The following is a 72,089-nucleotide window of genomic DNA, read 5'->3' as shown; positions in this document are numbered from 1 at the left end:
TTAACTTCTATTAGTCCCTTTAATTCTAGCTCTAGCTGTCAATTTTCCTTTTATGCACTCAACGTAGGTCTCAAAATCATAAAAACCTAAGTCATGGATAACAATGTCCTTAACTAGTCTCTCCATTTTCTCTCTCATTGTGTCCCAAGCATCCGTCAATCACCCATTCACCACAAAAGAAGAGAAAGAATCGAGAAAGAATAAAAATGGTTGAATTTGAATCAAGTTTATATATAAACCTTCACATAATGAACTAGAACCAACAATAAAGGAATTAAAACTCAAAACGGGTTTTTCATTGCTAAAATGAAAAAAAGTGACCACATTTGTCTAATAGAGAAACAAAAAACATTTGTCTCTGTAGTGACAATGGTCGGATCGGATAATGAAGATGCATAGCGGAAATAAAACAACAAGTGAATAAAAATGCACAATCAGAATGACAACACAAAGATTTATCGTGGTTCGGCAAAGTTTACATCTACGGAAGCAATGTCACACAAATTTTTCACTAAAAAATCAAGATGTACGCAATACACTTCTCAAAATGATCAATAACTACTCATATATTGTAATGACCCCAAAAAGAGATATAAAAGATTAGTAAAATGATTCACAAAAAAAATTAATTAATTAATTAATTAATTAAACGGATTAAAAAAAAGAAAAAAATTAATTAAAATTAATTTTATTTTATTAATAAAATATATTATTATTAATATTAATTAAATATTATTATTATTATTATTATTATTATTATTATTATTATTTTACTTTATCCTGAAGGTTCAAGATAGTTTCTTTTTCTTCTTCTTCTTCTTCTTCTTCTTCTTCTTCTTTCTTTCCTTCTTTTATTTTCTTTTTCCTGCACATGCAGGCTCATTCTCTCTCCCTCTCTTCTTGATTTCGTGATGGATTTTCGCCCGATCGAAAATCCGAAGATACCACTAGACTCCATTCTTTGCTGCCGTCATTTCTACCGGAGCGAATCGGTGGTAGGAGCGGCGTAGGCGTATTCCCTAGGGTAAGCTATTTTCTCATTTTTCTTTAATTTCTTACAAAATATAAGCCTAATTGATGAATGGACACCACCACGAGAATCTATGGATGATTTTTTACAAGTCTAGCGAGACGGAATTCTCGTGAGGGTATCGGGTCAAAACCCCAAATTTGAGGTGCGGGGGGTTATTAAGGGGCTTATTTTTAATTAATTAGCATTAATTTAGAAATGCTAAAATATTGAGCATCTGGGGCTGAAGTAGGATTTCTGGAATTTAGTGCCCGGGTGAGTGTCATGGGTGTAATTTTGGGACCCGTAGGAAAAATTTAGAAAATTAAGTGAGGGTTTTAAATAATAGTTTAAATATTAATTTGAGGTATATGGAGCCTAGGGAAGGCTAGATGAATATTATTTTGGAGAAATAGATTAATTAATCTGGGGAAAATGCAAATTGCAGGAGTTGAATTTCGGGCGACAAGGGCGTAGAATTTGGGATTCTAGCGAGAGTCTTAGTAAATCAGGTAAGGGGAATAAATTATAGCAGTTTTTTTAAAATTATTATTTGAATTAATATATGAAAATGAGCATATGATATTTTGTCTGAAAATTATTATGATATAAATATCAGATAAACTGTGTGGCATTTGAGTGATTTTAAATTGTGGAATTTTGGAGTGTAAAATATAACAATAAGTAATTTCTAAGAAAATATTGAGATGAGAATTGCTGATGTGAATAGTGAAAAATAATGTAATATGGTATTATTATATGAGTAGAAATGTTTTGCCTGGAAAATGAAATTTTGTGAATTATTGATATTGGAAAATAATGAAATGTGGTATTTATTTGTGAGTGGAAATTATTTGCATGAAAAATGAGTTTGTACAAATTACTGATATGAGTATTTTGGAAAAATGTGAAAAATACGTGAAATATGATATATGATATTACGAGATTATGAAATGTGCACAGAAAATGATGAGAATATTTATATTGAACTGAATTATGATATACTGGAATATAATTGATGAAATGTCATTACCGCATAATGATTGCGGGTATGTGTTGGTAAACCCTGTTGGATGGTTATGATATTGAGCACGGTACCGTTGCGAGTGGTGTTAGTGCAACCACACGAACTCTTAGAGCATGTGGCGTGACAGTCGACTGTGCTATTGTGTAGGGTTGTTGGGCCCCTTGAGTCTGGATCAGGGTATTAGGCTGGTCAGTCGTACTACAGACGCGATATGTGATATGATATTTGATCTAACCGGATCGGCCAACCGCGGTTAGATCCAGCCTTCGGGCCGCACAACCTTGACCATGGGGGGAAGCATGGCGTGTATAGAAAGATCCTTAGGGTGGTCATGAGTTATAGGGCAGAGGGAAGCTACCTGTATGGGCGGGTAATCTTCCCTATTCTCAGGAATTTCATGGATAAATATGTGTTGGAAACTATTGAATTTGATAAATGATTTTAAAACTTATAGAAACTTGTGTTGTATATCTATACGATTATGAGACTTTGTATATCAGTGTTTTTCTCAAATGAAATGGTGATTTGAAAAGTAAAGTGTATTATAACTGTACTCATATGGCCACACACTGTAAATAATTTATTCCTTCTTACTGAGATGTGTCTCACCCAATTTATCTAAATTTTTTAGGGAACAGAGACCGACCGGGTGATAGAGCTCTGTGATAATAGGGAGCAAGAACCCCGGTACACAGGGTGAGTTTTGGACTAGGGGAGATGTAATTCCCCTAGAGTTGTGTAGTTATTTTTAGTATGGGAAGGTAGTGTGAATATTTGTATGTATGTTGATGCTCTGGGTATTGTATTCTAACTTATGTGTGTATTGTCTTCCGTTGTTAGGTTGTATAATAAAATAACTTTTTACTCGGTACCCAATGGGGGTCGGGTCGTATGAATGATAGTAGAATTGTTGACGTGGCCGATTTGTGGATTTATGACGTAATTATTTATTATTATTAAAAAAATTGTACAAAAATCGGGGCGTCACATATATGCCCAGAATAACATATATAAAAGTTTCTTAGAGGTTTCCCCCCGTTTGCCCAACCACCCAACATTCAAAATTCAAAAATTCTGAAAAACTGCTGTCGACGAACACAAGGCTTCGTTGACGAGACCAAGAAGACACTTCGTTAACGAACACAGGGCTTTCATCGACGAATCCAGAAATCTGAAATCACTTGCTCTCGGTAATTACTCGTCGATGAAATTTAGAGCCTTCATCAACGAGCCTTTGCTGTCTTCTTGTCGACGAATATAGCTCTTCATCGACAAGTCTGCTATGCTGTCTCCTTCATGTTTTTCCTTCTTCATTTTTTTCTTAAAGTATAAGAGCCATAAATAACAATCTCCACCTTGGCGATTATACGCCCCTTAGAAGAGTCCTAAAAATATGATCAGCTCCACCTTGAACTTGAAAATGTTAGGTTTGGGCTTGTCTCCCTTAAATCACTTGGAGACATGTAACAAGTCCAAGCAATGCTTGAACTTCTCTGAAGTAACTGATTTGGTTAAAATATCTGCTGCATTATCAGATGTATGAACTTTCTCTAACACAAGTTCACCCGAAGAAATCAATTCCCGAACCCTGTGAAATCTCACATCAATATGCTTGGTTCTAGCATGACATACCTGATTCTTCACAAAGTAAATAACACTCTGACTATCACAATGCAACACCACACCATTTTGTTGTATTCCCAATTCTCTGACTAAACCAATAAGCCATAAGGCTTCCTTTGCAGTTTCGGTAACTGCCATATATTCTGCCTCAGTCGTGGATAATGCAACCAGAAATTGTACCATGAATCTCCAACATATCGGTCCTCCTACAAAGGTAAACACATATCCCGTTGTAGACCTTCTATCATCCATATCTCCAGCATAATCTGCATAAACAAACCCCATAACTGTAGGACAACTCTGTTGCTTGCCGAACATGATACCATATCCCGATGTACCTCGCAAGTATCTAAATATCCATTTAATGGCTTCCCAATGCTGCCTTCCTGGATTAGAGAGAAAGTTGCTCACCACGCTTACCGCATACGCCAAATCTGGCCTTGTACATACCACGACATACATTAAAATCCCCACAGCACTAGCATAGGGGACCTTTGACATGTCCCGAATTTCCTTATTTGAACTTGGGCAACTTGCAGTAGACAACTTAAAGTGATTTGCTAAAAGTATACCCAATGGTCTTGCATCAATCATGCTAAACCTCTCCAACACCTTCTGCACATAACCGCCCTGAGATAACCATAATCTCCCTACAGTCTTGTCACTGCGAATCTCCATTGCAAGTATTTTCTCGGCTAAACCAAGATCTTTCATGTCAAATTCCTTATGCAACAGATCCTTTAACTGATTTACATCAATTAAATCCTTTGCAGCTATCAACATGTCATCGATGTACAATAACAAGAAAATAAGAGAACCATCCTCAAGTTTATTCACATAAACACATCAATCATACTCACACCGTTTATAGCCAATCTTGATCATGTAGGAATCAAAACGTTTATACCATTGCCTTGGAGATTGTTTCAGCCTATAAAGAGACTTATTTAACTTGCCAACAAATTTTCTTTTCCTGATTAAATAAATCCCTCTGGCTATACCATGTAGATTTGTTCCTCCAAGTCACCGTGAAGAAACGCCGTCTTCACATCCATTTGTTCCAAATGAAGATTGTAATGAACTACCAACCCCAACACAATTCTAATATAAGTATGTCGTACCATTGGAGAAAAGATCTGATCATAATCTATTCCCTTCTTCTGTGAGTATCCTTTTGCCACCAACCGTGCCTTGAATTTTTCTCCTTCATTTTTTGAAATTGCTTCCTTCTTCCTATACACCCATTTGCACCCTATCGGTCTCTTTCCATCTGGAAGCTCCACCAAGTCCAAAGTTTGGTTCTTATGCAAAGATTCCATCTCCTCAATCATCGCTCCCATCCACCTATCTTTCTCCTGGTCGTGCACTGCCTCTTGAAAGGTAGTTGGATCTTTGCAACAAATAAGAAAAGCATAAGATACTAATTCATCAAAACCATACCTTGATGGAGGCCTGATAGTGCGTCCAGATCTCCGTATATGAATATCGTCGACTTGTTGGTTTTCCGAGTTAGAGCTCCCTGCAACCACGGGACCATGATCATTTTCGTTGCCAGAGTTTCCAACTCCACCTACACAACATGTTCATCACTACCCTAGCTTTCTGGCTTTTATTTCTGATCATCAAACTCTTGAGTATGCTTCACCATAGCCTTCTCATCAAAGACTACATCTCTACTGATCACCACCTTGTTTGCCGCAAGGTCCCACAGCTTATACCCCTTCACACCCTCTGGATACCCCAAGAAGATGCAACGACGAGACTTCAGATCAAGCTTAGACCTCTCCTCACTAGACACGTGGACATAGGCTGGACACCCGAATACCTTCAATCCAGAGTAGTCTACTGCATTTCCCATCCAAACCTCTTCCGCCACTTTACCCGCTAGTGATGTCCTTAGTGATTGGTTTACCAAAAAATAAGTCATACTAACTGCCTCGGCCCATAAATTCTTTGGTAGCCCTTCATTCAATCTGAGACACCGAGCCCCATCAGTAAGAGTCTAGTTCGTCCGTTCTGCCTCATCATTTTGCTGAGGTGTCTGGCAAACTGTAAAATGTCTCTTGATGCCCTGCTCTGCACAAAATTCCATAAACTGAGAGTCAGCGTACTCAATCCCATTATCTGACCTTAAGTATTTGATTCTTCTCCCTGTCAGGTTTTCCACTTCAGCCTTCCAAATCTTAAACTTGGCAGACATCCTAGATTTGTGACGCATGAAGTAAACCCAAACCTTCCGTGAGTAATCATCACTGAAACTCACGTAATACACATGTCCACCCTTTAATGCAACTCTAACTGGGCCCCAAACATCTGAATATACATAGTCAAGAATTTCTTTCGTCTTATGAGTAGTTGAATTGAATTTTGCTCTATTTTGTTTTCCAAGAACACAAAATTTACAAAATTCCAACTAACATGATTTCAAACCTTTCAACAAATTTCTTTTGTGTAGTTCTTTCATGCTATGTTATCCTATATGTCCAAGACGCATATGCCATAAGACAGTCTCTTCTGATTCAGCATCCACAGCTGTAACTCCACCTACAACAGTAGTTCCCTGCAACGTGTATATATTTCCATCCAGTTTCTGCCCTTTCATTACAGTCAGATTACCTTTCAACACCATTAAGACTCCACCTTTGGACTTGTAATTGAAGCCATTACAATCCAAAGTGTCAAGTGATATCAGACTCTTTCTCAACTCAGGTATATGTCTTACATTATACAATGTTCTTACAGCACCATCAAACATTTTTATCTTTACATTTCCTATGCCAACAATCTTACAAGAAGCATCATTACCCATAAGAACTGATCCAGGGTTGACTAACCTGTAAGTGCTGAACCACTCCTTGTTTGGAGTCATGTGATAAGAACATGTCGGGTCAAGTAACCAAGAGTTCATTAGAATATCCGACTCCGATGAAACTGATAGAACATCACCATCTACTGAATCCTCTTCTTGAACAACATTCATAGATTTTGAAATCCCTTCATGCTTATTAGCATTTCCCTTCTTCCAATCTGGGCACTCCGGTTTCACATGCCCCTTTTTATTGCATTTATAACTCCGGATTTCCTTCTTCTTCTTGGATTAATTTCGAGATTTCTGATTAGACCCATTCTTAAACTTTCCTTTGCCTCGCTCATTACTACCTTTTATCATAAGTCCTTTTCCTTCATCACAAATCTTCAATCTTTGATGAAAATTCAACAAGGCACTTGTTACCTCTTCTAAATCAAGAGTTTCTTTTCCCCACGTAAGAGTGGGATTTTCATAGGTATGAGTTGAGGGCAAGGAATTTAACAACATCAAAGCCTTATCATCCTCATCAAACTTCACATCAACTCTCATAAGATCACTTATGATTTGATTAAACGCATTGATGTGTTGATATAAACTAGATCCTTTTACCATCTTAAGCCAATATAAAAGCTGCTTAAGAAAAAGTTTGTTATTAAGGGATTTAGACATGTACCGACTTTCTAACTTTTGCCAGATAGCTGCTGGAGAATCCTCCTCCATCACCCGATAGAAAACTTCGTCGGCTAAACACAAGCTTATCGTAGACGCTGCCTTTGCTTTCAAATCTACCCATGTTGTCTCATCCATTCCTTCCGGTTGAGTATCAAGAAGAGCCATAGCCATTCCTTGTTTCACAAGAATGTCCTTCACTCTCCTCTGCCATAAACCAAAGTTTTCGGTTCCATTAAATTTAACGATGTCAAACCTTGTAGAAGACGATCCCGATGCCATAACTTCGCTCTGATACCAATTTGTAGTGATAATGGTCAAATCGGATAATGAAGATGCACAACGGAAATAAAACAACAAGTGAATAAAAATAAACAATCAGAATGACAACACAAAGATTTAACGTGGTTCGGTAAAGCCTACATCCACGAAAGCAATGGCACACAAATTTTCACTAAGAAATCAAAATGTAGACAATACACTTCTCAAAATGATCAACAACTACTCATATATGCCCATAATAACATATATAAAAGTTTCTCGGAGGTTTCCCCCCGTTTGCCAAACCACCCAACATTCAAAATTCAAAAATTCTGAAAAACTGCTCGTAGCCTAGGCGTCTCTGGTCGACGAACACAGGGCTTCGTCGATGAGACCAAGAAGACACTTCATCGACGAACACAGGGCTTTCGTCAACGAATCCAGAAATCTGAAATCACCTACTCTTGGTAATTACTTGTCAATGAAATTTAGAGCCTTCGTCGACGAGCCTTTGCTGTCTCCTCGTCAATGAATATAGCTCCTCGTCGACGAGTCTGCTGTGTTGCCTCCTTTATGTTTTTCCTTCTTCATTCTGTCCTTAAAGTATAAGAGCCACAAATAACAGTCTCTTTATAGTGGGCACATAAACAACATTTCTCAGTTCTAAAATATGACTAGAAATCAATTGATGTCTATCGATGGCCATTTGTTCCACTTTGACTTTAACTCCATTCCCCATGTTCACCTTCAACTCTCCTTTATTTGGCATCCGACAACTTCCTTTAAGGAATTCATAACATGAATAGTAGCACTTACATCTAACCACCAATAATTTGAAGGTATATTAACAATGTTTCATTCAAACAGACTACAGCTAAAGAAGCAAGCTTCATAATGTACTTTCACAGTCCACTATAACCATTGTTTAACAACCTTTTTTTTTTTTTTTTTTTCTATATTTCCTTTTCAACCTTTTCAAATTTAGTGAATTTTTAAGAAATAGATTTCAAAAAAGCCTTAACATTCCCTATCTCAGGAACACTGCCAATAGACTTTTCTATAGAATGCTTTATAGGCATCAAACACACTTGATTTGAGTATTCCTATTTTTCATATAATAAGCTTTTAAGCAATCTTATTTGGCTTCAAAGGCTCATCCTCTTTTAATGTCAAATCCACATTGATGACGGCCAGGTGAACCCTAATAGATTCAATTCAGCTATGAAATTTGATCTTAGATAATGTTTTAATGGCAAATAATTGTAAAGGCAGAGCAACTAAGGAAATAGTAAATGAAAACATTCATTATGCTTGCAAAAATAATATCGCACTATACTAGTGATCATTTATCCTAAGATTTATTAATTTCATACTCCAATGTGCAATAGTCATTTAGTCTTTATAAAATAGACTTCTTATATCCATAACATAAGAAAATACAATAACAGAACGACTATGGAAAGAAAGCATCAAAGATGTCACGTCAATCACTTCCACATCTGATTGTTGAAACATTCATTTAACGAACACTTTAGGCAGTACATTGAAATCTTTTGTCTGCATAAAAAATCTTATTTTTTTTGTAAATAGTTTAATGGCTCAATCACAATAAGGGTGAGCATAGGTTAGTTTAGATCAATTTTATTGTAAAATTAGAAACAAGCTAACTATTGACGGTTAAACTTGAACAAATTGCAGACCATTCAAACTAGTAGTTGATAGTTTACATCAATTTGAATTAATAACTTAGATATTAAATTTGAATTTGAATTGGTTTAAATTTTTATACACGAAATCTCACACATAAATCAAATAGATATATGATTAATACACTCCATTTTATTTTTAAAAATAAATTTTATTCTTGAAATTAGAAGATATTTAATTTAATATTTAAATGAATGGATTATGAATGGATAATAAATTTAAAATAAAAAATCAAAAGAACATATCTAAATATTAATTTGACTTATTTTACCATGGAGTGAATTCTATTAAAGTTATTAATAGCTTATTTTCGTTACTTTTATAACATTTTATATTTAAGAAAAATATCTTAAATTATTAATTATATTTTTATATCATTATAGAAATTGTTTTTGCATTCAACAATTCTCATGTTAAAAAACTACAAATTAACCAATCATTGTAAACTTGCTTTAACAATTTCTAATTTAATACTAAACAAAATATATACTGACTAATTTTTAAAAATTTATTTGTATAAAAAATGTATTTGAAAAATGATAATAGCCTTCATGCTAGATACAAATTTTGTATAATTTACATAAAAACTCGTTTACAATTAGTAAAAAAATATAACATTTTTATTTACAAGCCCAACTTTTTGTGCAAAGGAACTTATATAATCAGATGATGTATACATAATCTCTTTGTGATTCTTTTTGCATCATAAAGAAATAAAATTATTTTTTAAATTAAGAGTTGTACAATGTTGAGCATCATATGTTAATAATTAATCCTTTTCTATTTAATTATTACAAAAATTAAAAACCTAATATAATAATCTAAATATAATTATTCCACAATTAATTTTTGTAATAGTTAACAGGATATGAGCTTATTTAATAATTTTAGATATTTAATGGCCTTTTTTGAACCAAATAAAAGTTAGCAGAGTGAACGAATTAATTTGATATTGTAAAAAGCTTAGTGGGTTCTTGTAATTTTAACCTAAGAATGAAATGGAATGGATCATGCTCCTCGAGAAATTTAGAACAAACCTCGGTTGATGAGTCCCTACAATTATGTTGACCATTGCAACATTCTTGGTCAATTGTAATAGGTTTTTGGGTATCTATTAGTGTGATATCTGCAGACGTTAGTAAAAGAGAGTGTTCAAACAAGTCAATTAGATCAAACAAGTTAAAAAAAAACTAGAAATAATTAAACATTTTCTGTAATGTCTTGTTCGGAATCTAAAAATTATGAAGAGGGAAATGGGGAAGAATTTACTTTAATTTTTCACATATGGTTATCAAAGAAGAGTTAGAAACAAAACGAAACATATAAAAAATCAATGAAGAAAAGTTTTATTTTACAGATCATTGACCTTTAGAAGCAAACGAAATATGTAAGAAATCAATGAGGGAAATTTTTGTTCTACATTTCATTGACCTTTATTTTTTTCTATTTTTAATTATATTTGAAAAAAAATTATTTTTATTTAATATAAAGAAAAATACGAGGAAACAAGGAGAATAAAGTTTGCAAGAAATGTAAATTAAGAATAACCTTATGCCATGTCCTGGTCCACATACAATATTGTTGACACTTATATTGGTAGACCCCAAAATAATAGCGATGCAATCATCACCTACAATTATATTGAAGTAACCAGATTAGTAGTAAATAAGTATGTCTTGATCATGGAGGCATCACAGTAGTTAGAGTTTGAAACTTCAGTTGGTGATCTTATAATGTTCTAAGGGAGAGAGTGGCGAAGAAGGGATTATAAGATGGGACACAACTACGTCCCATTGTGTAGTATAGATTCATCCAATGTACCTCCATCGTACCAAGAAAATAGTATTTGTAGCGACCTCGACCTGCCACGTGGGTCGGAGTGCTACTTTAGTGTCGTCTGTGTATCTAATACCTTGTTCATCATATATAAAACACATATATGCAATGGAAATAAAATACAAAATTCTCAAATTATATTACCAGAGTTCTAACTTTCTTTATACACAAATATATCCATTTTCATATAATTACATCCCATAAAACTAAACAAAAATAAATTCTCTATTTGCACACTACCTACATAAAATTTACACCACTAGCCCGACTCCTCTAGCCTGTTAGATCTGATCTCTAGGATTTCTTGAAAATATAGTTTATAAAGTAGGGGTGAAACACATTTCAGTAAGAGAAAGACTAAGTTAATGTCAGTGTGTAGCCAACATGCATTTAGTGTGCAGAAAATAATAAGTTCATTAAGTAGATAAACACATTTATGAAAACATTCTTATTTTACACTCACACACACAATTAGCCAAGGACAGGGAAGATTACCCGCCCATACAAGTATTTTCCTTATACTCTAATATCATTACTGCTACTAGGGTACTCGCCTTTCTCAGCAAGCCCTTGAAATTATATTTTTAATTATTTGTATTCACATAAATTAACAGATATGCATATAAGACACTCCCTATGACAAACACGTCATTTACTTCCCCATGGCACGGGTTGTGCGGCCCGAAGGTTGGACTATTGTCCTGGGGGATCCACCTAGATAATAGTCATCTGTACTTTTTGCTAACATACTACGCGGGTATATGCAGCTCCAATTGCTAGTCTGATTGCCCTCACCCAAGGGGGTGCATTCACCCTATGTAGGAAAATTGGACAAGACCACCTACACCTCTTAGCACAAGTGTGGGCGCACACGGTCATATAACAAATCTCTATCAATGGTACCATGTTCACAATACACTGGTCCCCAGGGTTTATAAAGTATATCATGCAATTTAGATATTAAAAAATACCATTTAAAATATTGTTTCTCATATATTTCTTGTTATTCCCAAAACCTGGTCCCCAACCACAAAATACAACCCGGCGGATAGCTGTCAATTAAAACTTGGCACTCGGCCGTCATACCAAATTCCTGCATTATTCACAAGTAATTCCAGTATTTTTCGCAACAATTCTAGTATTTTACAAACAGTTCCAGTATTTCGCAAACAATCTCAAATTCAGTTAAACAATAAATCCTACCAAATAATCATCGACCACACGATTTTAACATTTAAATATAACCATATAAACAACCAAACTTTCCACCATTCGTTTCTATTCAAAATAACATACCATATATCCTAAGTTTGTAAAATCCATTTTGAACGGTTGGTTTTTGAAATAACCTTCAAATTCTTAAATAAATATATAAATATATATATTAATTTAATCGGTTCAAATAAAATAAAATTCCCGACTTAATTTAATCCCCTTAACTGATTCTTGAAAAGCTCGATAACACCTCGTCCTAGGCCCTAGGCATTCAAAAACCCCTGAAACCCTGAAATTCAAATTTAACCACATTATTCATCACAGTCCCTAGAGTATCTTTCCCTAAAATTTTCCTAAATTCTGAATACCCTAATAAAGTCAAAATTATTAAACTTACCTCCGATTTAAGGTTGGTGCCTCGGAACTCCAATTCGAAAATTCGCTTCGACTAGATTGTAGAGCATCTCCCCACGAATCTCTTGGAAATTTTCGTTCGTTAATTAGGCTTATGGTTTAAGAAAAACTAAGGTAAGAGTGAAAATTGCCTTTATTCCAAGAGATACGCCTATGCCGCTCCTACAGCAAATCTGATCTAGTAAGATTGTCGGTGGCGGTGATAAATACCCAATGGTATCTTCGAATTTTCAATTGACCGAATATTGGAGAAGAAATTGAGGAAAGTGGGAGAGAGGAGATGAGAAGATGACTAGAAGTGAGAGATTGAGAGAGAAACTGAGAGCACTGGCGTGGGAAATCCAATTCAGATTGGATTGAAACAGTTAAAGAAGCTTCTGAAGTATATATATATATACTCTAACTTATATATTACATATATATTATAATATCTTACTTATATATATATATATATATATATATATTATTTTAATATGTTTTTTTTTCTTATCATACTATTCATTTTACTTGTTAATTTAATTTTTTAATTTTAATTTTTTATTACTATTTTTAATTTATTTTTTTAGCGGGTTACTACATTTCTCCCTCTTGAAAGAATTTCATTCTCGAAATTTATTAACTATTATCAATCACATTCTTAACTCACTACCATTGTCTATAGAAGAATCGGTAACCACTCACATAGCAATTCCGTCCCACGTTTATTAATTACTTTCACTTATGGTGGAGGAATACTATGGTTATAATATTACCTTTAAGAAATTATAATGAGCATAACAAATTTTTCCAAAAACTATTCATAATTAAAATTATATTCAATTAATCACACAACCTACTCTAATTCATCCATATACAAAATCATCACTATTGCCATCACGGGTCGCTTACGTCAAATGCATTTGGATCAGCTAACCCATTATTTAGGTTAGACGAAGAAATACATAATATGAGAATAGTTGTTAGTAGGTCCAACATTGATTAAAAAGATTCGAGTAAAAGATAGATAGATGGAACAAGCATAGCAGTAGTAATAATAGTGATGAAGGAATAAGTAGAAGCGGCGGTCTCTAATTCTCACCATTCTATATAAAATATATGTAAGGTAACAGATAGAAGGCTTTTCTTTGCACCCATATGCTTCTGATTCACTATCAAATATTTTATTATTATTTTTTATTTGTCACATTTAAACAAAGTTATCAATCAAATAAAGTACTAAAAACTAATAATTTTTTAAAAAAATAAAAAAGAATTTTATACACTTTCATAAATATTTCACCTCATATCCACATGTTACTCTTTCATAAATATTTCACCTCATATCCACATGTATTAGTGATCCAAATAAAAAGATACATTAACTAAGTTGAAGCATCAACAAGAACTAAATTGAAGCATCACAAGATTAATTTTATAAACGTTAAAAATTTTAACCAAAGGTAAAATATTACTTGCGATGCACTTAATTTATTTACACTTAAACATAAATGTGATTTTTTGAAATGTTTATTTAAATAAATTAAGCATAAAAATAACGATTGTTTGGAAAACTACAAATAGAATGTAATACTTTCTAAACTTACAGTATTAACATTCTCAGGAAATTCAATGGCCTGGGCATCGCAATTTCTAGGAATTAAAATGCCCCGCGAACCAAAAGCCACTCGCCACATGGAACACTGTTCTATCCGTTAAGCTTCTTCTTGTGCCCGTCAGCTGGTCAGTTGTCTTCAATGGCGATCGCTGCCGCTTCATTTCTCCACTGCCCTTCGCCGTCACTCTCTTCCTTCTTCTTCTCCGAACGCAGCGGGGCTTTTCCATCTCCGCTTAATCGGCCTCGCGTTCCTCGTCCTCCAGACGGCCGTTGGGGTTTTTCGACCCCCATTGTATCCCGCCGAAACCCTCTGCATCCTTCCTCTGGTAATGGGATAAGAGCTGAAGCTTCGTCCGCCGGAGAGCCTATGGTGCCTCCTTACAACGTTTTGATTACCGGTTCAACCAAGGGTTCGTCTCGCCGTCTCAATTAGAGTAATTGTGTATGTTTGTGTGTTCATGCTTGCGTTTGGCTGCGGCAAAACTGAGGCAAAATTGCAAAGAAAAATAAATGCCAAGAAAATTTGTTTTTTGTTGTTTTTTAATTCTCAACGGAGCAAAATATTCATCTCGGCCGCAGTTTGGTGATAATTTTGTCTGGGAAAAACAAGAATTTGGTGGTTCTTATGCAGATTATTCATTGAAAGTATCATCCTGTAGAACGCAAGAATCATAAACCTCCGAAATAGTTGATAGAAATTTCCAGATAATGAAAAAAAAAAAAAACAGCGTGAATTCATTCGAAGGAGTAGCTTTTCATTGAAGCAATAATATATTTCTCATCCTATATCATGTTGGACTATATTTTGAACTCCACTCAATAGTTTTTGTAGCTTGTTTTATCTGCTGAAGTCGACCATTGATGCTGTCATCTATTGTATGGTCCAGTGGATTGTTGGCTATACGAAAACAATAAAAAACAACAGCCAACAACCAATCCTGAAGTCCAACTAAGTGGGTCAGCTATGAACCTTCCTCTACCACTCTTCACGATTTACAGCAATATCTTCAGAAAGATGGAGTACTTCAAATACTTTCTTTCTGCGCCAGTCTTAGGTTATTTTAAATCCATTCTAAGTCCAAGTTTTCCCAGGTCAATCCTAGCCGTTATATAATCAGTAATAGTTTAGTGTCATTTATGCTGCTCTTCTCCATTGGAACAAAAGGGCATAAGCTATGGAAGAATTTGCTCATTTTGGCAATAAGAATTAGTAAGAAATATGAAAGGAAAAGCATATTTGGATACCTTCCAGGTTTGACCTAACAATGGAAAATGTAACTGTAGGAAGCATCAGACCAGTCCTACCTCAAACAGAAACCGGTTTAGTATGTTGAAATGGAAATATTCTAAATTGGGGTGAAATAGGGATGGGCTTAACTTGACTATTTAGTTGAAATGCAGTAAGATAGTCTGGCATGCAAGAGAGATTTTGTTTATAACTTGTAGGTAATTAAGGGCCTATTTGATTAAGGTTGGGATACAATTTTCTGGATCTAGAAACGCAGGATGCTACACAGAATTTGAGATTGGTAAGTGTTTTCGAAAAATTGTTGAAACATATCCGAAAACTACCCTAAAACATAAAAGTTATCAGGAAATGACTTTAAGATGTTTCCCATGTTTTCAAATACAGTTATCCAGAAACAGTGAAAACACAGGTATAGGGTATAACCTACTATTTAATATCTTATTAACAAATAGCCACTTGGATCAATCTTAACCAAACACAGTTCCATTGTTTTTATTTCCGGGGACAATTTCGAGAACAGCTAATGAAACGAATTTTTGAGTATAAAAAATACATGATACAATCTCTTGTTTTCATTTTCAAAAACATCAATGTGGAAACTCCTTTTTGGATCCTCAACCAAACAGGCCCTAATTAAACCATGTTTCTTTAGAAAGCACAACTTCTTATTTAATATTCTTGATCATGTTGAGCTGTTGATGCTTTGAAGTTTGGACCTTACCTTTTTCTACTCCCTTGTGAACTCTATTAGGTTTCTATATATTATTCCACATTTTGCTGCAACTATTGTTGTTAAAATCACACCTTCCATTGAATAGAGTTGTGCTGTGCGCTTAGTTTTTTTTAATTCCCTATTTTAGCAATCTGGGGAACATTGTAATTTTTTCCAAGTCTTGTCAAGTGAAACTCTGATTACTGTAAAACTGGGGAAGAGAATTTAGAGCTTATAAGCAGCTAGTTAGGGAGATTAGTTGGAGGCTGTAACAGACAATGTTGTGGTTGAGAAACAGGGTGATCAATCATATAAAAATGCAAACTGTTTCGGCACTCTGTTAAATTGAGGAAAAGAATTTAAAACTTATGAGGAGCTTGTCAGTGGAGGCTATAAGCCTATAACAGATGATTTTGTGGTTGAGGAACAGGCCAGCCATCATATACAAAATGCATAGTTGGAGTCAATTATGAAGGAAACATGTGGGTGATGAAAAGTTTTCAGGGTATGGTACGAGAATTAGGAAGGTCCTTGAGAAGCTTTTGAAGAAAAATTAGTATTTTCTTTGTTGAACCATTTTTATGGAGCAAACAATTTTCGGCCTTCTTAAGTATCAGGGGGGGATTCATTGGAGATATTCTTCTAGGGGATGGGACTATCCCCATGCTGCAGATTCTGTAATATTACACCATTGTTATAATTTGACGAAAATGTTGTTTCTATAATCATCCTCATTCATTAACCAGAAGGGGTATTGCATCATTTTTGTAATTTGAGGAAGATGTTATTGTATTTATGATCACCCTGATTCATTGACCAAAAGTTAGTTGTGGTTGAAGTTGTTACTGATTATTTTGGTCAAGAGTGGATAAATCTTTTGCCGAATCGGTACTCTTGATATTATGGAGCCCATATAAAATGTTGTTTCTTCACCATAAATATAAGACCAGCTGTTGTACATGGCTTAGAATGTTGGGTAACTAAAAGATGGCATATACAAAAGCAAGTGTAGGTGAAATAATAGCTAGTGAAAGCTTTACTGTCTTTATTACAATTCTGTTGTTTTTGTCTCATTTCATAATAGTAGCACTACAAAGGAATGCCCATGAGTTCTATTTTGGAAGCATGTCACAATTCATTTCTATATAACATGTATTTCTTTGTATTTATTGACTAATTGACTTTGTGTCCATTAGTTTAGGCTATCAACACCTATTTCCTGCATAAATGTAGCAGCTCCTAATCTGTTATCTGCTTAAGGTTATGCAAATGTATGGTCTTATCTTATTTTTTGTTCCATTTTTTTGTTTAGCTTTCTCATTTCAAAATAGTTCAACTAAAATGTAGTACATGTGATGCAATTTTAGTAATTTTAGGGATAACAAGAAAATTCTAAAATTGATGATCTGGAGATTATGGAAATAATAAATTTTGTTACTCTGAACTAATCATTAAGTATATAAGGAAATTAAGGAGGCTGGACAGAGTTAAAGCAGATTACTCAAAATGGACAAGTGCAGCTGGCATGTTGCATGATTGTAAAACATTTCTAAGAAATGAAATAATATTTGGATAGCTGTAAGACTAACCATCTTATCCGGATCAAAACTTTGGGCAACTAAGAAAATAATGTATGCAAAAAGGTTAGTGGAACTGATTTTTTTTTTTTAAGATGGATGAGCTGTACCAGTATAACTGTTAAAGCTGGATATACCCTGCTTCCCCACAAACTAACAGCATAAGCTTTTAGGTAAAGTGGTAATCTAACATAGTATTAGAGCTGGTTACTTGTAGGTCCTGGGTTCTAGTCTTGTTGCCCACATTTATTGTGTGATGTTTAAAAAATTATTGTGTTCCCTGTAGTGGGTGTAATTTGTCGAGTGTTTATCTTTCCACGTGCAGTTTGGTTGCATGTGTAGGTGAGTGTTAAAGCTTGATATACATTGTTGCCCCACAACCTGCTGTGAGGTAAAGTGGTAATCTAACAGTAACTTTAAAGGTGAAGTAAGAAATGAATACATCCATAAAACGTTAGAAGTAGGCCTATAGAAGACAGCACAAGGGAAGGGTTTTTGGGTTATTGCGTTAATAAGATGGTGTACCGACAAGAGATTGATTTGATTGAGGTAGACTTCCAAAGAGTGAATTCATTGAGGTGTAAGTGTAAGTAGTCCATGGAGCAGACCTAGAAACTTAGAATGCGGCAGTAAAGAAGGATTTGATAGCTCCCTAACTTCTGGAGGATGTTGCCCTGGATGAAGTAGAATGCTGGAAAAGGATTCTTAAAGCCTATCTGCGCACATAATGAGAAGGGTTTGTTTTGTTCTTGTTGTTTTTCCTTGTCATCTAGCTTTATTATCCAAGAACCGCTACTTTATCAGAAAATGATATTAATAAAATTTCACCTATGCAAAAATGTCCTTTTCTTAGAGTATTTACCTTTTTTTTTTTTAAAAAAATAGTGAAGTAATTGGCCTCTCTTTTATCATGATGTATATGATCTATATCTTTTGGATTTTTTTTCTTCTGGTTGACTGACTTGGCTGGTTATTTTGTTGATGGACCTAAAAAAATGTGAACCAGCACTCCCTGTAAATGACCTTAATACTTGGTTCCTCCCTCCTCCCCCCCTCCCTTCCGTATATTTTATTTTTTTTTGTTGTCTTATCCTCTACTAACATTATTATTATAATTTTAATTTTTAATACACAGGAATTGGATATGCTCTAGCTAAAGAGTTTCTAAGAGCAGGTGACAATGTCATAATTTGCTCAAGATCTGGTAAAGACTTTATGCACCCATACTAAGTTCATTCTTACAAATGTTGTATCCTATTTGAAACTTGTATTGTGTAACATGGTGCTTCTTATTACTTCCCCTTGATAATCATCCATTTTAAGATTCTCCATAGTTCATCCTAATAGGACTATAACTATTTATGCATAATATCATTTAGCCAGTGCGTGAGGTTCATTAAAGTTGATAAATTGTGGAAATATTGCGGTTGATTGCTTTTGACACATCATTTGGAATCAGAGCTATTACTATTGGTCTGATTGTGATGGATGGATATGTTGGAAACCTTCCACATGATATGATTAGGGGATGCACTGGGCCCTCTTTGTATGAGATTTGAACATGAGTATCCAGATTTATGTTTTTGAAAAAAAAAAATAGGAAATTTATACGCACATATTTTGTATTTGGAACTGTGGTTGGTTTATTAGATTGAAGTTGGATTTCCTGGAAGGTGAGCACATTTGGTTTATGGTGAGAAAGGCATTTGGTAGTGCAGATCTTAAACCAACTTAAGCAAAAATAAAAACAAAAATGAAAAAAATTACAGCCGTACTTTTCAGCAACAACAAAAAAAACTGCTATCAAACCTAAATCCCATACATGGGGTTGGTTGTACGGGTCCTTTGTTATTCCCCACAATCTAAGGCAATTTTTTTTTTTCTTGTAAGTTAAAGTGTTGTTAAATCTTTATTCACTACTTTATTTCAAGTTCTTCTTGGTACACCCTTTCCCTTCCCTCCAATTTCAGCTCAATCACTCTTTTTCATCAAAGCATTATTTGATCAATACGGCATGTTCCTAGACCATTGTGTTCTGCCTTACTTTATCTTATCTTCTACAGGTACTACACCTAACTTACTATGACTCTGTTCATTTCGTACTTTATCTCTTGGAGTTATATAATACATCCATGTTGACATTATCATATTTTCTATATTTACATTTTGAAAATATGTTCTTTCTTAGTTTCCCAATTTGGATTTATATAACATATCTGGCCTTATGGCCTTCCTACAGAATTTTTCTTTTAATTTTTAAAGGTATACTACAATCATTAAATAAATTTGAAGCACTTTGCTATTTCATCCAATTTGCTTTAACTCTATGTATTACAGTTTCAATTTTTCCTTCAACTTTCATAATAGATTCAAGGTATGAAAATCTACTGCTAGAAATTTCTTGACCTAATATTTTGTCCATTATTCTTCCTTACTAGAGTTACTAAAAATGTATTTCATTTATTTTGTCTTTCTTCTACTTTCTTTAAACTTCTACATTTGAAAGCTTCTCTTTGTGAATCCAATTATTTACTCACCTCTAGTTTCCATCTATTAGGGCAATATCATCCGTGAAAAATACAAACCATGGAACCTCATTTTGGATATATCTAGTAAGTTCATCCATAAATAGATCCAACTATGAGGAGCCAAAGAAAACCCTTACAACTATTCTCATTGTAAATTTCCCATATTTTCCTACACTAGTCATAACCTTGTTGTATATATACTTTAATGACATCAATATACCTAGCCTACCCCATTTTTTTCTTGACCGACTATGAAATTTCTAGGTACCATATTATAGGCTTTTCGATCAATAAAAATCATGTGCAAATCCTTGCTTGTCCAAAAATTACCATTTATCTTCCTAATGAATAGCCTTTGTGGTTGATTGCCTAGGAATAAAACTAAATTGGTTTTCTGAGACCCTTATTTCTAACATTGTCTATATTTAGTTACCCTTTCTCAGAACTTCATTATATGTGTTAAGGCTTGATATTCATTGTTTGCGCACAACCTAACAGCTTAAGCTTTTATGTAAACTGGTTACTTAAGATGGCATTAGAGCTAGGGCTATGGCTGCCAAGAAGTCCTCGATTCTAGTCTTGTTGCCTTATTTATTGTGAGGTTGTTAAAAATTATCTTGTTCCTTGTAATGGGTGTTATTTGTCATTTTTTTAATCTCTCCATGAGCAATCGGTCTGCACGTGCAGGGGAGTGTTGAAACTTGATATACATTGTTGGCTCACAACCTAATAGCTTAAGCTTTTAGGTAAAGTCATGATCTAGAGCTAGGTTATTAGAAGGTCTTGTTGTTGCCTGGGTATATTGACTATTTGTGAAAAAATATGTTGTTCTTGATGGTGGGCGTTGTCACTACCTTTTAGCTCTCCATGTGCATCGGGATCCACGTGTGTTACGAGCTAAGCTTGTTCAGGGCATTATGCTTGCCTGTGACCGCTTATCTCGTGTGCTTGGGATGGGTTTCTAACATGTAAATACTAGTGTAGGGTTATTTTCTGCTAATAGAGTCTTTGTAAGCCAAATAAGACAGTATGACTCCTCGGTCACTTTGATGTTTCCTAGTGTCAGGATGAAAATTACATAAAAACCTCTTTAGGGGAGGGTGAGTGTTCATCAGTCATTGTAAAACTCACTAGCAATTGTCAACGTGCTTAGCCTACTTGCCTCCCTCACTAAGTACACCATGTCAACGGAGGATTTGTTAATGAATTACGTTTGCTTCAATGTTTACTGCTTGCTTGCCACGACTTTCATGAATTGATTACTGTTTCCGCTGCTGTCTGAATAAATGTTAATGAAAGTGCGTCGTGGATGAATGTTGGTAAACGATAGGCTGGCTAGTTAAAACAAGAGTGCTTTAGCTAGCGCCGCACGCACAAGGGTGTGAAAATAGTCGGACCGTGACATTTGGTATCAGAGCCAAGTCGGTGACACTTGGTGAGAGCCTAAGGCTGAGTTGCTATGTGAATTCGATTGCCTTCGTTGTTGGATTTGGGAAGCTTTGGTAAGTGACCATGGCACCAAACAACGCTGAAAGAATCGGTGCACTGGAAGCACAGGTTGAAGAGACAACCAACAATATGGCCAACGAGATGGCCCAGATGAGAGAACTTGTTGATGAGGTGATGGGATCACAAAAACATCAAGCAGGTTTGATAGGCGACATGTCAGAGGACTTTCGCCACACAGTTGCAACTTTGCAGTCGCGGATGGCTGATCTGGATGCAAAGGTGAATCTGATGGTTCTTGCTATGGGGAACTCCAACACTCCAGGAGTTAGCAAGACCAAGGTACCAGAACCCATGACGTATGGGGGTGCCCGAGATGCCAAGGAGTTAGAGAACTTCTTGTTTGATGTGGAGCAGTACTTTCGCGTTGTGAGGATGGCCTCAGAACAGGCAAAGGTTGATACTGCAACTATGTACTTGGTTGGTGATGCCAAACTATGGTGGCGTACCAAGTACCAAGGGATTGAAACTAGACGCTGTGTAATCGATAATTGGGCAGACTTGAAGAGAGAGCTCAAGGCCCAATTCTTTTCTGAAAATGTTAAGAGTATAATGTAAGAAGAAAACTGAGAGATCTCAAGCATATGGGGTCAATCAGGGAATATGTGAAACAATTTTCTACTTTGATGTTGGATATTCGGGATATGTCGGAGAAGGACAAGTTGTTCTATTTTCTTGAGAGGATGAAACCATGGTCAAGAATTGAACTTCATAGGCAAAGGGTTCAAGACTTGTCAACTGCACAAGCGGCTGTAGAACGCTTGACTGACTACGCTGGTGATGATACCGCTTCGTCCAAACGGTTTGGCAGAGAGGGAAACAGTGGAAAGTCTTTCAAGAATGGCAAACCCAAGAGTGGGGGAGCCGATTCTAAATCATCAACCTCGAAGGAAGCTTCGTCGTCTCAAGGGTTCAACACACCCAATGGAAAGGAGAAGAGTAAAATTTCATACTACTCGTGTGGTGGATCTCACAAAATGAGTGAGTGTCAACACAAGAGATTACTCAATGCCTTACAAGCTTCTACTTCAGGAAAAGGGGTGGAAAGTGAGGAGGAAGAGGATGATGCCCCGAGGGTGGGTTCAGTGCGGCTGGTGAGCGCATTGGAAAAGCAGGAAAAAACACCAAAAGTTACACGAGCAAAAGGGTTTATGTTTGTGGACTTGAGGATAAATGGGAAGAGTACTCGCGCTATGATGGATACGGGGGCTACTTATAATTTTGTTTCGTAGTTGGAAGCAGGGAGACTCAACTTATCCTTAGAGAAGGATACAGGACGCATGAAAGCAGTTAACTTTGTAGCCCAGCCCACTCTGAGATTAGCCAAGCAAGTGATTGTAAAGCTTGGACAGTGGGAAGGTTATGCGAATTTTACAGCAGTGCCATTGGATGACTTTTCAGTCATTTTAGGAATGGAGTTCCTAAGGGGGACGAGGGCAGTGCTGATGCCTTCGGCTGGTTCCCTGTGTCTGATGGGAGATTACTCATGCATGGTGCAAGTTGTTGCAACGAAAGGAGACGACGGGAAGTCCCTTTCAGCCATACAACTCAATGAGGGATTGGGTTAGGGTGAGCAAACACGTCTAGCCACGGTGGTGGTAGACAAAGAAGTAGGCCAAGAGTTGGAGCCTACAACCATCCAAGCGGTGTTGGATGAGTATAAGGAGGTGTTGCCGGATAAGCTGCCTCACAATTTGCCTTCACGACAGACTGTGGAGGATGAGATCAAGTTGTTATCAGGAGTGAAACCACCTGCTAAAGGGCCATGTCGGATTGCACCTCGAGAGATAGTAGAGTTGGGGAAGCAACTTGATGAATTGGAAGCGGGATGTGTTCGCCTTTCCAAAACACCGTTGGGAGTATCGGTGTTGTTTCAGAGGAAACATGAAGAGCATCTACGGAAGGTGTTCGACAGGCTGAGGGGAAACAGTCTAGATGTGAAGAAGGAGAATTTCTCTTTCGCTCGGCGGAGCAACAAATTCCTTGGTCAAGTGGTTGAATAAGGTCGTATCCGGAGGGGTATGGAGAAGGTAAGGATGTTTCAAGAACAGAAGATCCCCACGACAGTGAAGGAGTTGCGTTCCTTTCTTGGCCTTACTAAATACTGCAGGAAGTTCGTTGAGGGGTATTTGCGGAGAATGAATCCAATGACAGGACTATTGGGAAGGTATTACTGGCCGCACACGCGGGATGATGTGGTTGATTATACCAAAACTTGTCTCACTTGCCAACAAGACAAGGGGGAGCAGAAGAAGTATGGTACTTTCATGGCCGCAGCAAAGTACTTTTCGGCAGAGGAGACGACACAATTGTTCCTTGTGACTATTGTGAAACATTGGGGTGTTTCCCAAGTTATTATTTGTGACCGAGACTTACTGTTCACTGACAACTTCTTGACAGAATTTTTCAGGATATTCAGGTCACATATTGACATCTCTTCGAGTTCTCACTGACAGACATACAAACCGATGAAGAGATTCAGAGAGCTGCTAGATGAGTACTTGTGCCATTTTGTCAATGACAACCCGAAGAATGGCGTGCAACTACTTGATGTGGCTCCATTCTGTGGCAACGCCCAAAAACGCTCAACAACCAACAAGAGCCCTTTTGAGGTCGTTACAGGCCAGCTGCCACTGTTACCTCACACAGTGGGCGAGCCGTACAAACGAAAGAATCCCAGGGCGTACATCTTCACCGGTGAAGGGAGACAGAATGCAGAGTTTGCCCAAGCCTATCTGGAGAAAGCTTCTGAGCAGATGAAGAAGTGGGCAGATAAGGGGAGAAGACCGCAGTTTCATGTCAACTGCCTCAAGCCATTCAACGCCAACACCAATGACCCGAGCAGAAGTCAGTCCAATAGAGCAGAGTTGAAAACAGTGCAACTTGAAATACATGACATTGAAGAGATCCTTGCAGACAGAAAGTTCACATTCTCAAGGAAGAAGCGACAGAAGTTCCTAGTGAAGTGGAAATGCCTTGATGACAAAGAAATTAGCTGGATTTCTGCGGAAGATATTCAACCGTTCGTGGACAAATTTGAGGTGTACCTATCGCCAAAAGTCTACGAGGACGTCGACCGCATAAGTGGGGGAGAATGTCACGAGCTAAGCTTGTTCAGGGCCTTATGCTTGCCTGTGACCACTTATCTCGTGTGCTTGGGATGGGTTTCCATCATGTAAATACTAGTGTAGGGTTATTTTCTGCTAGTAGAATCTTTGTAAGCCAAATAAGTCAGTATGACTCCTCGGTCACTTTGATGTTTCCTAGTGTCAGGATGAAAATTACATAAAAACCTCTTTAGGGGAGGGTGAGTGTTCATCAGTCATTGTAAAACTCACTAGCAATTGTCAACGTGCTTAGCCTACTTGCCTCCCTCGCTAAGTACACCATGTCAACGGAGGATTTGTTAATGAATTACATTTGCTTCAATGTTTACTGCTTGCTTGCCACGACTTTCATGAATTGATTACTGTTTACGTTGCTATCTGAATGAATGTTAATGAAAGTGCGTCGTGGATGAATGTTGGTAAACGATAGGCTGGCTAGTTAAAACAAGAGTGCTTTAGCTAGCGCCGCACAACCCTTCACAAGGGTGTGAAAATAGTTGGACCGTGACAACGTGCAAGGGAGTGTTAAGACTTGATATGCATTGCTTGCCACAACATAACTGCTTAAGCTTTTCGGTGAAGTAGTTGCGCAAGAGTATGATTCATAAGTTTAATTTACAACAGTGATTAATTATTATAATTTTGAATATATCCTTTATTTTATGTATAGGTATTAATCTATGCTTTATTTTCTTAGTATTTATAATTTATGTAAAATAAATTTGTCAACCATGCGAACCCCTTATCTCATAGACATTGCCAGACCTCAATAATGATGTCATTCGTCCTACAACTTCTCCAATTTTTCATATATTTTTTTAAAAGTATTCTTTCCTTCGTGTACTTGAATGTTGCGAATATGTCTAAAAATTTTAGCCTTTTCCTTATTTATAAATTCCAAGCTTAGGCCTTCTACTTAGTTTTCATTATATGTTCATTAAATTAAATAAATATATAAAATAAGTTTGCCCTCTTTCCTCTTTATCTTCTTCTTTAACGAGCACACTATTGTCCTTACTTTTTATGCATTTTTTATTGTTATAACTTGATATATATATATATGGTCCACAATTGTACTCCTAAAACTTTTAGGTCAAGTGGTTGTTTAATGGCCTAGAAAAAAAAAAAATGCAGTTGCTTGACATGGTATTGGAACTATAGTTGTGAAGAGGTCCTTAGATTCTATTGTTGGTTCCCATGTTTATTGGTTGTTTGTTAAAAATTATTGGTGGGCGTTATTTGTTTTTTGTTTACTTTTTCTCGTGCAATCAGACTTCACATGAAGGGGTGTGTTAAGGCTTGGTACCTAACAATATAAACTTTTAGGAGTAGTGACTTAACGTATAATATTTAACTCCCCACTCTTTCTTTCTTTGAACCTGGTAGTTTGTTTATGTCTTTCTCCATATTTAGTTTAGGATAGTATACAATTTGCTATGTGCTCTAAGTTTAGCTTCATTGACATTTGTTTTGTTTTAACTACTTTCTAAAGGTCCTCATCCCACCACCAACTCTCTTTACAGTAATGCCTACTCCTTTGGATTCGCCTAAACCTCTTTTCAAGCCACACTATTCCAAAAGGTTTTGCAAGAAGCTGTTTCCACGCCTTGAACCTGTGACCTCCCAGGTCACACAACAACAACTTTACTGTTGCGCCTAAGCTCCCCTTCACTACATGTTTTGGTAGAGGCAATTCTCAAAAATAATTTTCTTTCTTCGCTACCCACTTAAACTTGATACAAATGATGAATCTCTTTGGATGTTTTTAAGCATGATTGGAAGGATGCATTATGTAATTTTTATTTTCTTGGAGAGTGTTTTTCTCCCTTTTGCTTTTTTAGGAGTGCTAGGGCTTGATATACATTGTTGACCCACAACCTGACAACTTAAGCTTTCAAGTAGAGTGGGAATCTAACAAGGTATCAGAGCTGGTTACCAAGAGGTCTTGGGTTCTAGTATTTGTTGCCCGTGTTTATTGTGTTGTGTTTAAAAAATTATTATATTCATTGGAATTATCTTCTGCGTGCTGTTGGGCTGTACGTGTGGGGGACTATTAAAGCTTAATATATATTGTTGTGGGACCTAATAGCTTAAGCTTTTAGGTAAAGTGGTAATTCTAACGAGGATGCCTTATTCTCTCCTTTGTGTCATATTCTCCCTCTAAGTAAAATATTCTTTTTCTATTTCAGAAAAAAATAAAATAAAAAATTGCCGCGATTCTTCCTTTGGCCTTGAACATATGAGCAATTGACTTCCTTTCATAATAATAAAGCCTTTATGACGGCCGACCATAATTTGAACTCAACGTGTTCAATTATAACCACCATCCCATAGTCATGTCATATCCCTTTACTAGAAGATGTCATAAAACATCAATTCATTGCATTGTTTTGTGGGCCCATACAATAACCATTTTTGTTGGTAGAGAATAAGTAAGGAACCTTCTTTCACAATAAAAATGAGAATTTGTATTCCTAGTGGGTGCGTTGTCTTGGTGGCTTGGCTTGGCTTGGCTAGGCTAGACTAAGCCTATATTTGGTGTAACAATGATGTGAACCTCAATCGACACGCGTTGAGACCCACAACCAATATTGGAATGCTTGCCCAAGAAAGCTAAAATTCAGATTTTTGGATAGATATGAATGGTAGACCTCGACCCGTTGTCTACGACAAACAAGAATTTTGGTATATACGACCTCAACCCATTGTTTAGTGCGAAACACGAACCTTGGTATAAGGAAGACGCCACAAACGGTGGTGGAAAGCCGTTTGATAAGTCGTTGGTGAGCGCCACGGGAAATCCCGATAAGTTCGAAAAGTTCTTCAAAAGAACCAAGAAGAAACAAAGCCTCAAAGCCTCACATTTTTATTCCATCTCTTTAATCTTACAATGGTGAGATATATATAGCTAGTATGGGAGACAAGGACATTAAACACTTAACAATTCCCACACAAACATAGGAGACAAGAATATTAAATACTTAGCAATTCCCATACAAACATGGGAGACAAGGACATTAAATATACCAACTTACTAGACACATTAATGACTCTCACAACTTACTAAAATCCTATGCAAGCTAAGTTGCCTTGCAATACACCATTAAGTCAAATCCCATATTTGAATTAGCACACAATTATTAATAAGGAGATTAAAGCCATTAAGCAAGATTAGCTCCATCACAAACTTGAATTAAGTTTAGTAAGTTTTCATCTTTCTTTGGGCCATGCTTGGAGTGCCTCATTTTTGAATAAGCCCAAATATCTTGAATCAGCCCGTGAAGTATTTCTTTGATCTTCTTGGACCTCGCTCTGATGATAGGCCCAACTAAAACATGTAATGGATCCTTCCATGGTGCTTATTGATTCTCATCAAAAGGTGTGGGATAAGATCAGCCAAGAGGGAGGACCTTAGCCATTTTCATGGTATATGAACCTACAAAACAAATAGTCGATGTTAAGGCTTGACATACATCCTTGTCTCACCACCTAACAACTAAAGCTTTTGGAGGAAGAGGTGACTTTGCTTAATTAACCCCCTACCTAACCCACACACAACACCTCTGCCTCCACCTTTTTTATGAGTAGAGGATTTGCATTTTGCACTGCCAACTCCAAAGGAGGAGTGAGTTAAAGCTATTACAAAACCTACAAAACCAATAGTCGATGTTAAGGCTTGATATACATCATTGTCTATACATCATTGTCCGACGACCTAACAACTTAAGCTTTTGGGTGAAGAGGTGACTTAAATTGGTTAACTAACCCCCTACCTATCCACCCACACACAACACCTCCACCACCTTTTTTTTATGAGAAGAGGATTTGCACAGCCAGAACTCCAAATTGGGGTCACCACCAATGTGAAAGAAGAGACACCACCTAAATACTTTAAGAATCCATAGAACATAGCCTCCAAAAAGCCTACAAAAGAGTCAAAGCTATCACACACTCTCCATTAAGCCTACAAAAGAATCAAAGATATCACAAAATCTACAAAAAAAGTAGGTTGATGTTAATGGTTGGTATACATTGTTAGCCCACCATCTATTGGCTTAAGCTTTTAGGTGAAGGGGTGATTTAATGCATTATTAGAGCTGTGGTTGCCATGAGGTCCTAGATCCTATTCTTATTCCTGCATTTATTGTGTTTTTTGCAAAAAATTATCTTATCCCCCATAATGAGTATTATTCGTCATTTACCTTCACATGCAACTGCACTTGCAAGTTAAGGCTTGATAAACATTGTTGGCCCACAAAGCCACAAACTAACAATTTAAGCTTTTAGGTCAAGTGCTGACTTAACATGGTATCAAAGCCATGGTTGTAGCATTGGAGGAAGTCTAGGGATATATTTTTGATGCCTGCATCCATGTTTATCGCTTGTTTGTTAAAAACTATCTTATTCCCCATAGTCCATATTATTCATTGTTTATTTACCCTATTGCAATAAAAATGTTTTATCTACCTCTCAATGTGCAATCTGGCTGCTGCAGGGGAGTATTAAGGCTTGTTATGCATTATTGGACCACCACTAGACACCTTAAGCTTTTAGGTGAAGTTGTTACTTAACAATTGACATCAATTGTATTTGGCTTATAATACATCAGAAAGCTTTTAGAGGTCCAGCTAAAGATTCTAAACAAGATGCTCCATTCATTCCAGATGGGTAGGCATGTGTAAGCTGTGTATGCATTGTTGGTGATGCTAGACCAAAATGCCAAGTTAAAGAAACAGATGAAAAAATAGAAGAAAGGGCGAGAGATCACAAAGACTATTGAGTTAAACAATCACACAATAATCATCTGAAACTGTGTGTTCAATTAAAAACTATAATATTTATATAATTTAAACCCTAAAATAGTTCAATATAACCCAAAAATTTACACAAATCCTAATATCTATCCAAAATAACTCAAATTAAAAAATAATCATGTATTCTAGGTGTCACGAACAAAATAGATAATGCCAAAGGGGGCTATGTGGAGAAAGCATATCCTTGAAATCCATGTATTCTGTAATCAAATTCAAACCTTGTGATGGAAGTAATAGCAAAATAAGCCCAGGAATTGAAGCTGATTAGGGACATGGTAAACATATGTAAACTAAATGGATGCTTAAATGTGTCTGATATGGGTTTAAGTCCTCATTAGATATTGGTCTGAAATTCATAAAAGTATCTATGCTGGTTGGCCAAGCTTGTGAATGATGCTGTGCCCTGAAACTGGAGAAGTGGCAGGTTTGCTGATAGTACATCATCTGGCAAGGGCGAGGAAGTATCATTTTGCAAGGACTAAGTAGTGGGTTGAGTGCCATGACAAGCCTCTAGAGTAAGTAAGACACAATTGAACAGGAGAGAATGGATTGTGGTGGGCCCCAAAACAAAAGAAGTCAAGGGCACATTGGATGTGAACAATGAATCATGTACCATGAATGGTGAAGCACATAAAAGAAACTTCCTGCATCGGATAAGTAGGAGAAAAGCTAGTGGTTTATAATTGATTGGCTTGAACTGTATTTTGACTCGAGCTTAAGCCTGTGGCCCTGTTGTGAACAGTTATGAGTAAGCATGTTAGAGTGAATTGAATGTGTCCTTGGTGCGACAAGTTGCAATAGATATGAAAAAGGAGCAGTAGATCAAGCATGGAATAGCTTGAAGAATTTTTGTTATGGTACTTGGGGCAAATAGGAATCATTATGATGAGCATCAATGTATGATTTATAATTACCATTACCCAAAGCAATCTTCTTTCCAGACTCTGACATGGACATGGCTAATGTGTAGGGCAAGTGATTAGATGAATTTGTAGATGTGGGTACTGGGAAGTAAAGTAATGAGGTCAGCATGCTAATGGGTAATGCCATGAAGTTTCGACTCTTATTGGCAGACCAATTGACCAAATCTTTGAAGACAGTATTTGATGATATTATTTAATATTCCATAATATTGCAAAGAAATTTAAAGCTCAAAATATTATTTACCAATAAATTTGACCAAATCTTTGGAGACAGTATTCGATGATATTATTTAATATTCCATAATATTGCAAAGAAATTTAAAGCTCAAAATATTATTTGCCAATAAATTTGGAAAGATCCCCATTAGAAGCATATCTGCATCTTATCTAAAGCCTGCCACATTTCAAACAAAGCTTAAATTGCTAGATCAAACCAGCCCTCTATTTGATAGTTGCAATTCTATAGGAACTAACATAGGCATATTTGTTTTTCTTGTACTTGACCGTTGGCAATAATAATTCATTCCAGAATAAGAGATGTCATTTAATGTGGGTTGTTAGCAAAATGCATTCCCTGTTCTTATTTGATCAAGGTTCTAGCCTTGCCTGCTTTGCATCCCCTCCAACATTTTTTTGGGCAAGTTACGGGTTTACCCTGCCAACCTACTTGGTCAGGCTGAACTATGTCGAATCATCCCAGGATGGCTGGGTCTACCCCAGTTTGATGAAATTCTGAATCCCCAATATGACGGACTCAACTTGATCAAGCGATCAGGTCTGACTGGTTGGGCCAGTACAAGTTTGAAAAACAATGGTTTTACTTTGTTATGTAGTATTTTTAAAAAAAAATAAATAAATAAATTGACTGAATCATATTTTCACCTTTTGGTGTGATGTTATTACACTAGCAAACTCCACAGCATAGTATTATAATCCTTTCTACGAATAGCCAGTCCCCAGCACGTAAAGGAGGAGGGTTGTGTCTGTATGATTTGGGTCCTTATGGATTATTTGCTGCAGTGTCTTATGGCTTTGTTGTTGTTGTTGTTGTTGTTGTTTTATTATGTTATTATGTAGGTGAATTTCTAGCTGTTATCCATTTTCAGGTTGTTTGTATTGCATTCTCTGGGTTTTAACCTATGTTTCATATTTTCTTGGCATGTTACTTCATGCTAATGCTTATCTTTGCCTTGTCCACTTTTGGTTCAGCTGAACGAGTTGAGTCTGCTCTCCATAATTTAAGAGGGGAATTTGGGGAACACTGTGTGTGGGTACCTCCTCAATGACTTGTATTTTAATCGCAATTTTTTGTGTGTCTACCTTTCGTTATTGCTTTCCTTTATGCTATCTTTTATGCTTAAGCTGTTATTTATGCTTCAGATTGCTTGTTCTGAATTATTTCTTTCCTTACAGGGTACTAAATGTGATGTTAGGGTTGGGAAGGATGTGAAAGACTTAGTGGCTTTTGCACAACAAAATTTTAAGTACATTGACATATGGGTACTTAGTTCAATCTTTTTTCTTTGTTATCCTTTCAATTCTATGTTGGATTGGATGTATTTTAGACACTAAGAAATACAAATCTCAGACTTGGTGGCTTTTTCATGAAAAAAATTTGAAATACATTCGATAAATGGTATTTAATTTCAATGCTTTGTCTTTGTTGTCCTATCTTTTCTATTGACATATTTTGAACACTAACAAATGCACATCTGGGATTGATTTCGAAACTGCTAGTTTAGATGGCTACTCTGTCCTAATTCCTAAAGTTGGTTAAAGAATTGCCACCCTCAGTCATGACTCATGAGATGGTTTAGTTGTACTTGCTGATTTGCATGAGCTTGTATTTTGAGTGTTTTTCTTGTTAGGCACTTAATTCTTCTATTTTATGTGACATTTAGCTTGGATTTAAAATTCTCCTCTGTTCCTTTTCAAAAGGAAAAAAATGATAATCTATCTTTGGTATAAATATTTGTTGTTGAGTGATGTGGAACTAGCCCAAGTACTATTTGAAGGGGAGTATGAATTTTCTTGACCACTCTCAAGAATGGAACACAGTGAGGTAATAGGCTAGTGCTACTGCTTTGGATAAAAAAATTGACTTCGTAACCTTTATTTTATCATAAGCTATTGGCAAATTGCATGTTCTGACTTTTAGGTTTTGAAGGGACAATGGCTTTGTTCCATTTCCTATTTGAGCTGATCTGAAACTGAAGACCACAGTTTGACAAATGCAAGCTTAATATGGCTGATTCTGTTCAGTATGATGCTAATATACATCTCTTGGTGAAATTTTAAACTTTGTTATTTGGATCCCAAATTGAAGGGGAGGTTTCCTAGTTGTGTAAGATCTCATCCTTATAGCTAAAATTATGCCAGGACTTATTCTTCCTGTTACAATAGCTATTATACTTTTTTTCAACCATTGGCTAGTACAGCTACTATATTGTGTCTAATAAATGTGCAGACCATGGACAGGACAGAGTGAAACTACAGTTCAGATGAATTGCCTAATATTTTCATAGTAACATTTTGCTGAGATCAATTTTTTTTAAATAAAATAAAAAATTTATGTTAAAATTTGGAAATGGAAAAGTTGATGTATAGTTCAAAAAGGTCTGGAAATGATTGAATGGGCATGGTGGGAAGTGAAAATACATATTTGCCATTTAAAAGGCTCAAAAGTTAGGTGAAATCTTGGAAAAATAGAAATTACATCAGGAAAATATTTGAGCATGGGAAAGAAATTGGTGAATGATGAGGCTAAAGATAGTGGCATCAAATACCAGAACCAACTTGTACGCATGGAAAAAAATTTTAAAGGTAAATGCAAATAATGAATGTTGCCGTGAGCTCGTCTATTAATAAATTGCAAATGAAAATTTTTTTTCCGTCAGATTGAATTTTGAATTATCTAATAAAAAGCAAACTTTCATATAAAATTTACTTCATTGGATTTTCAGAGAAAATGTCAGGATAAGAAATGAAGTTTTGTTAAATTATTTTTTTAAAACATATCTAGTTGTATTATAAAATATAATATCATTAAATTATAATATCAATATAAGCATTATGGAGGCACTCTCGCTATCACAGTTTTTGGAAACAAGCAGTTTTGTGCCCTTCTTTTAACTCTTGGAGAGAATCTGTTGCCTAGGGCTGGAGTCTTGAGCACTGTGCTAACATCTTTTTAGAATTTTGTGATTAGAGCACTCGTCATTTTCTTGTAGTTTAGGATGTTTTCTGGTTAGTTTTTACTTTGGCATTCTCTGCTTGCATGTGCATGCAAATGCATTTGGATTTAGTGTCAGTTTGTATGCTCCTATACATATGATGATGTGCCTGTTAATCAGTTATAGGTCAATATGACTATAAATATCTTACTGTATCTTGAGATTGATGCAGATTAATAATGCAGGATCAAACGCATACAGCTATAAACCACTGGCAGAAGCTTCAGACGAAGATCTTATGTGAGTTACAGTTCCACTATTTTTATTTCCCTGTCAAATTTGTTGCAATTCGTCTAATTGATTATGCTTTCGGTTACTTTTCTATGCAGTGAAGTTGTATCTACGAACACACTTGGTTTGATGATCTGTTGTCGAGAGGTAAAATTGCCTATTCAGGTTCTTAACCAGCTTTTGTCATGCCTATGCTTATCCAATACTGCTGAATAGGCAATAAAGATGATGTTGAAGCAACCTCGGGGGGGTCATATTTTCAACATTGATGGTGCTGGTTCAGATGGGAGGCCTACCCCCAGGTACCATATTTGAATTTGCTACAACAGTATTAGTAAAATATATGTATATATATATATATATATATATTTAGTTGCTCATCAGATTTATCATTCATGTTGTCAAAGACCGATGGATTGCTAGTTTCTAATTGGCACAGTGGATTGTTTCTGAATACTAGTGTAATCCTTGAATTTTTCGACACCCTGCAGTGCAGTTTATGCCCTTTTTCGTTTTTACTTGGGTGGCAGCCCCTTGATGCCCTTTAATGAATTTTCTTTGCCAATAATATATATATATATATATATATATATATATATATATCATGTTGTTGTATTTGTTTTATTATTTTACATTTGATGCAGTGCTGATTCAGCACTGAAATCAATCACAAATTCACAATTAACAATTTGGAAGAAAGTTTCACTCTCTGGTTTGATTTGTGATTCATTGGTATCTAGATGGTCATTATAACAGTCAAGTCATGGTTTATCATTTCCCGAATCAAAGTTGTTGGTTTCAAAGTTCTTTGATATGATCCAGTCTAAGCTACAGGTCTGTTTTGTTTCTACACTCTAGAGAAGCCTGAATTGTGTTCAAGGATTGTAAAGTTATTCCAGGTGAAAGCCTAACCACACAACATAGAGTCTTAGTGTTAGATATATGCATTAAAAAATGGAAGAAAAAGGATAAAATAAACCAGTGTAGGAGAACTAGATGCTGGAACCTAAAAGGAGAAAATATAATAAAATTTAAAGATAAAATGATCAAAGATGTGGATTGGACCTTAGAGGATGGGATAGATACAAATACTGTTTGGAATAGATTAGCTAGCTCTATTAAAAAGATAGCAAAAGAGATTTTAGGTGAATCAAGGGGAAGATTTTCGAATAGCAAAGAAAGTTGGTGGTGGGATAAAGATGTACAAAAAATCATAAAGATAAAAAGAATTTGGTATAAAACGTGGCAAAAATGTAGAAACAAAGATAACTTTGAAAAATATAAGGAGGCAAGAAAAGATGCAAAAAGGGCCGTTAGTGAAGCTAAATATAGACCATTTAATAGTTTGTATGATAGATTAGGTACAAAAAAAGGAGAAAGAGATATATTTAAACTTGCTAAAGTTAGAGAAAGGAAGAGCAAGGACTTAGGAAATGTAAAATGTATAAAAAGTAAGGATGATATTGTCTTGGTTAAGGACGAAGATATTAAAGAAAGATGGAAAAGTTACTTTAGTAAGTCGTCAAATGAGGAAAAGACTAAAAATATAAGATTAATTCGCAAAATTAGAGTTAACGAAGTTAAGTTTGTACTAAAAAAGATGAAAAATGGGAAAGCTATGAGACCAGATAACATCCCAATTGAAGTTTGGAAATGCTTGGGTGATAACGGAATTATATGGTTAACTAATTTATTTAATACAATTGTAAAAACTAAGAAAATGCCAGATGAATAGAGGAAAAGTACTTTAATACCTATATACAAAAATAAAGGAGATATTCAAAATTGTAATAACTATCGTGGAATTAAACTTATGAGTCATACAATGAAACTATGGGAAAGAGTAGTTGAACAAAGATTAAGGTTAGAAACGAAGATCTCATAAAATCAATTTGGTTTTATGCATGGGAGATCTACCACAAAAGCTATTTATCTTTTAAGAAGATTAATGGAAAAGTTTAGGGAAAAGAAGAGGGACTTGCATATGATATTTATTGACCTTGAGAAAGCATATGATAGGATACCTAGGGAAGTTCTGGTGGGTTTTAGAAAAAAAAAGGGTGTATGTTGTAGGTATACCAATGTCATTAAGGATATGTATGATGGAGTAATGACTAGTGTAAGGACTATAGATGGAGAAACTAGAGAATTTTCAATTACCATAGGTGTACATCAAGGATCTGCTTTGAGTCCTTATCTTTTTGCTTTAGTGATGGACCAATTGACTAAGAGTATTCAAAAGGAGGTTCCATGGTGTATGTTGTTTGCAGATGATATTGCATTAATTGACGAAACTAGGGACGGAGTAGAGGCTGAGTTAGAATTATGGAGAGAAGCTTTGGAATCTAGAGACTTTAGGATAAGTAGAAATAAAACAGAATATATGAAATGTAATTTTAGTAATGATAGGAGGAATATTGGAGACAAAGTTAAACTTGATGATGAAGAAATAAATAGCACTTGTAGATTTCGATACCTTGGATCTATTAAGCAAGTTGAAGGAGAAATTGAAGATGATGTAATGCATAGAGTTAATGCAGGTTGGGTAAAATGGAGAAGTGCTTCAAGTGTGCTATGTGATTGTAGAATACCCTTAAAATTGAAAGGGAAGTTTTATAGGACAGCTATAAGACCAGTTATGCTATATGGATAAGAATGTTGGGCGACGAAGAAACATAATATCCAAAAAGTAAAAGTTGCCGAGATGAGAATGCTTAGATGGATAAGTGGTATAACATTGAAAGATAAATTAAGGAATGAACATATTCGTGGTAAGTTAGGTGTAGCTCCTATAGAAGATAAGATAAGGGAGGGACGACTCAGATGGTATGGACACTTGCAACATAGGCCTTATAGTGCACCTATGAGGAAGAGTGACTTAGTTACTGTGGGGTGCAGTAGAAGGGGTAGGGGTAGACCTAAAATAACTTGGGAGGAGATAGTGAGTAAGCATTTAATATCCTTGAATCTATCAAAAGAAATGGTCCATGATCGCATAAATTGGCGGAAAAGGATTCATATAGCCGACTCCTCTTAGTGGGACTAAGGCTTGGTTTTGTTGTTGTTGTTTCAAAATTTTCCTGTGACCTGGAATTTTTAGTTGAGGATTCACCCTGTGGCATCTTCCATCTCCTCAACTGCTGCATTTCTGACAACAAATCTTTCTTCCTACTCTGAATCTCTCTTTTCTAATCTAACAGATCCTACTTATTTTCACTAAGTTGCTAGTAACCTAACCTAGCATCTCTTATTGCTGCATTCTTTGGGTACTGCACTGTATCATCGTGGGATCATCTACTTCCAGGACATTAATGAACTTCATGCATATGAAAGTATGATGCATATGCAATTTGTTTCATTTTCTGGGGGTTTGGCCAAGTGGAATCTCTTGTGCAAAGTTTGTTTACCTATTTTCATTAGTTACTATGTTTGTTAAGAGTGTTGGTGTGAACTTTTCTTAAATGTTTCATTTAATAAAGCAGCGCTTGGGGTCTATAATGATATTGTGACTGGGTTTATATTTACCTTCTATGTTGTATATTTCCATATTCTATTATTTGATGGATTGCACCACCTATCTTGTATTTCTTGGTGTTTCCACTATTATGTCTTGGCTAAGCAACCTGATTAGTGATTTGGCATTAACCATGACAGGACCATATAGATATAGGCCTGTTCTTATATTGTTGGTAGGTGCACCTTTTTAAATTTTCATAAAATTTGAAGTTTCTAGTGAAATTTTCATGACTACCCTCAAAATCAAAACGGTTGTCGATTTCCATCTTACAGAATTTGCTTCAAAATTTTGATGAGATTTCAAAGGATTTCTTCATGAATTTGACTAAAAAGGGGCGTCCCCAGGCACAAGGTTCCCCACTTTGCGAGAGTAGGAGGAGGGTCATCACAATGTATGCAGCCTTACCCCTGCTTTTATGCAAAGAGTCTGTTTTCTTGGACTTGAGCCCTTGACTAACCTGTAACAAAAGAGCAACCTTAGCATTGACCCAAGGCCCACCCTCCTTGTTATGAATTTGACTATGGAACAAAATTTACTTGAAGTTGGAATTTGAGATTCATAGCCCCTCCAAAACTAAAACCCGATATAAGACCCAATTTTGTAAAATTTGGAGAGAAATTTGAGGGTTTGATGATTCTCATACAGGAAATTAAATAAATTGAAGGATTTCATTAAGTAGATCTCTTAATCCCTGTCTTAAGTGTCTTGTTTGAAGATTAAACAAGTTTTTGCTAATTTTAACAAATCTTTTAACTATAACCCAAAAAAGAGCATCTATTTTATGATCCTTAGACTCAAATGTTATGGCAATGCTGATGTGACCTTTGCATTTAGGGAATACCTTATTTCTCTCTCAGGGTATTCTTTGGAAGATTCTATTCTTGGTACTTAACTATTAGTGGTTCTACTTCTTATACAGACCTCGTATCCCCATCCTCATTCTTTTCAGGATAGCTCTGATGTGAGGTGAAACATTTGTCGCTGCTTTAGAGACAGATTTGAAGGTATGTTAATGTTGTAAGAGGGGAATTGACACCGGGGCAATCATCTAGCCACCTCTTCAATCCTATAATTTATCATATTCTGATTCTTGGAGTCTCAGATGGTCTTGGATTTGCATATCTACCAATATTGCACTAAAAAAATCCTTGGTTGTATCCCATTGCTAATTATCTCTCCCCAACTCATCTTTCTCCTGCTATTCATTTTTTTGCCTTTTCTATATTCTAAATTTCTATCCCAACTTCTCATGTTTGGTCCTTGCTAATCTTAGGTGGAAGTATGCAATGGATGTAGAGATGGAGGCCTTGAGAAAGACGGTAATTTGTGGATCTTTCTCTCAGTAAAGAGTTGGTTAGGTCTCATTTGGTTCTCGATGGTACTCTTGAAAGGTTGAAAGCCTTGTCAGTGGCACAAGTAGTAAATTCAGAATTGTGGTGCTTCTGGTTGTTTATTTTGGCTTCCCATTCTTTTCCCATTGCCAATTGTTTGTGAAGAGCTAAAATTTCTTCAAAAGTAAAGGCTTTTGTGTGAATTGCGGATTGCCATTCTTAATAGAGTTAGCACCAACAATCTGTTGCAGCTTCCGAGACCAAACATGGCTCTCTCCCCTGATGTTTGTTATGTGTTGTGCTAGTAGTGAGGATCATGCACATTTATTTTCTTCATTGCTCTGCAGCTTGATGCTCATGGAGTAAGTTGTTTTGTTTTTTGGGAGAAGGTTTGATCTGTTCAGAGTATTTGGAGGATTTTTTTTCCCCTGTTGATTGATTTGTTGGCTTTGGCGGGCAAAAGAAGCTGAAGGTTTTGAGTGGAGAAGCTTGGATTTCTGGACATGCTTCATTCTTAGATTTGATTTGAGATGGGATTTGTTTTTTCTTGGCCCCTTTGTGGGTGGGTGTTCACTGTTCACTGCTCGTTGCTTCGGTGGTATGGCCTTCTCTAATATTCAGTGCGACTGGTTGGCTGTTTTAGCACAGTTTCTTGGTTTTGTTTTATGTAATTGCTAGCCTCTGTTTTGTTTTCCTTTTGTTTTTTTCGGATGTCTCATCCCCTTTGTGGTTCCTTCTTTTGTGATGAACTTTTTCTCTCTATACAGCAAAAACATATTAGTTCTAAACTTGCATTATTATGTCTATTAACAGTGTCTAAAGCTTCATAAAATATTTCATGTTTTACTACTAATTTTCGTAACTTTCGTAGATTTTAACTAAAATAAAATTTAATATTGAAATTTCTGTATTTGTGAAGTCTCAAATGTTTAGTCAAAACTGAAATTTAAAACCTCGGATAGGCATTTGTAGATAGAACAAAGTAGTGAAGGTCAGGTGAGTAGGCATCTAGAATATCTTCTTCACGCCAAGATGACAACCTTGCGCAGCTCCAGTACCATAGTGATGTTTCTCTGTTGCATCACTTACCTGTTGATATTATATACCACCACTACCTCCGCCACAACATCCATGGCAATTGTTTTTGCAATCAAATGCACAGAACCATGCTGGTAGAATTTTTATCATCATCCAGCAACCATCCCTTCCTCCAGCTGTTGCATCCACTGCCCCACCATCATCTCTCACCAACCTACGGCCACTTAACTGTTTTATATTGATGTAGGTCAGTTGTTAAGTCTTTGACGTATATTGATTGAAGTGATGAACCTGGTTCACATCAGTGTACATATTTTCTGTAGGATAAATGATACCATATTTCCCATTATTTTTTTCCCCTGATTATTCTGTTTTTGAGAGCTACAGTTACAGTTAGAGTACAATGCATTTGAATTAATTTATGATGGGCTGTAGTATACTAATATGTATCATTATATGTCATGTACCATTGGGGTGGCTGATAATTAACTTCTGTAAACTTCAGTTCTATGAGCCATATTCCTGTGTGATTTCTGTATCTTTTTCTCTCTCTAGATTTGCTGCATATGGGGCAACTAAGCGGAGTGTGATTCATTTAACAAAATCATTGCAGGTAAGTGCTGTTCTTATTTTGTGACGTTAGAAAGTTTACAAATGGCATTGGCTATTAAAGTTTTAAAGCTGTTTATGATGGTATTATACAACATCAGTTATTAAACTACTGATGCTGTTTATTCATGGCCAATGGATTTTGTGCAATGTCTCATTAAGATAGTCTTTTGCTGGGGTGCTTTATTGTTTTACATGATGGTACTGGAATTTAATTGTGCTGTGCTTGATTTTTACCCATTTATTGTTTTAGGGTCCACCATGGCATGTGAATTAGCCTGAAGCATACTAGGAAATTATCAAATGGTTCATGGGAGTAAAATTTAGTAAACCAATTCTGTTATTGTGTAAATGGAGCCAAAGGTGAAAATAAGGGATAGCCCAGTGAACATCTATGTGTTGGAGAGATTTATCCTTACTGAGCTGGTTTGTATATATGAAGATTTTCTAGGTGGGAAAGAAATCAACTACATGTTGGATTTTGAGCCAGCATTTATTATGTTTTGATGTACTTATTTATATGCTTGCAATGTAGATTTCTAGGAGCAGAAGCAATGTTGGGTTGTAATAGAAAATTAAAAGGATTTTATTCAATGCAAAAATTATGTACATCGCTAGGTCTGTTTTGTTTTATTTTGCATGGAGCGTACTTAATGGCATATATACCCCTTTTGAAGAAACTCCATGAAAAAATGCTAGTGACTGGCTCCATTTTCGAACAGTTGTCAATCACTTCTGCTATTAATACTTTTCACATTTGCTTGTTTGTTTTTCTCGTCTTCTGCTAAAGAATGTCTAGAAGTTAAGCACATGTAAATTTATTATTGTTAAAGCTTGATATACATTGCTGGACCACAACCTAATAGCTTAAACTTTTAGGTAAAGTGGTTATCTAACATGGTATAAGAGCTAGTTACTAGGAGGTCCTGGGTTCTTGTCTTGTTGCCTGCGTTATCTGTGTGGTGTTTAAAAAAATATTGTATTCCCTGTGGTTGGTGTTGTTTATTATGTTTTCATCTCTCCACGTGCTGTCGGGCTGCACGTGTGGAAGAGTGTTAAAGCTTGAGATAGATTGTTGGCCGACAACCTAATATCTTAAGCTTTTAGGTAAAGTGGTTATCTAGCAATTATCAATTTCATAGCACATCTAAGTATGTTGTTAAACTTTTAAATAAAGCATTTTGTTACTGAGAAACCACAAAAAGTATCGAGGCTTAACCCTGAAATACAAGGTTAGTGGAATTTTTTTATCAATTAAGAAAATATTCTTTATCAAAAGGTGAATGCACATGCATCAAGACTTCCTGGTCAAGTAACAAATTGGTTGATGTAATGAGATGTATAATGGAACAAGCATACTTTTGTCAAATACTATTGACTTCAGATAATATATTTGAACCAAGTTGTCAGGTTCATGTTTTGAGAATTTGCAATTTTGATGAAATTTTTATGTTTGCTTATTCTTTTAGCATATGGACTTCTGGATTACAAATAAGGCTTTAATGCTTTAAGAATCTGATATTTTATTTACTAATAGAATTTGAAATACGTATAAATATATTTCTTATGTTCTCCCCGTGGATGGTTCCCTAAGTAGATTCTGGAATTTCAGTTGAAGGTGGTGATTTCTTTCATGTTTTACACTCTTATTTCTTGAAAGATAAACAAAGAATTATATTAAGAGGGGAACTTCACACTGTGTTATTAATTCCTCTCGTCTTTCTTTCTTTCTTGAAAGTACGGTGTAGTACCAAGAGTGGGGTGAATTGGGTATTTTAAATTTTATTACGTGGAAGCTTGATTTATTTAAACCTTTTAAACAATCTCAATCATCACAAAACAACTAATCAGCGAACGGCTATACCAATAAACAATCCTAAGTATATATGTAATTTGAAACACAAGCTGTATTTTATTTTCAGCAGATTCAAATATCAACTCTGAATTTAAACAACGAACAAGTATATATATAAAACGAGATTCAACAATATTAATCAAGCAAGTATGCTTCTTATACTTGAACAATCAATCAACTAAAGTAACGTAACCTCAGCCAATTAAATTTAATTCAGAATTTCAGCAATTGTCTGATTTTCAACCAGAAAATTAAATCATGCAAAGCATTCACAAATCGATTTAACCATTCAAAGTAATCCCAACTCAATCTCAGCATTCAAAAAATTTCCCAATCAATTTAAAACATACACAGCAGTTAATAGGCAAGTTATAAGTGCAGAAAATTAAAGAGTTTTAGAAAAAGAAGATGAACATGCAGATTTTTTTTTCGAGGTTCAGTGTCCAGCCTACGTCCTTGCCCCAAGCAACTTGCTGTGAGGATTTTCCTTACTCTCTCCATTCAGTAGGTGGAGTTCCCTCTCTCCGTTGGTAGGTGGAGACCCCTCTCTATCAAGAACAACCCTCTCTCTAGGCAATGATTCTATCCCCGAATCGTCAGTTTGCAAAAGCAATATAAACTTTGCGTACAAGCAGATTACTCTCATAGTAGAGCAAATTTGTACAACAATAAAATCACTATGAACTCTTAACAGCAAATTTGTACAACAATAAAATCACTATGAACTCTTAACAGCAAATTTGTAACGAAGCTCAACAATTAATCAAGGGTTTTCTGATTTGAAGAATGAGAAAATCAGAAGAATAAATCAGAAATCAGTTTAGGGCAAAGGATTGAGCACAACAGCTTTTCAAAGAATGAATCACAGTATAATCAATGTATTTCGGTATCCTAATACGGATATAATATGCCTTACATAGCTAGGGCAAAATTCTTACCGTTTTCATTAAGTTTGGAAACCGTATCTTGCAAAAATAGGAAAGAAATCGCACGGTTTGCAAGTTTAAAGCACGAGCTTTAGTCGCCTGAACCAATTAAAATATGTGCTCCAGAACTGGCAGTAGTTAGCGATTCAGTCGCCAGACCACGTTCGGGTGACTGGAATTTCATTCAGTCGCTTGAACTAATACTGTTCTGGTTTCTTTATACTGGTAGTAGCAATTCAGTCTACTGAGCATATTCCTCAGGCGCCTGAACACTCTGTAATTCAGTTTTTCCATATTTTTTGATTCCAAAACTTACTTGTATTGTTTTGAAAAGAATTTTGGACTTTGTAAAAATATTTTCCAAGTTCTTAAATAGGTCTCTAAGTCCAATATTTAATACTAAGAGCTTCATAAACAAATTTAAGGTTAAAGTGCACTTACATGAGACTCTTAAAAACATTTAAATACAAGTAAATCCTAAGTCTTCATGTAATGACGCTTTAACTTCGTCCAAGCTTTGTCAATACTTCAATGAGCTTGTTTTCTTAATGACTTGTGAATTTAATTTGAGCTTCAGTCAATCTTTACTGAGTTTAACCATTGTGCTTGTAAGAAATGTAATACCTGAAATTTCACTTGAAAGCACAATTAGAATCCTTAGTTTGTTTTCATCAAAACGAGATTAAGCCTTGTTAGGCCAACATTTCTTTCATTTATTCTTCCATTATCTTCTCAGCCCTACAAAAATCCCGCTTCTATTTCTCTGCTTTTAGTTAACATGCAATTTTATTTGTGTATAATTCTTCACTTATATTATTATAATTTTTTGTATATTACAGGCAGAACTGCAGATGCAAGATGTTAAAAATGTTGTCATGCATAATTTGTCGGTATGTGTTGCTTCAATTAATTAATTATCTATCTTTCACATTTAAAATATTGAAAAGTCATGATGTTACTCAACTGTGTCAAGTTTTATTATTTGGGTTGCTAAAATCACATGTTTAATGATGCCGATGTTGCCTCCTACACATGGCATATGGAGCAATTAGTTAACCAGTTCAATTGATGGCTTTCTCTTGGGTTGGTACATCTCTGCAAGTTTTACCCCAAAAATGACATTGAATGGTTTGTTTTGCCACTCGGTTTGTGCTGGTGGTTAAAGTAGGCTGAGTTATGTTGCAGTTAGTGCAATAGTCACTTGCAATTTTGATTACTGTCGTAGACTTGTAATGAGTTGTTTAACAATATTTTTTGAGCATTTTCTTTGTGTGTCTAGCATTCCTTTTTTGCATTTCTAATTTTTAGTTTTTTTTTCTTGCTTAATTGGTGCATTTGACGTGTATGGAACTTTATTGCAGTAATCTTCCTAGTTTATACTCTTTTTTATTGGTTTGTCCTTCACTTCAACATTCTAAAAAAATAGCATTGCAATTTTTGCTTCTCCAATTTTTGTCTTCTACCAGTTTCTCTAACTAGAAAATTGCTGCCAAGACATGAAAAATGGGTAAGCCATGACCTTATTGATAGTACTGAAACTTTGACACTAGTCAAGTAAAATGACTTTTCCTTTCAATTCAATGAAAATTTTAAACTAGCTAGTGCTATGTCAGTGATGTCATCAATTGCCATGAAATTAAATGTCTTATAATTTCTCAATATAAACATCAATATAAATACTTTTATGAGTACCAAAAAAATATATCAACATCAATATCCTATTGTCAAAATACATATCAACACATAAAATAATGTTTCTATTGTTGTGAAGCTCGGGATTATTCCACCTAGCTTCACCTAGTTTACTATTGCACATGTGAATAAAGAGTGAATGATTGTGCTAAATTATTCCAAGTAAATTCCTAGGGAAGTGGGGGGTCACAATGGACCGCTTAAGTGCCACTTTCCTAAACAGAATTTTCCTTAGACATGTAATTAGCACAATATATCACTACAACCACACCCAACAATAGTCATTGAATAGATGAAAGGAAGAATACCAGAATTTAACGAGGTTTGGCTAATTGTGCCTATGTCCTCGGACACTACCAACTAATATTTCTCTATTACAGAAATATTACAAAGAGAGAGAAGAGAGAATGTGTCTAAGAGAGAAGTAGGCAATTCTGGGATGGTTTTACAAATGCAAGTAGTGGGTTTATATAGGGTAGAGAATACCACTATTACAACAACCCATTTACTATTACACCAACCCTTCACCCACCATTGAAGACTAGCCCACCATTAAAGACTTCCATGACAACCTTAAGTTCAACAATGTTGAGCTTCTGGAAATGAGCCACTATTCAACATCTATGTCATATCAATATTCCTGACATTATTAACTTTCGGATGACTTGGTCAATGTGTGTATCGATAGATTTAGAAATCCATTAATATCTGCAGATTAAATAATTCATATATATCATTGGTTATTTTATGGATCAAAATTTACTAGTAGTTATATATCCAATTTCTTGATGAGGAGAACTTGATATGGTGTGGATTACAATCTAATATTTAGAACTCAAGAGATTTTTTTCTTATTTATTTATTTATTTTTCTTTCCTTTGTGCTTCCCAATATGTAGAAATAGCATCTGAATACTGCTTGTGTGGAATAGAAGAGCATTAATATTTTTTATTTATAAGTCAATGCATCACATTATTAGACTCTTAACAATATTTCCTTCAATGACTCTTTGTCATTTTTCAGTTTGAAAAACGTCATATCCATGATATGGAAGAAAATATGTTAAAATATCTAATGTTTCAGACATTTGAGGTCACTTTTTGATTGAATTTGAGATATTGATAGGTATATTAATAGAATTTCAACATAATGTTGAGAATATTCTTTTGGTTATTTTAACAATATTCTTTGTCACTCTGGGTGACTTTTATATTGTAGTGCCCACTTTTAAATTTTTAGATAAACAAGGAAATTATTAAGGAAAAAAGAGAGATACAAGTTTACAATGCCAAGGACAAGGCATCCTCCAAAAACTTTAGGAAACCAAAGATATTCACAAAACAACAATAATGAACAAATTCCAATCTCTCTCCATGTTTAAGGAGAACTTTAAAAAAGCCTATTTGTAGAGCATAAAGTGATGCAAGAAAAACTATAAAGTATGAGAAGTAACAATACCATTGAAAATTTGGCATTCCTTTTCTAACTGGATGCACCAAGTCATACGTCCCTCTAAAGAGCTTTCCTCTCCTCCTTCCAAAACCCCTAAATGGAAAGGAAAAAAGGTCATCCAAATGCAGAGGATATATCCAATTCTCACCAAAAACTCCCCAAATTATTCCCCATACTGCATGAAAAAGAACTATAAACCTGGCTCTAATACCCTGTTAGATTACTGCTATACCTAAAAGCTTAAGCTCTTAGGTTGTAGGCCAACATATGAATTACCTTATGCCAATGAGAGTGAAGTTCTAAAAGGAACTGCCCTGGCTGCTTCTCCACTATGGAATCGGTCTTGGAACACTAAATAACCCCGACCTAATTCTCCCTCCACTATCAACTTTTTCCCAAGATTTTACTAAAGCATATTTTATAATTTGATATCTAATGTAATAAGATTCCAGCAAAGCTGTAAATCTGATTAGTGCTATAGAATTTAATTTTTAAGTAAGTAAAATACTCACAATATATTCTGTAGTGTGAACTTTTTTATGTAATAAAAATACAAAACAATAATTCGTAGACTGTTGGTATATAATTTATCATTTAAATAAAATATATTACAGCTAAGCCTTTAACTCCTAATTGTAGTCAGCTATATGAATACTTTTCCTCTATTCTATTCAATCCAGGGCAATATCTTCCTAAAGTTGAAGGGCTGTCTAATTCTTATTACATCAATCACTTAAATGAAGTTTTTCTGGGCTTTCCGCCACTATTGCTTCTGATGGCAATCAAAAAACTCATTCTTGCTAATACAATATTCTAACTCAAAAATTTTAGTTAACAAAATATAAACAGGTAAATGAAATGTATTATGGATGGTCAACATTTAGGGGGAGACGGGATTATGCTTCCAAGATGTTATTAGAATCCTATATATATGGTACAACTTGATTGTGGTAGTGTTATGTGCTATGAAAAAATAACAATGAAATATTTTGGCACTCATATAAATTTAGAGGGTGCATGTACAAATTATGCCCACTTAACTTTGCAAATAATCTTACTCCAGTGTGAGGATGATTGGGAAATCTATTATTTTAAATGTCACAAATTCTAGGGTGGTTGAATTAACTCAAGTACATCTAGCTTTTGATTAGCAATAAAAAGAAAAAGCTTTTATAGTCTTCATGATTCACAAAAGCCTCATTTTGTTGGACTTTTGGCATCTTGTTTGGAATTTTATGTGTGTGTTGTCTATGTTCCTAGTTTTAAACAGTTTGCTCATTCAATCAAATTTTCTGTCTTCTGTTTCAAATGTGTTTTTGCATTGTCACAGCCCGGAATGGTCACAACTGATCTTCTCATGTCTGGTGCAAATACAAAGCAGGTTCAAGATTATCATATATTGTCATCTTAATGGCTCAGCTGCAGGTTTATAATCTGGAAGTAAAAGCATTTTGTTTATTGCAGGCGAAGTTTTTCATTAATGTGCTGGCAGAACCAGCAGAAGTGGTAAGAAAATTTCCTTTCTAGGCTGAATAGAAATGCAAGAGGTCTAATGTTGTTCTTATATTCAAGCATAACATGATTGATATGTTGCATGGTCATCGCAATCTGTTTGGCCATCCTTGTCTTGGAATGCATTGTGAATAGGGAAATTTCGTAAGGTGAAAAATCAAAAAGGTGATTTGGATATGGAAACACTAGCTAATGCATTGTTACAACTTACATGAAGTGGGAATGGGAGCAGGTATGGAAGCAGGAAGACGTAGAAGATTCAAAATTAGAAGTGTCTATATAAATTATATATGGTATTGAAAAAAAAAAATTTATGTATAAAACTACAGCATACAAACTAGCATATAATATTTTCAGATTAAAATGTCTCAAATTCCAAATCGAGGCTGTCTAGCACATAAATTAACACTATTACACTAAAGACAGTATTTTTGTATAAAAATGCTTGTGAAGCTGTAACACAATATAATTCGTAATCTATTTGTTCCAAAATGATAAGGCAGATAATATTGGCACTCCAAAAGGTACCGCTGGCACGTCATCGTTTTTTGTTTTCCTCACATGATGAAATGATGAATTTTCCCCCTTCTTCTTTGTTTTTTTTTTTATTTTATTTTTAAATTTTAATTTGTATCTTTTGCTTCTAAAGTGAAAATCAAGGGATAGATTGTATGTCAAGGGGTAAAATTGTCATTAACAGATTAGAAAATGAACATAGAGTGCCGATAGCACTTTCCAATGATAAATGTCAAACATTTGGCTATTGAAAGTATTCTGAGGTTTAGAATGATGAAACAATGTTCAATCATGCCTTTCCATAGAAAAATGCCAAATTGAGGCTCTGAAGTGAGGATGACTGGGTGAGACCTAGTATAGGAGGATCCTGTAAGTGAAAATTTACCATGACAATCCAGTTGATAACTGCAATTACAGGTTCATCATAAAGATCTATATGGTTAAACTCAATGTAATTAGTCTTAAATTAGTGATGTGATCTTGTTCGAGAGTTGAGAGAGACAGACTTGCGAACTTATCAAGCCTTTAATGGCATTTCATTTCCATCTTGATGTGGGACAAGGACCCTTAAGGCACTTCTCTATTCACAGGCGTCACATGTTGCACTATTTTCATTCCAGTGCACACTGATTTTCTACCATTTTGCGATTAACTGAGCTCCTTTTTCTCATGTTCAGTTGTTTCTCGGTTGACATTCTAATTCACTTGCACTTGTTCACCTAGAGTACTGCTCTAGGTTGCCACTTTTGTACAATGAGACTTCTGTCTTTCAGATGGCAACACTGTCAATGCACCTGTCACTTTTTCGATTTGAGGGTCTATAGTCGACTATCTTCCTGCTTAACTTGTCCTTAACCCACAGTTTATTAATGGAGATCTTACTCCAATGCCATTCTTTCATGCCCTGATACGAAAGCCCTAAATAAGATTGAGTAATCCACGGAAGAGCTCAGCCACCAAACTAAATATTCTAGCTGACTAAAGAATCTTTCTAGCTTATAATCACATTTCATTTCCATCCCACTCCAATATGTGACTGGTACTTTAATATATTTCACTCTCACACTCTACATTCATTTGACTACCCTTGTGGCCACATTTAAATTAAAAACAAGAGCATATTTGAATGCGAAATTTCTGATGCACTCACCTGTGGAAGGATTTACCCAATAAATTCATATATGTTACAATAATGCATCCATTAGCGTACTTGATGGAAGATGATGAGCTATGCTAGGTATATTTGTGGGAAACAGCTAGGTATAATCTTTTTGGAAGGTAAATACTATGAGATTCACATGCATGTATTAAAATGTTTCAGTTTTTGTTTCATGCATTTTTTTTTTTTTTTGCTTTAATTTTATTTTGTTTCTATTTATTTTTCTTCTTTTTTGAGGCTGCTTTTATTATTATTATTATTATTTGCGCATTGTGGTGTTTGTTTTTGCAGGTTGCTGAATACCTTGTTCCGAACATCAGATCAATCCCTGCCAATGGATCAACAAAGCCCACTAACATTCGTTTCCTCACTGGGTTGAAAGCCTACTCCCAGATATTCTCAGTTAAGAAGTTGATACAAATATTTGTTTTATTTTAATTCTGATATGCTGTTGAATGAAAGGTGTATTCGAGTTTTAATCAATTTTTTGGGGGCATTCACTAATTCTTCGTTTCTCTTGTTTCTTCTTTCTTATAGAGATTTGCATTCGGAGCTAGAAGAAACAGATATCTTCTTGAAGAGTGAGAACTATTGAGGCTGAAATGTTGCATGCTTTAATTAAAAAAAAACTATTCATGTAAAAATGTCAGTCTTCTCATTGTGTTGTTATTTTCCTTATTTTATGTATTGTATTTTTTAGGAAAAAGAAAAGATGAATTTCTTTTGAACATATGTTGATTTGTGTTTGTTGAGCCCGTTGGGTTGGTTACCCTTATACCTAACTTAACAGTGATATTTTTTGTTGAGGCATCACAGCTCAAGTGCATTACACGCTTTATTAACAAATTTATTCCTTTGGGTCAATCCAGAATGAAGTGTTTAATGAAAAAATGGAAGAAAAGTTGGCTGGTACGATGTTAGTTGTGTTGAACCAGATGGAGCTGAGTTTTTCAAGTTCCTCGTGCTCAACCTGAAAAATTGAACATTTCTGAAATAATATTTGGAAGAGATTCTGAGCAAGAAAGCTCTAATCCAGCTAATAGCGAGCTTAGGATACGTGCCCAAATGCCCAAATCCCATATCGATCGAGGCTTATGTTTAGGCTCTGGTTGAGAAAAGAACGACCCAGGCAACACGAGCCACCTCAACCCCTACCTAACGATCACTTATGATATTATTATTCGACAATCATAGCTATTATCGTTGAGAATTATTGTAAGCAATAATTTACTTCCATTTCATTTATTAACATTTTTTAATGAGTCATGACCAAGAGACGTCTTGATTCCATTGCTCTGTTTCTTTCTCAGTTTCTTGTATACAATGTATAATTGAGCATGCTTGTTTATATGACTCAACCTTTTTGTTCTCACGTTCACAACAGAATAAAACGCAATAATGAACAAACCCCTATGGGCTATGGAGGAATCCTAAAACCCTCATCAATTTTAACACGATTATGGAAATAATTTTGCTTCTGGTGTTTGGTTTTCTTTGTGCAGGTAGCAGAGGTGGGGGGGGGGGGGGGGTGGGGACAGGTGAAAGGCATGAATGCTACGTATGACGTGAGGATGGAAGGATTCAAAGGCTCGTCCGTGACTTGAGACGGTGAGGGCAACCACTGAAAACAAGCGAAGGGACAGTGATGGTTTTGGACTTGCGTGCCCATCTCGTCTGCCGTCTGTTCGTCCCCTGTTTCGTTTTCGGGTGCTCGTGAACTTTTCTGAGCTGTATGTATTACAGCAAGTCCGCAACTACTTTGCTTTTTTTAATTAAAAATTGTTCCTTCCTTCTGCCATAAATTGTTCTGTGGGGAATAATACAAATAACTATGAGAACGACTCTTCGAGGCAATTTGGAGATTCTTAAGAAGGAAGTAATCAAACGCTTGAGCACAATGCTGGATGGGCTGGGTTTATATATTATTGGTTCATTTGAGACTAACATCAAAATTAAAAACATAAATAAATAAATAAGTTAATTAATATTTTTTTTATACAAAAGAATAGAATAAAAATTTATCATTTGATTTATGGACAAGGCTGCCTTGTGCCCAATTTTTCTTTTTAAATGATCGGAATTTTAATCTAACCAAGTTCAAATTTATTTAAATGACTCCAAATTGAGGGATGAAAATATTTTTGTTCATTTATTGACGCATTCCTGGTGATTCATTGGACAAACAACAAGTGGGAATCGAACTCGACGTCTTGAAGTTATCATAGCCTAATTTCATCCTACTCAACTAGGCGAATTATGCCCAATCTTTTTTTTGATTGTGGAAATGAATGTTTGGGGTTGGGGCATGACATAAACTCTCCAACGGCTTGTTTTGATGACATTGATCCCTTTGACCACCCAACATGAGAATTGAAGTTAGTGTGCCAAAAGGTCGGCTGCTTTCATGAACTTCCCTTCCCTTTTGGGAAGAGAAGACAGTGGAATTGAGAGCTGCATTAATTTTTACTCAAACAGGTTACTACCAAAAGCAGCTGAAGCTCACGTGTTAATTTCTACACAAATAAGGTTTTTATGGTAATTTTGTTTCCTCTCACAACACAATAACTTGTGCTATAACATTACCAACTGCAGAGGTTACTTCACCATTATGACTTCTCGTTCAGTCATTGTCCAGGGGCACAAAAGTTATTCTGGTGAGGTTCCCTTTTTCTGAGGGGAACTTAGGGTTATTAAGCCACTCTTAGATTGACCCATTTAGGTTTTCTTTTTAATATATCTGTTCGGAGTTCGTTAGCTTGCCAAACGAGATGCATTTTTTTGTGGGTTTTTTACTTTTATGACTTTCATACGACTGGGCATGACCTAGTTGGGTCCAAAGACTTCACAGGAAAATAAAAATTCTCCATGCAAATTGAGTTAATGTGATTTTCTTATAACATAGACCTTTCTTGACTTCAAAGAATAAGATAGACCTCTCCTTTTGGCATTTTGAAATTGGTAAAATATCAACTAATACCTTGTTTTCCTTTGAAATTTTCAGTTAAATTGTGATAGAATTTGCTGCATGCTTGCTATGTTGAAATGGTATTGGAATTTATCACTTAATTTTCTCCCTCTTCATTCAAACTTTTATTTTCTTCCTTTATTACCTTATTTCATTACACAAATAAAATATGATGTAAGGAATATAAACACAATAATAGATACTTATCATATGTATCTAAAGAAATGATAATAACAAATAGGGTAAAAGAAATTTACCTTTCCTAAGATTTAGCTAAAAAAAATAGAGACCTCCCTCAAGTTTCAAAAATATTACAGGTCTTCCCTGAAGTTTAAAAAATATCACAGACCTCTCCTTTATTTCAAATATGCCACAAACCTCTCCTTAGGTTTTCCAAAAAGACATAAACATCCTCTAAAAAAACTTAATTTCTATAAGATATAGAGAAAAATTTATATTTTTTTTGACAAACCTCACAAGAGGTTCTGAAAATTTTAAAACCTCAAAGAAGTTTTTTGAAATTTTTTAAATTTCAAAAAAGGTCATTATTTTTTTGTCAAATCTCGAGAAAACTTTATTAAAAAAAATATTATTTTAAAAAAAGTCTAGAAAGTGTTAACTAAAAGTAGTTTGGAGTTACTTAATTTTTTAAAAAATGTATTCTATTTTTTTTTAAAAAAATTTAAAGTAAGTAGTTATGCAAGTATGAACCAGACACTATGATGCAAGTACTTATAAAAAAAAAATATTTCAAAAAAATACTTATTTTTTTATTAGACGTATCACTATATATTTTTACCTTGAAATACATCTATGCCTCGCAATTCCCATGAAAAAGATGGTTAAGATGATGCACGGCTGTTAAATTTTTCAGGATATCGAGAAACTGTGCACTTGTGCTTGGCATGTTGTGCCAGCTTCTGAAATATGGACAGAAAAAATATAACCTATTCATGATTCATGGTTGGCAGAATCTCCCTTGCTTTGGACAACCAAGAACCTCTCAATTTCACTGTACTTTACATGTACATATATATAAAATATCTTTCATTTAAATGGTAATGGGGAGGAGGTGGGTTTATTGTAGGCTATGTACAGTTGTATTCAATTATGTGTCTGCAGCCTCAGCCAAAAAAAAAAAGAGGAAAATAAATATTTGCAACTTGATTTTATTTCTTCGTTTTTCACAACCTCCTCCTTATGAACTATTTTCATGCAGTTCACATTCAAATGTGCTAATGGGAAAACCAGTCTGCCATTCAGCACATCTTCTCCTCTTCATTCTTCTCATCACAATCCAATACTCAGACCAGCTTGAGCCCTCCCAATCCCAGACCCTCTTCACACTCCAGTGGCTTCTCAATTACCCACCAGTTCTAAGCAGCTGGAATCAGACCACAGATTTCTGCAACTCTGAACCAAACCCATCTCTCACTGTTGTGTGCTATGAAGACAGCATAACCCAACTGCACATTTTCGGGGAGAGCTGGGTTCCTCCATTGCCTCAAAATTTCTCCATTGGTACCCTTTTCTCCACTCTTGGCAGTCTCCCAAGCTTGAAAGTTCTCTCTTTGGTTTCTCTAGGTCTATGGGGGTCACTGCCTGCAGATATTGGTGGTTTATTTTCTCTGGAAATACTCAATATAAGTTCAAATTACTTGAATGGAACAATTCCCCTGGAAATCTCAGCTTTGAGGAACCTTCAGACGCTCATACTAGACCACAACATCTTCACTGGTCAAATCCCTTATTTGCTGCCTTCACTCCCACTGCTCGCTGTTTTGAGTCTGAAGAACAATTCACTTTCTGGGACCCTGCCAAATTCTTTAACAAGTTTGGAAACTCTCAGAGTTCTTGTGCTTTCAATGAATCATTTTTCTGGGGAAGTGCCCAATTTCCAAAACTTGACAAACCTTCAGGTTCTTGACTTAGAAGACAATCATTTTGGACCCCATTTTCCTACCTTGCATCCCAAGCTGATTACTCTTGTACTCAGAAAGAACAGGTTTCGTTCTGGTCTCCCTCCAGAGCTAAGCTCCTTCTATCAGCTTCAGAAGCTGGATTTATCTTCAAATGGATTCGTAGGACCATTTTTGCCATCATTATTTTCGCTGCCTTCAATTAATTACCTTGATATAGCAGCAAACAAGTTCACTGGCAGGCTTTTACACAACATGTCTTGCAATGCAGAGCTTGCTTTTGTGAATTTGTCTTCTAATCTCTTGACAGGGGAGTTGCCCAGTTGTCTTCAATGGGGTTCTAAGGGAAAGGTTGTCGTGTATGGTGGGAATTGTTTATTGAATGGAGGGAAAGGACAGCATCCGCAGTCCTATTGCCAGAATGAAGCTCTGGCAGTGAAAGTCTTGCCACAGAAGGGAAATAAAAATGACCCACAGGCTAGAAAAGTTCTTGCATCAAGTACTGCGGTTGGAATTGTTGGAGGAATTTTGCTGCTTGGTCTGATTTTCTTGGTTATCAGAAAAGTTCATAGTATGAACAATGCTCAAGAACCCAAAACAAGATTGATATCAGAGAATGCCTCAACCGCATACACGTTAAAGCTGCTTTCAAATGCAAGTAAGATCTTCTTACATTTGCACTAAAAAGAGATTAGTTAATAAAATGCATGGATATCTGTATATGCCTGCTACTTAATCTGAAGTATCCATTCATTCTGGATGAGTGTTGGGGATTGATCCAACCCAAAAAAAAATGCAAATATATAAGCTTCTGTGATTAATTTCTACTCACTCATTTACAAATTATTCATTTCCCCTGGTTTCTCTCATTCTATGCAAGTGGAACTTCATCTCTTTTTTTGGAAAGAATTCTAGGATCATGTTAGAGTGAAACTGAATATAAAGTAAGGAGGTTTATGGGACTATTCATGCTTAGCTTGGTTGAAGTTTAATAATTAATGGGCTAAGCTAGGTTGTGCAAGCGCAGTTACAAGCATGGTTAGGCACTTAGGCGCATGAACGAGCTAGCAATTTTTAAGACCATCACAAACTTGTTAGTGGGGAAAGCAGCTTGAATACACTTGCTTTAAATATGCTAATTGATTTTTTAAGTCAGTCTCCTTTGTTGTATGAAGAAATTGTTCAGTGGATCCCATTATATTACTGTTTTATCCAATTTGGCTGGATTACGATTCACAGACCTATTAGGTTTATTAAAGTTGCTTTTAGCCAATTGCTTTTATTGCATGGCATATGTCCATCTAAATTTCTTATGGTTGTAGGGTATATCTGTCAAACAAGGCAACTAGGACCTCTTGTTCTTCCTGCTTATCGTGTTTTTACCTTGGAGGAACTTAAGGAGGCCACAAATAACTTTAATATGTCAAGTTTCATGGGTGAAGGTTCTCATGGTCAGGTATGCCATTCAATTTCTTTACACACCACTTATGGATGTTGTATTATTAGGTTGACTGGTCTGGTGACTCTTTCAATTATACCCTTGGACGTGTGTGTGTAGTTTATCTTTATTTTATTTTGTTTTTTTTGCAAGAAGATACCTCCCATCTTGTAAAAAAAACTACCTTGAAATGGCATTGGCATATAAAATGCCTTTCCTTAATATTTATAAAAATGTGTTGATTGCTTTTAAAGCAACTGTCTTCCTTTTCAAAATTATGATAGCTTTCACGTGGATGAGTTTAACTGTGTGATAGCTTCTAAAACAGCCTCTCTTTTAATCGTGATCATGTTGAGCTTGTAAACCTGAACTCCATAGGTCACCACATGATTGAACCTAAGAGGGGACAAAATGGGGCTGGCTTGCTCGAGGCCGAATTTTCCCTGCTAAAAATAATTCACTTTTCTAGTCCATTCATGACATACATAGGAAAGCTTACTTAAGCAGCAAGGGTTCTGGTGTGTTGGGTTATTTCCTTCCATGTGGAGGAAAGCCCAAGTGGGCCTTATTAAAAGACCAAAGCCCAGCCCCTTTAGTGTGGAAAACCTAAAGGAAGTTGTAAAAAGAGAGGGGAGAAGAGAGGAGCCGTCACTTCTCAAAAGAAAGAGAAAAACGTGGTTTTTTCTCATGCTGCCCAGATTTCATCAAGACTCCGACCCCGCTTCGTCTGTGGTCCGATCGAGCTGAAATTTGGAGGAGAGGTTCATGACTCAAGGAGCTACAATCTGAACGGTGGAGATCGGATTTGGAGTTCGGGAGTTGAGGTTTTTGCCTGTGAACAGTAACCGCGAGTTTGGTATATTCTCTCCAATTCTCTTTGTATTTGCCAAGATTGTAGATATCTTGATGAGAGATTTTTGTATCCTCTAATTACGATTAGAGAAGACTTTGTGTACCCATTATTTGATTGATAGTGGAGATTTTAATTGGACTAGGTCCCGTGGTTTTTCTTCCTCACATTGGGGAAGTTTTCCACGTAAAAAAACTGCTTGTGTTCTTATGGCTTGGTGTGATTGATTATTTCTCTTATTATTTCCAGCACGTATAAAAGTAGAGATACACTATATTTGCTTGCATATAGGGAGAAGAATTTTTCTGCTGTGGTTGTTTATTGATATCTCTCCCAACAAAGTGGTATCAGAGCCCAATTTCCAGATTGTCAGGTTGGCAGTTTGAGTTATGGAAGCAAATACTAGTAGAATGATTAATCTCAATGGTTTAAATTATCACATATGGAACGGAAAAATGGAGGATCTTCTTTATGAGATTATTATCTACCGATATTTAGTGCTAAAAAACCAGAAAAAAAGTCTGATGTGGAATGGACTTTGTTACATCGATAGGTGTGTGGGTATATCAGGCAATGGGTAGATGATAATGTTTTGAACCATATTAGTGGAGAAACAAATGCACGTTCTCTATGGCATAAGCTTGAACAGTTATATGCTAGAAAGACTGGAAATAATAAGTTGTTTCTGATTAAACAAATGATGGCTTTGAGGTACCAAGATGGGACTCCTTTATCAGATCACCTGAATACATTCCAAGGAATTATTAATCAGTTGGCTGGAATGGGTATTAAGTTTGATGATGAGATACAAGGGTTATGGTTGCTTGGTTCATTACCGGACTCGTGGGAGACACTCAGAACTTCATTGTCTAACTCCGCTCCAGAAGGTGTAATCACAATGGATATGGCCAAGAACTGTTTGCTAAATGAAGAGATGAGAAGAAAAACACAGGGGTCCTCTTCACAGTCAGAGATCTTGGTTATAGAAAAGAGGGGGAGAAGTAAGAGCAGAGGTCTGAAGAACAGAAATAACAGCATAAGCAAGTCCAACAAGTTTGCAAATGTTGAGTGTCATCATTGCCGGAAAAAGGGACACATCAAGAAATATTGCAGGCAATTGAAAAGAGAAAACAAGAATGAGAAAGGGAAGGGAATGAAGAATGGAGATGACAAAGATGGTGATGATAGAGTTGCTACTACCACTCCTGCAGAATTCCTCATTATTTATGATGATGAGATGATAAATGTTGCATATCATGAGACCGGTTGGGTGATTGACAGTGGTGCCTCCATTCATGCTACATCTCAAAAGGATTTCTTTACATCCTATAGATCTGGTGACTTTGGAACAGTAAAGATGGGAAACGATGGCTTGGTTAAAGTCATTGGAATTGGGGATGTGTATCTGAAGACAAATAATGGCACGAGTTTAGTTCTTAGAGATGTGAAGCATATTCCTGACATTCGTTTGAATTTGATTTCTGCAGGTAAACTTGATGACGAAGGGTACTGCAGCACTTTCAGTGATGGCCAGTGGAAGCTCACCAGGGGTGCTATGGTTGTGGCTCAAGGCATGAAGCACTCTGCATTGTACATTCTGCAAGCAAAGATCTCCAATGACATTATTAATGCGATGGAGGATAATGGCATAGCAGAGTTGTGGCACAAGAGACTGGCTCACATGAGAGAAAGGATTAGCTCTACTGGGGAAGAAAAGTCTACTATGTGGACTGAAAAGTACACTTCTGAAAATGTGTACTCAATTGTTTTTCAGGGAAGCAGAGCAGAGTTTCCTTCAAGAATTCCCCTCATTCGGGAAAGTCAGAGATATTGGATTTAGTACATTTGGATGTGTGTGGCCCTATGAAGACGAGAACACTTGGTGGCTCCAGATACTTTGTGACCTTCGTAGATGATCATTCAAGGAAGTTATGGGTATATATCTTGAAGTCAAAAGAACAAGTGTTGGCTGAGTTCAAGAAATTTCAAGCCCTAGTTGAGAGACAAACTAGGAAGAAACTGAGGTGCATCCGGACTGACAACGGTGGAGAGTATTCTGGTCCATTTGATGAGTATTGCAGATAGCAAGGTATTCGGCATCAAAAGACTCCTCTGAAAACTCCTCAATTGAATGGCATAGCAGAAAGAACGAATAGAACACTGCTTGAGAGAGTGAGATGTTTGCTTTCACAAGCCCAGTTGCCAAAATCCTTTTGGGGGGAGGCATTGAGCACTGTAGTTCATGTGTTGAATCTTACACCCTGTGTTCCTCTACAGTTTGATGTGCCAAACCGAGTTTGGGCAGGTAAGGATGTTTCCTACAATCATTTGCGTGTTTTTGGGTGCAAAGCATTTGTACATATTCCAAAAGATGAAAGGTCCAAACTTGATGAGAAAACGCGACAGTGTATATTCCTTGGCTACGGTCAAGATGAATTTGGATACAAGCTTTATGATCTAGTTGAGAAGAAAATTGTGAGAAGCAGAGATGCCGTGTTTGTAGAAGATCAGACAATTCAGGATATTGAGAAGGCAGAGAAACTTATGTCTCAGCAAGGTGACAGTTTAACTAATGTGGATCCAGTTCCTTTGAAGAATTTTTCTTCTCAAGTTGAGGATGATGTTCAAGATGACCACCAGGGTAGAGGTGATGTGGATGTTCCCTTACAGGTTCAGGGAGATGTTGAGACTGATGAGCAATTGATAGTGCCAGAGACTCCACCAGAGATTCCATCCAAGAGGTCAGCCAGAGACTGACATCCTTCCACTCGGTATTCACCAGAACAATATGTGTTATTGACTGACGGGGGAGAGCCCCAGTGTTTTGCCGAAGCCATGGAAGATGAACACAAGACAGAGTGGGTTGAGGCCATGCAAGATGAGATGCAGTCATTGTATGATAACCAAACTTTTGAGTTAGTGAAGCTGCCTAAAGGAAAAAGAGTTTTGGAGAACAAGTGGATTTACAAGAAGAAGCCAAATGAGTTCTCTTCACGACCACGGTACAAAGCTAGATTGGTTGTCAAAGGGTTCGGTCAGAGAAAAGGTATTGATTTTGATGAGATCTTCTTTCCAATTGTAAAGATGTCATCGATCCGTACAGTATTCGGCTTAGCAGCTAGTCTTGACTTGGAAGTTGAGCAGATGGATGTGAAAACTACCTTCCTTCATGGTGATTTGGATGAAGAGATTTATATGAAGCAACCAGAGGGTTTCAAAGTGAAAGGGAAAGAGGATTATGTGTGCAAGCTGAAGAAAAGCCTATACGGTTTGAAACAAGCACCGAGACAATGGTATAAGAAGTTTGAGTCTGTTATAAGGGAGCAAGGCTACAAGAAGACAACTTCAGATCACTATGTATTTGTTCAGAAATTCTTTGATGATGGTTTTATTTTCTTACTGCTTTATGTGGATGACATGCTAATTGTTGGTAGGAATGCTTCAAGGATTGACCAGTTGAAGAAGCAATTGAGTAAGTCATTTGCTATGAAGGACTTGGGGCTAGCAAAGAAAATTCTTGGCATAAGAATCAGCCGTGACAGGAGTGCCAAGAAATTATATTTGTCACAAGAACAATACATTGAGAAAGTGCTTCAAAGATTCAATATGGACAAAGTTAAAGTGGTTAGCTCTCCTCTTGCTACCCACTTCAAACTAAGTACAAAGGAATGTCCTTCTACAGATAAGGAAAAGGAAGACATGGAAAGAGTTCCTTACGCCTCAGCAGTAGGAAGTTTGATGTATGCAATGGTTTGTACAAGACCAGATATAGCCTATGCAGTTGATGTAGTTAGCCGATTCTTGTCAAATCCGGGAAGAGAGAATTGGAATGCAGTGAAGTGGATCATGAGGTATCTTCGAGGCACTTCCAATTTGAGACTTGGTTTAGGAAATAGACAACCATTGTTAGTTGGCTACACAGATGCAGATATGGCTGGGGATGTGGACACTCGTAAGTCTACTTCGGGCTATTTGATAACTTTTGCAAGTGGGGCTATAGCATGGCAATCGAGACTTCAGAAGTGTATTGCTCTTTCTACGACAGAGGCAGAGTTCATTGCAGCAACGGAAGCGACTAAAGAGTTGTTATGGGCGAAGAAGTTATTGAGAGAACTTGGTTTCGAGCAGCAGAGGTATGTGTTGTTTTGTGATAGCCAGAGTGCTATTCATCTTGCTAAGAATTCCAATTTCCATGCAAGATCGAAGCACATTGATGTACGATACCATTGGATCAAAGATGCGTTGAACGATAAGTTATTGGAACTTGAGAAGGTTCACACTAATGATAATGGTTCTGATATGTTGACAAAGACACTACCAAGGGAGAAGCTTGAAGTTTGTTGTTCGATCACCGGGATGGCGATTCCCTCCACATAGTCAGAAAGGGGGAGATTTGTTGGGTTATTTCCTTCCATGTGGAGGAAAGCCCAAGTGGGCCTTATTAAAAGACCAAAGCCCAGCCTTTTTAGTGTGGAAAACCTAAAGGAAGTTGTAAAAAGAGAGGGGAGAAGAGAGGAGCCGTCACTTCTCAAAAGAAAGAGAAAAACGTGGTTTTTTCTCATGCTGCCCTGATTTCATCTAGACTCCGATCCCGCTTCGTCTGTGGTCCGATAGAGCTGAAATTTGGAGGAGAGGTTCATGACTCAAGGAGCTACAATCTGAACGGTGGAGATCGGATTTGGAGCTCGGGAGTTGGGGTTTTTGCCTGTGAACAGTAACCGCGAATTTGGTATATTCTCTCCAATTCTCTTTGTATTTGCCAAGATTGTAGATATCTTGATGAGAGATTTTTGTATCCTCAAATTACGATTAGAGAAGACTTTGTGTACCCATTATTTGATTGATAGTGGAGATTTTAACTGGACTAGGTCTCGTGGTTTTTCTTCCTCACACCGGGAAAGTTTTTCACGTAAAAAAACTGCTTATGTTCTTGTGGCTTGGTGTGATTGATTATTTCTCTTATTATTTTCAGCACGTATAAAAGTAGAGATACACTATATTTACTTGCATATAGGGAGAAGAATTTTTCCGCTGTGGTTGTTTATTGATATCTCTCCCAACATGGTGTTCCATTAAATTTATTAACAAGTCACATCTTGCCAATTTAACACTGAAGTCATTTGATAATACTTACAGTAGATTAATTTTGCGAAATTTAGTTTGGTTGGATGAGTTTAAGCATCTTATTTCCCTTTTTTTCTTTTCTAACTATGGGATTAGGGGGGGGGGGGGGGGGGGGGGGAGGGGGGGGGGGGGGTGGGGGAGTGTTCTTGAAAGGAGAGGAGAGTTTCTGTTGTACACAATAAATGGATACTTTAGAGAGGACCCAGAGAGAAAACTAGCAGATCCCTCAAAAGCTTGACCATGTAGAGTGGTAAGTTATGTGACTCAGTTGGCTGGGGAGAATCCCTGAATTTGAGGAATTTCAAAATTAGGTGGCAGGTGTGTGAATTTACGAGAGAGAGAGAGAGAGAGAGAGATAAAGATGGGGAACGAGCTTGGTTGTTCCAAAAGAGCCCGACTAAAGCATGGTTGTGGGCTATACGGGAGGTAAACATGTGTGGGTTATCAAATTCCGATGAGAGAATCCATCTCAAGTCCAAATGAGAAAGAGAGAAATTGTTGGCCATTCAAGAAGAGAGAAATTGTTGGCCATTCTACTGGCGACACATGGTTCAAGTGAGAAGAAATTAGACACATTTCACAAACAACACATCATGGATGCTTGAGTAGCCTAGGTAAACACAAAAGGGGTTGAGTCTCCCCTTAACGAACTTTGATTAAGCCATGCAATCCAAGATTCTCTTGAACATCTTAGTAGTGGGATTGGTAAGGAGACCCCGCCACTCGTCCCATGGACAATCCTGGGTATGCATACTACCAATTTGATCTCCAGTGTTGTTGCAAACATAATACAGTTAACAACTAATTCATAATTGTGCGCATGTAAGTTTGATGTTGACAAGGTAAAATGGTAATTTCACGCATTTATAAATTCTCAAATGTTCCCCCTTTCTACAAATGTCAAGGAATATGATTAAAATACATTTTAAAAATCATCAAATATATTCGACTTTTAACATTCTCAGTATGATTTTTGAGGTGGCAAGATGTGATTTATTCTTAAATTTTAATAGAAGTTGATGCATTGGAGCTAATCAATGAATATTAATGGAGAGACCCAGCTGGAATGCAGCTAAATGATGGATGTAACCAGAGTAATACACATAGTACTCCAAGAAAATTAGATCATGTAGCTAGAGTGCCTTCAATTCAATTATTCAACCCTTTGTGCAGACGTGTGTGGCCTGTAGCCAGATTTTAGTTCTTTATGTTCCTTCTTGTTTGCAATATCTATTTTCCTCACGGCATGGGCGTGATTGTGAATGCAAGAATTAATAATGTGCCAATTTCTTGCTGACTGAATATGTATTTCTTCGGTGTGCTTTTTGTGCCTATTACGCCCTACTACAATATTTATAGGCTTTAATGATGATGATACTGTGTGATAATCCTTACTGAAACTATAAAAATGTCTTGCTGCTCTTGTATGTCAGGTTTACCAAGGTAGGCTCACAAGTGGTGCTATAATTGCTATAAGATGCATGAAAATGAGGAAAAGGCATGGTGTCTACACCTATACACGTCACATTGAGCTAATTTCAAAACTTAGGCATTGCCATTTGGTTAGCGTGCTTGGACATTGCTTTGAGTGCTACCCAGATGATTCATGTGTCAATAAGGTATATATTGTGTTCGAGTTTGTGCCAAATGGGACGCTAAGAGGCTGCACATCTGGTATGTTATTGCTTGTAGAAAATATATGGGACACTATTTATTATTGTCAAGTAAATGCTGTATTAATTTGGGAGAAAAGGAAGCAGTCATGGTGAGTTCACCACAGATCTGCATAATTTGGGGGTAAAATGATAGATTTAGGAAGCATTCTCTCATTTATTTTTTCTAGAAAGACTAAGGTTGTTGTCCTTATGATGAGCTCTCTCTCGTAGGTGAAATCAAATGCAAATTATGTAAGGTAGTGTTTGGGAATACGCATTTCAGGACTTGGATTTGGAACTGTGTAGATTTAAAAGAAATTCAGTACAAGTTCGTATTGGGTTTTGTCCAAATGCACACAAATTCAAATCCAAGATCCAAAATCCATATTCCCAAATGTAGGGTAAAAATACTTGTCCAAAAAGACAAACTTAATATGCTGTAATCAGATATTGCATATTTTTGGTAAGAAGACTTATACTCAAATTTTGGTTGCTGATCACGTCATTTAACACATCTTAACAAATTCAGTCTTATGCCTGGAAATTGTTGCAGTTGTGTTATTTTTTTCTTTATCCCTCTTTGGATAAATCATAATACTGTTGTCTTCCAAAATAACTTTGATGTATCAGATGTGAATTGCTTCTCTGTTTTCATAATCATCATAGTTGTTGTAATTAGTACTTTAAATTCTAGATATTTCTGTGTAGGATCTGTGAATAGTGTTTTTCTCAGCATGGAAAAGCATTGTGTGGGGATGTTCTTCCTTCCTGACCAGAATATTCCTGTTATATCCTTTTCAGAAGTAGGATTTTCCACTAACATTTACTTTGGCAGAGGCACTTCCAGGGCAAAAGCTTACTTGGATACAAAGGATAGCAGCTGTTATTGGAGTCGCGAAGGGCATTCAATTTCTGCACACAGGGGTTGTGCCTGGTGTATTTTCAAATAATCTGAAAATAACAGATGTTTTGTTGGATCATGAACTTCATACAAAAATTTGGAGTTATAACCTGCCCTTGCTAGCAGATAATAAGGAAATGGTAAGGCTAGAAGAATCTTATTTGACCGTCATTAAACCAAGTTTTTATTTACCTAAGAATTGATACTGATTTTAAGCCCTTCAGGTGCACCATGGTACTTCTTCTACTCAACCAAAAGATAGCATGCGAGCAAGGTGTGTGCTCCACCATAATAGTACAGTAATAATTGTAGTGGCAGAATTCTGTTTTTGCCATGTTCTGAGCCAAAAGCCACATTTTCAATTTTTCTTTGTCTTACATGTATAGCTTAATGTTATATTCGGAGCCTGAAAAATTGTAGCATGTTCAATGGCCATTCGGCTATTTGGTTTGATCCTACTCAACTCAATCAAAACTTATATCCCAACTGTTTGGTTCAACCATTTGATAATCTTTTTTTACCATTTAGAGACCCAGGATCACATGATCAATTTTTCTAGCCATCCATTTGCCCTAGAAGCATTAGCCATGTAGATTGTAGAGTACTATAATCCACAATTTTAATCAGCTCCACTCTCAATGATCCAAACTTCTCCCACTTCACACAGTCGTTTTCTTCTGTTTGCATGTTTTAGAGCTTATTTCTATTCAGTTCTTCAGTGGAAACCCAAATTTGTTTATATTTTGGATAAGTTGTATGAACTACGTATTTTATATTATTCCTCAAGATGACTCAATATTTATGCACCAAGGTTCTGGTTTTCCATTTATGCAGGGAAAAATATGAAGATAAGAATGATATATATGACTTGGGAGTGATATTATTAGAAATCATTGTGGGAAGGCCAATCACGTCCCGAAATGACATCCACGTCGCAAAAGATCTCGTATACATTTATCTTTACTGCATTTTGTTGTCTTCTATCATTAGTTAACATTTTTCGACATTTTACTTATGGTTTTACCAAAATTAGGGTCCAGAGGTTGGAAAAGGAGCAAGTTGAAACATTTTGAAAACTAGCAAGCCCTGGTGATCTTTAAAAATTTGCAAACTTGAACATATACCTAGTTTCAGGCAACCCGGATTTCCTAGCTAGGTTTTTTGGGCAAGAAATTTCTGAAAGAACCCAGTTAATCTATGTTGCATTGAGTGAGACAAAGCCGGTTGGAGGAAAACAATATCAATTCCTAATTATAACTGGCAGTTGCCAAGTGTTATGTGCATAACCTGAGTTGTTCTTGGTTCTTGGTGCAGTTAATAGTAAGTTTAAAAGCAAATGACATAGCTCGAAGGGGCATTGTTGACCCAGCAGTTCAGAGAGAGTGCTCCAACGAATCACTGAGAACAATGATGGATATCTGTGTCAATTGCATGTCCAGTGAACCAATCCACAGGCCCTCCATAGAGGATGTGCTTTGGAACTTGCAGTTTGCAGCTCAGGTTCAGGATTCATGGAGGGGAGAGTCCCAGAGCCCCCGAGGATCACATGCCTCGTCTTCACCTTAACTAATGATTCCAAATTTTGATGTTTTCCTGAACAGTGAACACAAAAGAGCAGTAGGAGTCAAGTTGCAAGTTGGAAGTTACATGAAGCACATAAGCATCTTTTATAGAAGTTCCAAGTGCTCCAAGTCTCTGGTGCCATGAATGTGTTTCTGTCCTCTTTGTTTCACTTCATGGGCAAACAGGCAATTTTACTGGCTTCCAATTTACGTTTGGGGTGGGCAGGCTGCCCTGATGGCAACAGTTTCATCATAATGATTGAAGAATAAAGCTTACAAAATTGTGTCTGGGCAATCTCAAATCCCAGTTGTTCTTTCACAATCTAAGTTCTGTTGGTCAGATTTTGGGGTCCCTCCTGCAGCACTACAAGGTCCAGATTGGACTTTGATGGGAGTTCCCTTGTATTTTATTATACTATCTACTTTCACAGATCTTGCAGAAGGGGATGGTCGATGTATATATATATATATATATGGAGTATGCAAATAAAGGTGGAGCTGACATTATGATAAGGCCATTGGCATTTCTTCCAAAAGTAAAAATTGTCCATTGCTTTGATTTTGTTTGGTGGATGAAAAGGAAAGAAATAAGACAGAATTTATTTTTCATTGTATTTTTCTCCCTGTATCAAATACTATTTAAAAAAATATATCTTAATATGATTAAAAATTAAGAAATATCAAGTATTAATGATGTAAAAAAAATTAAATATTTGTTCGTTCGTATATCTTTTTATTTTCTCGAGTTTTGTTTGGTGGATTTAAATTTATTTAAAATTTTTTTTTTAAAAAAAATTTTCTAGGCCTATTTAGACTTGTTTCTTGGTTAGCATTGTTTGAATTTGTTGTCTTAGTTTGGTTGGTCATTGGTGTTGTTTTTGAGAGAGTTTTGTTTTCATTATCTGTAATCTCCCAATTGTTTGTCTTGCAATCATGGTTTTCTTCTGCCAAAAGTGGGGGCATATCAATAAAGATTTTCAATTTGGTTAAAACAAAAAGGGGGCCTAAAGGTTAGAATATTTTTTGAGGAAAGAAAAGAAAAGGAAAATGAGAAGGGAGTTTAATTTTAATTGCATTTTCTCTTTGTATTAAATGCTATTAAAAACAAATTTTGTTCTAAGATTAAAAAATAAAAAATAAAATATTAATAATGTGTAAAATCACATTTTTGTTCATTGATTTTATCTATTTTTAGATGTTGAACATGTGGTAAATGGATCATATATTCATTAATATTAGACATATAAAGAGTGTGATTCATTTTTTCAACATGTTTAGAATTTTGAGGATAGACACACGAGCGTACACCTGGAGAGGTATGTCCCTTGTAATCTTGTAATCTTCTCTATAGTTGGTTTTAGTATTTTTTTGGTATGAAGCTAAATTTATTGTCTAAAATTTGTTGCTTGTACATTTTTTTGTTTTGTGGCAATTTATATTGGGGAATATGGATAGTTCTTCTCTTCATTCTTGTGTATGTGAGAACACATTTTTTTTTTTGGTGGGTAAAAGAGGGCGGCACCTCCTAACTTTATTAGAAAACCCCTCACCTATGGGGAGGAAAACCGTGGTTACAATTTTGAGACTTTGGGACAACAAAAGCAAATTCCAAGACCCTAAAACTAACTTAACCAATATAAACCAAACCAAAAAACCAAACACCAACAACCAAAAAACTAAGAAACTAAACCACTAAAAGTGTAATAATACAAAACATCATGAGTGCAAAGAAGGAAAACCCAACAAGTCCAATCGAATCATTCCCCTGACTTACTGAGGAAGATCATCTTAGCAATTATATGATCGAGAAATACCATATTCACCCTGTGTGTATGTGAGAACACAAACGTGCATTCAACTGCCCCATGAAGAAACACACAAGAAGAATTGGTGAGTTTGCAAATATATTTCAATGTTCTAAAACATTTGCCAAACAATTCCAATATATAGAAGAATTGGCGAGTTTGCAAATATATATATATATATATATATATATATATATATATATCAATTATCTAAAACATTTCCCAAACGTTTCCAATATATTGTTAGGAAATTGAATGGGTAGGAATAGTATTACACAGTTAAAATAATAAATAAGAAAATAGGAATTGACACCAAGATTTATGTGGAAAACCCCCAAACAAATCGAGGTAAAAACCACAGGCAAGAGTAGAAGGAATCTACTATGAAAAATAATGATGCAACTTTTCTAGAATTACAATAGGAGAACAATGATACCTTTCTCTTGAATTAGGAGTATACAAATCTCTCTAAAATTAGGAGAAACTAGAAACACAGGCTACAATAGGGACACTTTGTAGAAGAGTACTTGATTTCTCTCTCTAAAGGTGGAATTGGAGATGCTTTGATGATTTCTTCCTTCACCATCACTTCCTTATTTATAGGGGTTTTGTAAGCCTTTTTTTCAAAGTTGTCGAATGAATAGTACAGCCACCATATGAATAGTACAACCACCATATGAATAGTGCAGTCACCAAATGAATAGTGCAGCCACCTTTGTAGACTTGTACATCCACCAAATGAATAGTGCAGCCACCATATAAATAGTACAACCACCATATGAATAGTACAACCCCTATGTTGGACTTTGAATGCTAGAAATGACTTTACAATTCAACATTCTCCCACTTAAAGTCATTTTCAAACCCTTTTTTTTCATCCTTTCTAGTTTTGCCAATTCCATGCCACTTACGTTTCTGTTAGGCGATAAGAGGATCTACATTATATGAACTTGTCAGTGTTAATTGGTTTCGTCATAACATCTGCTAGGTTGTCTTTGGTATGAATCTTTTGCATGTCCACACTTCCCTCTTCCAATAATCTTTTAATCCAGATTGCCTCCTTACAAGCTTGTGTAACTGCCATAAATTCAGCTTTAGTCGTAGATAATGTCACAATAGTCTGCAACTTTGATACCCAGCTTACTGCTCCTCCTATAAGAGTAAACACATAACTTGTAGTGGATTTTCTTTTGTCAAGATCACCTGCGAAATCTGAATCAACATATCCCTTGACAATGAATTCTAATCCTACGTAACATAATGCAGCATCAGAGGTCCCTTTGATGTATCTTAGGACCCTCTTCACAGCATTCCAATGCTTTTTACCAGGATTCGCCATGAACCAACAAACCGTACCAACTTCTTGAGCAATATCTGGTCTTGTACAAATCATAGCGTACATTAGGCTTCCCACTGCTGATGCATACGGCACTCGAGACAATTTCGTCCTCTCTGCTTCGTTGCTAGGACACATACTTGAGGATAATTTATAATTGACAGGAAGTGAGGTAGAAATTAGCTTACAATCTTGCATGTTGAAGCGTCGCAAGACTTTCTTCAAATAATTCTTTTGAGAAAGCCAAATCTTCTTGTCTTTTCTATCTTGCTTAATTTGCATCCCTAAAATCTTGTTTGTTGGTCCCAAATCCTTCATATCAAACTCTCTAGCCAATTGTGCCTTCAATTCTCAGACTCTTTCTTTGTTGGGGCCTACAACCAACATATCATCCACATACAACAATAAAATAATGAAATCATTATTACCAAACCTCTTTTAGTACGTACAATGGTCTGCACTAAGTCTGTTGTATCTGAGGCTAATTATGAAGGAATCAAATCTCTTGTACCAACATCTTGGCACATGCTTTAAGTCGTACAAAAATTTGGTTAACTTGCAAACCAAGTTTTTGTTTCCTTTTTCTTCAAAACCTTATGGTTGGAGCATGTAAATCTTTTCTTCAAGTTCTCCATGAAGAAAAGCAGTTTTCACATCTAACTGCTCTAGATATAAATCAAACATATCACACATAGCCAATACAGTTCTGATAGTAGTAAGTCTAACAACTAGAGAAAATATCTCATTAAAATCAATACCTTCTTTCTGAGCATACCCTTTCACTACTAGTCTTGCACGATATCGTTCCACCCAATCATTGTCATCTTGTTTGATCTTGTATACCCTTTTATTTCCAATGGCTTTATGTCCATGTGGTAATGGAACAAGCTCCCATGAATGTATTATTTCTGTACAAGGCTTCAATTTCTTCCTGCATTGTTGTCATCCACAAAGAAACATCAGTGCTACTAATAGCCTCATGGAAAGTTGATGGTTCTCCATCTTCTGTTAGAAGACAATATGCAGTATTGCTTGCCATGATATAATCTGAGTGTCATTATGGTTTCCTTATTTCATGTATTGAACGTCAAACTTCTGTATCATTGGCCTCATTTGGTTCTTGTTCCTCATGCTCTGGTGCAGCTTCAAAAGAATCTTTCTTTTCTTCTATCTGAACAATAGTAGTCATTTCCGAAGTGTTGTTGTTTTCTTTATTTTGTAGTTCATTTTCTGCAAAAATCACATCCATACTGACTATGACCTTGTGGGCAGTGGGATCACACAGGTGATACCCCTTGACTCCGTCAACATAACCTAAGAATATGCATTTCCTAGACTTTGGGTCCAGTTTAGTTCTTTCCTATGCATTATACATTACATATACAGGACATCCAAATATGTGAAGAGAAGAATACTGGGCTGGCTTACCAATCCACATCTCCATCGGTGTCTTCAAACCAATTGCTATTGACGGTGACCGATTTATCATATAACAAGCAGTTCTGACTACTTCAGCCTAAAATGACTTGGCTAGATCTGCAGTCTTCAACAAAACTATGGTCCTTTCCAATATGGTTTTGTTCATCAGCTCTACTACACCATTTTGCTGAGGTGTGTCAACAACAGTGAACTACCTTTGAATACCCTCTTGCTTGCAAAATAAAATAAATCCACCGTCTTTATACTCTCCTCCATTATCTGTCCTTAAACACTTGATTCTTTTTCCAGATTCAAGTTCCACCTGCGCTTTGAATTCTTTGAACACTAGAAACACATTTGACTTCCTCTTGATTCGATACACTCATAATCTCTTGGAGTAGTCATCAACAAATGATACAAAATAATGTGCTCCTCCTAGGGATGGAACTGGTGATTCCCATACATCAGAATGAATCAAGCCTAGAATGTGTTTGCTTCTGGCAGTAGATCTTTCAAATTTTAATCCAGGTTGCTTACGTGTAACATAGTGCTCATAGGAAGGTAGACTTACTGATTTGAGTCCGGGAAGAAGATTACATTCTGAAAGAATCTTCAAACCACGTTCATACATGTGGCCAAGTTTACGATGCCACATAATGTTGATTCTTCTTGGGTTGATGCAACTGATGCATCTCCCTGTTGTATAGTATTTCCCAGCAGTGTGTATAGATTTGCCACGATCTTTTCTACCTTCATTAATACAAGCGCGCCTTTGACAAACTTCAAGATCCCATTTTCTATAAGGGTCTTACAACTAAGGTCATCTAACTGTCTAAGAGACAGTAAATTTTTCTTGAAGCCCTTCACATATCGTACCCCTTGAATAGTGCGAATCGTACCATCGTACATTTTCAGTTTGATATTACCGACACCAGCGATCTCTAAGGTATGATCATTACCCATGAATACAGATCCGCCTGAAACAAGTTCATAAGAGTGGAACCAGTCTTGGCGAGAGGTCATGTGCCACATTGCTCTTGAATCCATGATCCATACATTAGTGAGTTTCTTACCACATTTAGCGATAGTTTTCGCTTCGCTGTACAGGATTTCGCCACCATTGGAAGAACTCGTAGTGCATCCTTGAGAAGTGTTCTCCTCATGAGCTTTCCCTGCATTCTTCTTCTTATGTCAACAATCCTTCGAGATGTGCCCCCTTTTGCCACAATTGTAGCATTTAAAATTCTTCTTACTCCTTGACTTTGATCTACCGTGATTGCAACTCCCACTAGAGCCACATTCTATTGATCTTCCTCTCATCATCAGTAGTGCCTCAACTTGTTGAGAACTAGACTATCTGTCTTCCTTGTTTTTGCACCTGGATTCCTACTCCAGAATAGCCGCCGCAACATCATCGAAGACTAGTTATCTGATTGAATATTATTTGTAATGTTGATGATGAGT

The 72,089-nt window shown here is 36.0% G+C and overlaps 2 protein-coding genes across 2 annotated transcripts; both read left to right on the top strand.

Annotated features, from left to right (window-relative positions):
- The first annotated feature begins 14,151 nt into the window (after positions 1-14,151).
- On the top strand, positions 14,152-50,464 carry LOC131165849 (chlorophyll(ide) b reductase NOL, chloroplastic). Its single transcript, XM_058123969.1, has 13 exons — positions 14,152-14,574; positions 18,838-18,906; positions 31,790-31,851; positions 31,994-32,080; positions 33,986-34,053; positions 34,143-34,191; positions 34,261-34,346; positions 40,486-40,543; positions 44,160-44,210; positions 47,795-47,845; positions 47,929-47,970; positions 49,943-50,053; positions 50,189-50,464. Exons 1-13 carry the CDS (start codon positions 14,304-14,306, stop codon positions 50,234-50,236), a joined length of 1,053 nt encoding a protein of 350 aa, XP_057979952.1. The 5' UTR covers positions 14,152-14,303; the 3' UTR covers positions 50,237-50,464.
- Positions 50,465-53,678: 3,214 nt separating this feature from the next.
- Positions 53,679-66,578, top strand: LOC131165804 (probable inactive leucine-rich repeat receptor-like protein kinase At3g03770). The gene is made up of 7 exons (XM_058123897.1): positions 53,679-55,193; positions 55,858-55,991; positions 63,381-63,621; positions 64,438-64,643; positions 64,728-64,777; positions 65,338-65,449; positions 65,818-66,578. The coding sequence occupies exons 1-7, from the start codon at positions 53,855-53,857 to the stop codon at positions 66,067-66,069; spliced, it is 2,334 nt and encodes a 777-aa protein (XP_057979880.1). The 5' UTR covers positions 53,679-53,854; the 3' UTR covers positions 66,070-66,578.
- Positions 66,579-72,089: the final 5,511 nt, after the last annotated feature.

The sequence above is a fragment of the Malania oleifera genome, chromosome 10, assembly GCF_029873635.1.
Source record: "Malania oleifera isolate guangnan ecotype guangnan chromosome 10, ASM2987363v1, whole genome shotgun sequence".
Lineage (NCBI taxonomy): Eukaryota > Viridiplantae > Streptophyta > Magnoliopsida > Santalales > Ximeniaceae > Malania > Malania oleifera.
This window is presented reverse-complemented; position numbering and strand designations above follow the sequence as displayed.

What these genes read in the sequence shown, in the direction of transcription:
- LOC131165849 (XM_058123969.1), top strand. Translation starts at nt 14,304, where the DNA reads ATGGCGATCGCTGCCGCTTCATTTCTCCACTGCCCTTCGCCGTCACTC. An exon ending in GATTACCGGTTCAACCAAGG is followed by an intron (nt 14,575 to 18,837) that starts GTTCGTCTCGCC and finishes TTTAATACACAG; the next exon opens with GAATTGGATATGCTCTAGCT. An exon ending in TTAAGTACATTGACATATGG is followed by an intron (nt 32,081 to 33,985) that starts GTACTTAGTTCA and finishes AGATTGATGCAG; the next exon opens with ATTAATAATGCAGGATCAAA.
- LOC131165804 (XM_058123897.1), top strand. Translation starts at nt 53,855, where the DNA reads ATGGGAAAACCAGTCTGCCATTCAGCACATCTTCTCCTCTTCATTCTT. An exon ending in GTGAAGGTTCTCATGGTCAG is followed by an intron (nt 55,992 to 63,380) that starts GTATGCCATTCA and finishes CTTGTATGTCAG; the next exon opens with GTTTACCAAGGTAGGCTCAC. An exon ending in TAGCAGATAATAAGGAAATG is followed by an intron (nt 64,644 to 64,727) that starts GTAAGGCTAGAA and finishes TAAGCCCTTCAG; the next exon opens with GTGCACCATGGTACTTCTTC.